This window comes from Hakea prostrata, unplaced genomic scaffold (genome assembly GCF_041222555.1).
Source record: "Hakea prostrata isolate BN-2017 unplaced genomic scaffold, UWA_Hpros_2 contig_42, whole genome shotgun sequence".
In the NCBI taxonomy this organism is placed as follows: Eukaryota; Viridiplantae; Streptophyta; class Magnoliopsida; order Proteales; family Proteaceae; genus Hakea; species Hakea prostrata.
This window is the reverse complement of record NW_028291161.1, coordinates 248636-320724: the sequence shown is the minus strand read 5'-3', so window position 1 is coordinate 320724 and position 72089 is coordinate 248636. Positions and strand designations below refer to the sequence as shown.

Below are 72089 nucleotides of genomic sequence, written 5' to 3'. Positions count from 1 at the left end.
AGTAAAGTGCACTATACAAGATAAAGTACATGACAAAAAAACTATACTAGGTTCGAGAGCTCACCGAGGGCTAAACCCCATATCTGAAGAACATCATTGTACTCCATTGCCAGACCAAGGATCTCCTGACACACCTTGATAGATTTTATCTTATTGATGACACTTTCTTCATCGGGAGACAATGGTAGAGCACGATTCACCTGAGTATAAGAATCAATGCGATTCTAGGCGATCGGGAAGATGAGTTCAGGGGGGCACTCGACAGAAGAAATACTGATGACGCCACCCCTTGTGATTGGAAGGGTAGGTACCCTTAGCTAGGATACCACCCAACCACCCCAGTTCGGTTTTGGGGCGTTTGGAAGAAAAAATCAACATGGAGGGTTGAATTTGCTGAAGTAGCAAAAATGAGAAAAGAGTGGAAGAGAAGGGTGGATTTCAAGATCTAGGCAGAGCCCGAGGATGCCGACGTTATGACACCAACTGTTCTGGAGAAGCATTCCAGGACAAATTTTCTAGTGATTTAAATTTTTGAAAATAAGGGAGAAAAGAAGGGAAACCTGACACCACTCTTCAGGGTGTCAAGGTAAATAGAAAACTCCTCGAGAGGGTTTGAATTAACCCTCTCGTTCGGATTGGGAACCTGAAGGAGACAAGAAAAGGGCATGGAATAGTAGTCTGAAGCAGAGGCAAGTTCATCATCATTAAGATGAGAGAGGAAGAAGCTAGGACCCTGGGCAAGCCTCCTAGACGATCAGGAACTTCCTACATCAGGTGGTTTAAGGGCTTGTTGTTCTTGGGAAGTTGAAGGAGAGGTAGTTTTCCTGTTCACCATCTCATTCCCAGTGTGTTCCCTAGGGTTTGGGTTGGGGCGGATAGAGGCTAACCAACGGTTGGTTACCCTCTCGCCTCTATCACCTGACAATTCCATGGAAATAGAAGGGGTAGGTTGACCGCCGGAGTCTTCCCTCCCAATGGCCATCATGATCAGCAGACTCATCATCAAAAGTTTTTCTACTACCCATTGAAAGGAACTCTAAGGATTTTTGGAAAGAAAGGCTAAGACCCTAAAGAGTCCCGAACCCGAAAGAAGAAAATTGAGAAGAACAGTGAAGAAAAGATTGGGAAACTTCTTCTTTTTTCTGGAAAGGATTTGAAGCCTAAAAAGCTGAAGCTTGGAATCACAGAACTAAATGCTAAAAATCTTCAAAGGCAGACAAGTTCGCAAATGGAGAAGTAAAAGTTGAAGTTGAGGCTTGAAGTGGTTTAAATTGACTAAAGGTTGGATAGTGTACAAACAAGATGTATCTAGATCAACGATTGAGTTCGAGTGACATTTCGAAATTTGATCCAATGAATGAGATCAATTTCAATCAATGGCTTAGGATCACGGTTCAAGCATGAGAACAATAATGATTATGGCTTCTTAAGGCCACGTGGCGTGTGCGGCACAAGTTATGAGAGACGCATGCGGCTTGATGAAAGTATCGTTGTGCTGACAGGAGCAATAAATGCGACATTAGGAGATCGAGAAGACATTTGGCTTTCTGTCTACCATATTCGATGATCGTGATCGATAAAAAGCAAGCCAAGCGATGCCATCGATCGTTTGATCCTGATCGCTGGCACGAGGGCTCATGATAAGGAAAAAATAACATCAAACTAGGTTCGACCATAGTCGGGTTAAGGATACTGATCGGGACCGGTTCAAGGGTCGAACCAGTAAGTAGTGCTCCCATCAAATTCGGGATACACGATCGTTCCACTAAAAGTAACTACCACTAACTGCAATAGAGGGGTAAAAACCATAGGATCGAACGACCATCAGAGAGGAAGGCGAATGCATCTAACGGTCGAAATAACATGTAAAATCTATATAAGCTAAGGAATCATACACAGTGAAGGTAACTGAATCATCTTCCCCTCCATTAATTAGTTCAATTAAAGCTCCACATCAAGCCAGAGTTACGTGTTGTTCCAATTGCTGATTTAAACTTCGGAGGTGGTTACCTAACCGCACATCGGCCCACGTCCCGATGTCTAGTTTGCAGAATCCGAAGGTTAAACAATTTTTGGATGCATCAACTCCTTAACAATAAGGTGTGTGCGTAATTCATTGCAAATCCAAAATGTCAATATATAATAGGATATATTGTCACGGTTGTTAGGGAGATGCTTTCGATTTTATTTTTCTTATTATAAAAAACCTGAAATGTTTTTTTTTTTTTTAATTACTATTTAGGGGGAAAATAACTTATCTCATGGTTTTTCTTTTTGTTTATAGATAGGAATTCAACCCAATTTGTCTTTCTATCCCAAACCAACCGATCTTGGGTTGGTGTACCTCATAGGATTTCATCACCAATGGTATTGTTATCCCAAAGGTTAGTAACCTCTAAAATTGAGTGTTTCTTTTCCAAAAAGAAAGGAAGAGAAGAAGAAGAAGAAATTCAGAAGACCTATACTTTAACTAGAGTTGGATATATAAACATATAGTATCCCCCAATTAAGGATCGAGCTGAAATTAAATGGGAACCCCCACCTGATTCTTGGATTAAGATCAATGTTGATGGCTCTTCTATGAAAGTGAATCACAAACTTCAGGAGGTGCTGGGAGAGTAGGTAGAAATCAACAAGGCAAGATGGTTTTTCTTTTCTTTGAAGGCTATGAAGCAGTAAACTCCGTGACAGCAGAGGTTTTGGCTATCAAGAGGGCTCTTTTATGGGCAAGACACTTAGATCTTTCAAAGATTACTGACGAAGGAGATAATTCAATATCATTCATTTGCTGAACGATAATAGAAAAAACCCTCTATGGAAGATAAAGACTTACATACAGGATATTCGTCTATTGGCTTTGAGCTTTGATCAATTAAAATTCTGTCATGTCTTAAGAGAAGCCAACAATGTGGCCAATCAGTTTGCTTTCCAAGCAGCATCTTCACAACATCACTTCTTTTCTTTAGATGTTCCTCCTTTATGTATTTGTTGGCATTTGTTAATAGACAATTCAGGTTGTACTTTCCCAGGGGTCTTAAATTTAAATAAATTGCTTCTTTCACAAAAAAAAAATAAAAATAAAAATAAAAATAAAAATAAATAATATATATATATATATATATATGGAGTTGTAGGTAGGTGTTGCTTTGAGCACTACTCGCGTCGATGACATCACTTAAGAATTCTCTAGAATTGGGCAATTTGACGATGGACGTCCTCACTGGCTTTCAAGTTCCCTCTCCTCTACAGTTCCTCCTTCATATGTAACCTAGCCTCCTACTCTATATGCCCCCCCCCCCCCCCCAAACAAAAAAAAAAAATTCCTCTCCCATGCTCTCTACCTTCCACCTTCCAATCCCCTCCTCTTGACTAGGACCCGGTCCACCATATTCACCCCATCTATCCCCTCACCCTCCACCATCTTTGATCTAAACCTCCACTTCATTCCTCCTCACTCTGATGGACTCTCCACCTGAGCCTTATGTCCAATCTCCAACCTTGAGCCTAGAATCTCTCTAAAAGGATGTTTTGATTAAGGAATTCCTTGGTGCTTGCCATCCCTTTCCAAGCATTAGAAAACCCAAGGTTGGCTTGACGTCTTCCTTCTTAACAGCAACATTTTCCTATTCCAATTGGCGCCTTCCTTGGCCAAAACCTATGCCCTCAATGGAGCACCCTAGTACATAGACAACTTGCAAATCACGAGTACGACTCAAAGCATACTGAACTCTCCAGAACTCCCTTTGCATTCAAGCCCATACTCTCCAACGATCTTCAATTCAACATCCGAACATTTCTCACGTTTACCTTGTCTTAGCTCCGCTCTCTTTTCCCCCAATTCATCTTGGTAGAATCTAGTTCACTTCTTGGAGCACCAGTCATACTCAGAATTAAGGGTAGAAGCAAAGGCAAGCTTCTCCTACTTGGTTGCTGCTTGATGAGCGACGATTCTTCATTTGGGTTACCTGCCATCTATGTTTCTAGGCAGAACAAATAAAATTGGAAAAAGAGATAGACAATATCTTGCACAGAAAACAAATAATATATTTATACCAACACATAGAAAATGTCCACAAATCTAGTTTTCTTGTATCACCAGTCATACTAAGAATGAGGCTAGAAGTAGAGACAAGCTTCCCTACTTGCTAGCTGCTTGTTGGGCCCCTACTTGTTAGCTGCTTGTTGGGTTAGCTGCCACCTAATGTTTTCTGTTGACATACTTCCAAAGCTGAACAAATAGAATCATAAAGAGAGGAAAGCAATATCTTGCACAAGAAATAGAATATATTAGAAAATGCCCACAGAATTGGAACCAAATGATTATAGATGATAAGTGGATGATAATCCGACAGGGGTTCTTGTTGTTAAGAGTGAGAAGTTCCCTCGGAGTGTTACGGATATGGCTCAATGTATACTAAGCCCTTCACAACTCCTTTACATTCAAGCCCTTACTCGCCAACAATCTTCGACTCAACATCCAAACATTTCTTATTGTACAGACTTACAAGTTGAGACTTGAGTAAGGGATGGATACTGTTTGTGGCATTGGAGCCCATACTCTCCAACGCTCTTCAACTCAACATTTGAACATTTCTTCTCATATGGACTTACAAGTTGAGTCGTGAGTAAGGGATGGATATTGGTTATGGTTCAATAATGGTTTAGACTCGAATTAACTAACAGTTTGGGCTAATAATTTATGATAAGTGAAAAAAAGAACAAAAAGAAATAGTTGAGTATGTTGCAACAAAAGCCAAAATTTTATGCAAAGCAAAATTGCTATCGGTCAATTTTCATTAAAAAAATTAAAAGTCATTGGAAACGTTGAAGAAAACCTACCTTGCCTATAAAAATCATGGACCCAGATAATTAGTAGTAACATAGCATCTGCAAGCTCATTCCTCAGGTTCAATCGGATGGTACTCCAGAAACAAGTCTTTAAACTAAAAACCCTTTTAAATTTCATCTTGTGCTATAATTGATTGTCTTTGAGTTCTTGTTATGCGAGAATATAGATTTTTTTACCCCTTTTATGAAATCCATCTCTTTTTGGGTTCGTATTAATATGTAAAAGAAATATATGTGGTTTGGATAAATATTCACTCATTTTAAACAAATTTAATACATTCTTAATCATTCTGATTGTCCCTTACAAGTAGTAAAATGACTATTGAATCTTTGAATTCATGCTTAAATTTCTGATGGTCTATACGAACTACCTACTGTTAACACAATGATTCAAACAATATTTAATGTAGAATTATAAAATAGATTATAACGGATTGTGGTTTGGTTTCAAGCTGGTGTAGGCCCCCTCAGCCCAAAGAAGGCCCATTAAGGTTCATTCAAGCCGATTCAAGTTATAATGGGCTGGTGCGGTTTAGTTTCAACCGTTCGGGCTGCAAATTGACACCCCTAATTTGCACTTTACTTACTCTTTCTTTTCTTTCAAATGTCTCACATATAAATGCCTTTTAAAAAAATGAACTAGTACCTCTTCTTCTTTCTATATTTCAAAATGAACAAATTTTCTTTTTTCTAACATCTTGAATAGATTATGTTGATATTTTATTTGTTATATATATATATATATATATATATATATATATATATATATATTAATTTGAAAAAAATACATAAATTGAATCTAAAATAAGAAAAAGACAAAGAAAAGGTCCCGAGAATATAATAGAGGGATGGGCAAACTTAGAATCATACAAAATACATCATTAAAAGGGCAAGTTTGGTATTTTAAATATTTGTTTAGTAATGACATCATCATTACTTTAGTCCTTACGAGGTGCTTTGTAATTAATTCCAAATCCAAAATGTCAATATGTAATAGGATATATTGTCGTGTTGTCACAGTGCTTTTGGTTTTATTTTTCTTATTTTTTTGTAAACTAGAATGTTTTTTATTACTACCAAGGGAAAAGTATCTCGTGGTTTTTCTTTTTTGTTTATAGATTGGGAATTCAACCCAATTGTCTTTCATGCCCAAACCAACCGATCTTGGGTTGGTGTACCTCATAGGACTTCATCACCTATGGTATTGTTATCCCAAGGTTGGTAACCTTTAAAATTGAGTGTGGTTCTCTCAAACCCCCTCCACCTCCCACAACCACCCCCTCCCCCAAAAAAAAGAAATTCAGAAGATGTATATTTTAATTTGAGTTGGAATATAAACATATAATAGCTTTGGAGTTGTAGGTAGGTGGCTTTGAGCACTATATTCGGACCAAGTGAATGACGTCTCTAGACTCCGCGATGACATCACTTAAGAATCCTCTAGAATTGGCCTATTTGAAGATGGACGCTCCTTGGTAGCCTCCAACATCCCTCTCCTCTTCAGTTCCTCCTTCATATGTAACCTAGTCTCCTATCTTGTACCGTGCCCCCCCCCCCCCCAACAAACACACACACACACACACCCCCCTCTCTACCTTCCACCCTCCACCCCTCCTCCGACTAGGGACTTTGCCCTATATTCATCCCATCTTCTCCCTCACCCTCCACCATCTTTCATCTAAACCTCCACTTCATTCCTTCTCACTCGACGCCTCTCCACCCGAGCCTTATGTCCCATCTCCACCCTGAGGCTGATATCTCTCTTTGAAAGGATGCTTTGATTGGGAAATTCCTCGGTGCTTATCCTCCCTTTTCAAGCACCTGAAAACCCAAGTTGCCTTGACGTCTCCTCCTTAACAATAGTACTTTCCTATTCCGATTTCCATCTTCCCTGGCCAAAATCTACGCCCTCAATAGAGCACGCTAACATGTAAGCAACTTGCAAACTATGAGTACCACTAAAATCATATTGAACCCTCGAGAACTCCCTTTACATTTGAGCATGTACTCTCCAACTATCTTCAATGCAACATCCAACATTTCTCAAATTTACCTTATCTTAGCTCCGCTCTCTCATTCCCCCAATTCATCTTTATAGTATCTGGTTCACTATAAGGAGCACCACTCATACTCAGAATTAAGGGTAGAAGCAAAGGCAATTATCTTCTCCTACTTGCTTGCTGCTCATTGAGCGACGATTCTTCATTTGGGTTAGCTGCCATTGAACGTTTCCTATTGATATGTTTCTGGAGCTAAACAAATAAAATTAGAAAGAGAGATAGCCAATTCTCACAAAAGAAACAAAGGATAAATTTATAACAAAACATAGAAAATGTCCACAGATCCGGTTCTCTTCTTGTATCACCAGTCATACCAAGAATTGAGGGTAGAAGTAGAGACAAGCTTCCCCTACATGCTAGCGATTCGTTGAGCGTCGACTCTTTATTCGGATTAGCTGATAGCCCTCGTGGGGGGCTCCCTCGCGGCATTATGGATATGGCTCAGAGCATATTGAACCCTCCACAACTCCCTTTTACATTTGAGTCCATACTCTCTTAAGGTCCTCAACTCAACATCCGAAGATTTCTTCTCATACGGACTCACAAGTTGAGCCATGAGCAGGGAGGTGGATACTTGTTTGTGAAAGACCATAACGGATCTGTTATGGTTTGAATTTGATTTTTGAATTCAAGTTTTTGAATTCAAGTTTTGAATTTAAGTTTTTAAATTTAAATTCAAGTTTTTAATTTTGAATTCAAATTTGAATATTGTAAACGAATCTTGTACAACAGCCATGTTTATTTATAAATACATAAGACTTACCCATCAAGGTAAGCAACCTACTTATCAAAAACAGAGTTTTCTTTGCATTCTTTCATGGTATTAGAGCTAAGGTTTTGAGATTTTTTTTCTTCCAAAACACTACATTTTCAATGGCCACTGCTAACACTCCATTCCCCATTACCAATCTCTCCAACCTTGTTTCTGTCAAGCTTGATGGAGAAAATTATCTCATGTGGAGAGAACAATTAGAATCCATTTTTATTACCTGTGATCTTATGGATCATCTTGATGGTACTGGATCGATGCCAAATCAAACTATCACTACTGGAGGAACTCAAACGCCGAATCCAGCATTTCAAACCTGGAGAAAGAATGATCATTCCTTATGCTGGCTTACATAGTACCCAAAATACCCAACACATTACACCACGAATGATGCACAATGGATACCGGATTCATGAGTGCTACCAACCATATGTCATTTGATCCAATCATGCTACATACAATCAATCTGCCACTTACAAAGGAGAAGACCAGGTTTCAGTTGGTGATGGTAAGAAACTCCCTATAACTCATATAGGCTCCTCAACTTTGAAAACACATTCAAATCATTTATCTCTTAATGACATACTCATCGTTCCCCAATTGTCAAAGAATTTAATTTCCATTTCTCAACTTACATCTGACAATAATTGTTCTGTTGAATTTTTTCCATGGGGTTTTTGTGTTAAGGATTTGGAGTCAGGCATCACTCTACTGAAGGGTCCAGTCAAAGATAAATTGTATTCCTTCTCGGCTAATGCTGTGCCTCCTTTGGCTCTTTATGGAAATAAAGCTCCTTCTGATATTTGGCATCGCCGGCTTGGTCATCCTTCTTCTGCAATACTTACTCATTTGAGAAATAGTGTCTTATTTAATTCTTTTGACACACTTAGATCCAATAAAATTTGTGACGCTTGCCAACTTGGCAAACATCACAAATTACCCTTTTCTATTTCAGTTAGTAGAACTACTCGACCATTACAGCTTATTCATTGTGATTTGTGGGGTCCCACTAAAACTTTATCAATTAGTGGATTCAATTCATATATTATTTTTGTTGATGATTTCTGTCGATTTACTTGGTTCTATCCTTTGCGATTTAAATCTGATGCAATTTAATGTTTCAAGCATTTTAAAAATATGGCTGAAAACTTGCTTTCTACTTCTATTAAATTTTTTCAAAGTGATGGAGCCTTAGAGTTAACAAAGGGAGCTTTCAAAAACTATCTTGATGAATGTGGCATTGTATCCAGGATTTCATGTCCTCATACTCCAAAACAAAATGGAGTTTCAGAAAGAAAACACAGACACATTACAGAGATGGGTTTATCCCTTCTATTCCAAGCTCACATGCCCAAAGAATATTGGTTAGAAGCCTTTACTGCTGCTGTCTATTTAATAAACCGGTTACCTACACCAGTATTGCAGGGAAAATCTCCTCATGAAGCACTGTTTGGCTTCAAACCAGATTATTGTTTATTGAGAGTTTTTGGCTGCCTTTGTTACCCCAACTTGACATCCTACAAAGAAGACAAATTATCGCCAAAGTCCAAGGCTTGTGTCTTTCTTGGTTACAGTCTCTATCACAAGGGTTATAGATGCTTAGATAAGGACACTGGCAAGGTATATTTATCCAGACATGTTATTTTTGAAGAAAAGGAATTTCCATTTTCAAATCCCCCATCACACCAATCATCAAACAAACCACCAGTTGAACTTATTTCTCTACCTGTTTTCATCCCACACATCCCACCAAATGTGCCTCCACTCACTTCTCATTCTTCTTCACCTATTTCAAACAACCAACCATCACAAACAACCCCTACAACATCATCACCAGCCATATCAATGGCAAATCCAACCCAAGATGTTAATTAATCCCCACCAACAATAGACCAACCACAGCCCCAACCATCTCATCCTATGATTACTAGGAGTAAAACAAATTCCGCCAAACCAAAAACCCCTCTCTCTTTACTCACTATTAGACCCCCAATACCTCAAACCTTTCTTACAACCATCTCCAACATCCCAACTGAACCTAAAACCTACAAATCAGCCTCAAAAGACCCAAAGTGGATTGATGCAATGCAAAAAGAATACAAAGCCTTAATAGACAATCAGACTTGGAACTTGGTGCCTTATTCCAAGGGTATGAATATTGTAGGTTGTAAGTGGGTGTACAGGATCAAGACAAAAAGTGATGGTTCCATTGAGAGATATAAGGCACGATTAGTTGCCAAGGGGTTCAACCAAAGAGGCGGGAGTGGACTTTCATGAAACATTTAGTCCAGTTTTAAAGCCAGCCACCATTCGGACAGTATTAACCATTGCACTCTCAAAGTCATGGCCAATACATCAACTTGATGTGAAAAATGCTTTCTTGAATGGCAACTTAGCAGAAGATGTTTACATGGAACAACCACAGGGGTTTGTTTCCACATCTAAATCAACACATATTTGTCATCTACGAAAAGCAATTTATGGTCTCAAACAAGCTCCACGAGCTTGGTTTCACAGATTCAAAACATACCTACAAGGAGAAGGTTTCAAGCAAAGCGTCGCAGATTCTTCCATGTTTATACGCAAAACCCGAGGTACAATGATAGTATTGTTGTTATATGTAGATGATATAATATTGACAGGAGCCAATGAAGCTGCAATTCAAGAGGTTATTCAAAGCTTGAGCAAAGAATTTGCAATGACAGATTTGGGACACTTGCATTACTTCTTGGGAATTGAGGCCAATCGAAGTTCAGATGGTCTTTTACTAACTCAAAGTAAATACTCCATTGATTTATTAAAGTCTACAGGAATGGAGACTTCAAAGCCATGCACAACCCCAATTGCAGTTGGAACAAAGTTATCATCAACCACAGGTTATCCTCTACCTGATCCAACACCATATAGACAATTAGTAGGAGCCTTACAATATTTGACGATCACTAGACCAGATATCTCCTATGCAGTCAATCATGTGTGTCAGTTCATGCAATCTCCCACAGAAGATCATCTACAAGCAGCAAAACGTATTTTACGTTATGTCAAGCACACTATTGGTGCTGGTGTTCTCTTGAAACCAACCCAACTTTCTTTTATAGCTGCTTACACTGATGCAGATTGGGCAGGATGTCCAGACACACGCCGATCAACTAGTGGGTTTTGCACTTTTCTTGGGGATAATTTGTTATCATGGTCTTCCAAGAAACAACCTACAGTATCTAGATCAAGTACGGAAGCTGAGTACAAATCCCTTGTCACAGCATCTGAGTTACTATGGCTTTCTTATGTTCTACGTGATTTGCAAGTACAACTTCCAAGAGGAATGGACATTTATTGTGATAATGTGTCTGCAACACAAATGGCTGCAAATCCAGTGCTACATGCTCGCACAAAACATATAGAAGTGGACTATCATTTTGTCCGAGACTTGGTTCGAAACAACACCATAAAAGTGCACTTTGTTCGGTCAGATGATCAAATTGCAGATGTGTTTACTAAGGGCTTAACATCACAAGCTTTCTTCAAGCATAGAGACAAACTCTTGCACCTGCCAATGCAGTTTGAGTGGGGATGAAAGACCATAACGGATCTGTTATGGTTTGAATTTGATTTTTGAATTCAAGTTTTTGAATTCAATTTTTGAATTCAAGTTTTGAATTTAAGTTTTTAAATTTAAATTCAAGTTTTTAATTTTGAATTCAAATTTGAATATTGTAAACGAATCTTGTACAACAGCCATGTTTATTTATAAATACATAAGACTTACCCATCAAGGTAAGCAACCTACTTATCAAAAACAGAGTTTTCTTTGCATTCTTTCCGTTTGTAATTCAACTTTGAAAATAGAAGTTATTGGCTTGGGCATTATGGTCATTTTATTCATTTTGGGAAGTTTGAAAATAGAAATTATAGCCTTGGGCGTTATGGTCATTTTCTTCATATGGGGTTGGGGGAAGTAATCCCATTTGGAAGGATTCTTGGGAAATAAAATAAAAAGAAAAAGTGATTGTCTGGCTGGAGACATCTCTTGGGGCACAATGGGTTCAAGGCACACCAGCTTGTAATCCTTCCACCGTTAGGAGCGGGAGCTTATCGCTGCTCTGTGAAACCAGCCTGACGCATTGCCCTCCACTCTAAGAGTCATGAAGTCCAAGCCTTCGCCTAAACCACATGGCTCAACTCCTCACTTGGAACGGGCAAGCTAGGAACTGTACCATCAAATCCAACCCAGCAAGAGCTATATCAGCATCCAATCACCTTGTTGCCCTGCTTGGTTACAAGCTCTAGCTACTGAGCTCGGCATTCAATCTTTGGAGACAAGACTTTATAAGATGACAACTTTTGATGAAGTTTCCAATGTGGGACTAAACTAGAAGCATGATTGTTCCCTATAGCATTGGAATTGGTCATCTAATTCTAAACAATAGATCGTTTTCAAATCTTAATTAAGATGGTATCCTTTTTTTGGTTCAATTAAGGTGGAATCCCACGCCTTCAATTTAGCAGCATCTTTTTTTTATTATTATTTTCGGGTGAAAGATTACCATTATTGACCAGATGAGAAATCTGATCTAAATATGTAATGCTCACACGGAATCAAAGACCTTTCAAATATAAATATTTTCCTTAAACATTATCTTTGCTTATAATACTTGAAAAACATCTTCTTGCTTATGTCGTATTGAATAAATATCATTTAAAACGTTTTGATATAGTTGTGCTATTTGATAAATGGTACGACAATAATATGAATAAAGATTTAATTGAACCATACTGCATTAATACGGTACTGAATATCTGATTCATTTTGTATGGAATCAATATACAGACATGGAACACATACTAGTACCCTTTCATACTCGATACAAAAATGGTGTGAAGTAAATTTATTCATAATCGTATCAATACCATACCTAATACCTATTCCATAACAAATTTCATTTTTTGGTAAAATTTCCATACCAAATTGACACCCTTAATTTTAGGTATTTACATGAGAATCATTTTCATAAGTTCTTGATCAAACAGATGCAATTCACTTCCTTTTGGCCATTGTTTCTACGTGTTCTTTAGTGCCTATCAAAATGGTTCTTGTATTAAGACTTGATCTAACATCATTTTAGGTTAGATAAGAATGAAGGGTAGCAAATATGCAATCATCTAAATGATTGAATCAAGAATAAAATGAATGATCACAAATTCTATTATAAATAACATCTAATTATTTTTTAGTTCTGAATTGTGATTTTAGACTTGGGGTTGTTGGAGTTTGGTTTTAAAACAAATATATAATAAAATATATTATTTAGATAAGTTTCAAAAACGCTCTACAACATTAAAACTCTATCTCCCAATTTTTTTTTAGAACTCTTGATTGATTCTTACTTCTATAGGACTCGTTTGGATGTAAAGATTTTGATCCAAGGAGTTTGGCAATTCGACAGTTACAAGGTAAACTAATTTACCATATTTGTTTAGTCTTACATCGGATGGAGCTAATGATAATATTAATTATACATACATTGATTGCTCCTAGTGGGGTGTATACTAGAGGTGACCTTACATACATATATCACTCTCCTCTATAGGTGTCTAGAACAGTTTAGGAGTCAAGATGAAGAATTAAAAAACAAGAGTTGGCTCTCTGGTTTTATCAAGAAAAATCCATGTTCTAAAAAGTGGAGAAAATCTCAGTTTTGCTTTCTTCCCTTCATGTGTTGTATACTACCTTCGTATCCTCTGCAAGTTGAATTTATTTGAGTGTTAGCCTTCAGATCTAAAGAAGTTGTTGTATCACCTTTTAGAAAATCTCGGTTTGCTTTCTTCCCATCTTGTGCTATATACTACCTTCATATCTCCTCTGCAAGTAGAATCTATTGGAGTGCTAGCCTTGAGATCTAAAGGAGTTGTTGTATCTTGGAGGTGAGGACTCCAAGGTGAAACCCAGTTTGCATTTAAGGGGCGTTCATATACCTTAAGGAAAAATATTGTTCGTACGCCTCTACTCAACATGTTCAAGTTCGTGCTATTCTATTTTCGCTTCTTTGTTTCATACGGGTAAGCTTCTTACATAAGATTATATTGCTTTGTGATTCTATGTCTTATCATTTGATATTGGTTTGTCTATAGGGTGCCTCTGCTATTTTGATTCTAACAAGAGTAAAGTAATATATTAATATTACTATTAGTTACTATTTTTTCTTCGGTGTCAAAAAAAAAAAAAAATCACCCCAAGTACATAACCTCTTAATCAAAATCTGAGACAACCGGAGAAGCCAATGTGTCCAATGCACAATTTCAGAATTTATGAAATCTTTAAATCATTTAAACATGGAAGTGTTATTAAAAGTGTTAGTCAATTTTTTTTTTTTTTTTTTTGGTGAAAGGCAAATTTATTGAGGAGACATCGAGAATACAGGGGGTACACCCATTAAGTCAGGGAGTAGAAAGTGATCAAACAGTTGGGACCTCAACCAACTAGGCCTTCTTGGCTAGAACATCTACCACAAAATTGCGGGTCCTAATAACAAAAGAAAAAACACAATACTCAAAGCACAAAACAAACCGAGACATCCAAAGACAATTGAGGCAATATTTAAGATTTTTTACTTATATGAGTTTTTCCAATGCTTCGGCATTTATTCTTCCCCAGACAATATTGAACTAACTCGAGATTGTCAGACTCGAAAAGGACGAAACGCCAATTCTCCTGAATGGCATATCATCGAAGTCCATATTGCAAGAGCTTCATGTTAAGAAGATTTTGTGTAGAAGTGATTTTGTATTACCTCTTCATGTGTATATATAATACAATCAAGTAAAGAATAAAATAAACGTGGCATGCTGTACATAAGGAAAGAATTTATTTGCAACGGTTATATTATCCAAGATCTCCAACGGTCATATTCTCCAAAGATCTCCAACGGTCATATTATGGCTAATACTCCCCCTCAAGTTGGAGAGTGAATATGTCAGCAATTTGGGTAGAACTAGAAGTGTGGACGGTGCTGATGAGGCCAAAGCGTATCTTATCATGGATGACATGACAATCAATTTCAATATGTTTGGTGCACTCGTGAAACAAAGGATTGGCGACAATGTGGATGGTTGCTTGATTGTCATAGAAAAGAGGGATTGGTTGCTTCAAATGAACACCAAAATCTTGAAGGAGCGATGTTAACCAAATTAGCTCTCAAGTGGCCATTGCCATGGCTCCATATTTTTCCTGGGCAGAGGGTTGAGAAACTGTATGTTGTTTCTTGGTCTTCCAAGAGATTGGGCTAGCACCAAGAAAAACACAGTAACTGGTGGTGGAGCGATGAGTCATGGGACAACTGGCCCAATCATAGTCACAAAAAGCACGAAGTGATAAGGTGCTATTAGCTGGAAGTAAAATACCCCGACCGTGTGAGCTATGAAGGTATCGGAGAAGGCAAGTTGCACCATCTATATGTGGTTTGCGAGGTTAGTGCATAAGCTGGCTATGAATGTTGACAGTGTGCACAATATCGGGACGAGTGATGGTGAGATAAATCAATCATCCAATCAAATGACGATAAGATGCAAGTTCAGGAAGGATATCACCATCGAAGTCCGTAAGCTTGAGATTTTGTTCCATTGGAAATGAAGTTGGGTGAACACTGGTGAGGCCGACATCTGATAATATATCCAAAGTATATTTCCGTTGATTGAGGAAAATACCTTTTCGTAAGTGAGCCAGTTCAAGACCAAGAAAATATTTCATGGGCCCAAGATCTTTGATATGAAATTGTTGGTGAAGGAAACCCTTTAAGGTGGAAATTGCCAAAGCGTCAGAACGAACAATAAGGGTGTCATCCACATATACTAATACAAAGATGGTTGAATTCCCGTGGCCCTTAGAAAAGAGGGAATAATCTGCATTCAATTGAATGAAGCCCACACTCATTAAGGCAGTAGAAAATTTGGCAAACCAATTACAAGAAGCCTGCTTTAAACCATAGAGAGATTTGTGGAGGCGGCAAACAACATTCTCCCCCTTACGATGATAACCAGGAGGTAGAGTCATATGTACTTCTTTGTCAAGATTGCCATGAAAGAAGGCGTTATTGACATCAGGTTGGTGAAGTGACCAATATTTAATTGAGGCAAGAACAAGCAAGACGCATACAATAACTAGTTTGGCCACAGGAGCAAAAGTCTCATGAAAATCAACACCTTCAGTTTGGGTGTACCCCTTGGCCAAACGTGCTTTGTACCGTTCAATAGAACCATCAGAGTGTCGTTTAATTTTGTAGACCCATTTACAACCAATGGCTTTCTTTTGAGGCGGCAAAGGAACAAGTGACCAAGTGTTATTGGTTTCAAGAGCCTCAATCTTTGACTACATGGCATCTTTCAAGTCAAGTGACAACATTGCTTTGGCAAAGCTAGTGGGTTCTTCAGAAGAGGAAAGAGACCTGATAAACTTAAGATGAGAAGGTGAGACTTTTTTATAAGATACAGAAGAATCAAGAGGAAGGAGTTTACCGGCATCCGAAGAAGATGATGTGGCGTGAGTAGCCGAGCATATGTATTCCTTCAAACGGGAGGGGGGATGATGCGACCGGGTGGAGTGACGTGGCAACAACACAATTGGAGGTGGGGAAGGATTGTGTGGTGGGGTTGGTGAGTCCAGTGGTGGAGATGGGAAAACTGGGTTGGTTGGGATGGAGGAGGATTCAAAATCAAGAACTGGAATAAGGAGGGCAGAGTTAATAGATGAAGGGGAAGTCTTTAGGTGGTAAGGAAAAATATGTTCAATAAAAACAGCGTCTTTGCTTGTGTAAACCTTGTGAGAAGTGAGATAAAAAAATTTATAACTATTTTGAGCAAAAGGGTACCCAATTAAAATTCCTGGAGAAGCACGAGGGTCAAATTTGTGCTTGATGGTGGAATGGTTGTGTCCATAGCACAAACAACCAAAAGTACAAAGATGAGCATATGTGGGGGTTTTATTAAAAAGAAGTTCAAAAGGAGTTTTCTTTTTTAATAGTTTAGTAGGCAACCTATTAATAATGTGTGTGGTCGTAAAAATGCAATCACCCCAAAAATCTTGTGGAAGATTGACCTGAAATAAAAGGGCCCAACCAACATTGAGTAGGTGTTGGTGTTTGTGTTCAACAACACCATTTTGTTGTGGGGTGTCAACACAACTATGTTCATGGAAAACTCCATGGTTGGAAAAATTGAGGTGGTGGAGTGATTAAAAAATTCACGATTATTATCAGTGCAATTATTTTTATTTGAAAATTGAATTGAGTTTTGACCATTGCAAAAAAATCATGCAAATAAGACCAAACATCATATTTGAAGTTCATTAGAAAAACCCAAGTATAGCGAGAATAGTCATCCACAATAGTCAAAAATATTTAGCACCACATATAGAAGGAATATAATAAGGACCCCAAACATCGCAATGTATTAAATCAAAAGAAGATGAAGTGGATATGGAGCTAGATGGGAAAGGCAGCCGGGTTTGTTTTGCCAAAGGGAAAATAGTGCAAACACATTTATTAGAAACTGAAATGCAAGAATTAAAACGTGAGAAAAAATTAGTAATGTTGCGAGATGGGTGGCCTAAGCGTCAATGCCACACATCAAAGGAGTGGGAATGAGTGGATGAGGCTACAATAATGGAGGGAAGCAACTCCAAATAATATAAGCCATTATGCTCTTTACCCAATCCAATCATCTTCTTTGCTGGTAAGTCCTGAAAGACAATTATAAGGAAAAAATGTTACTGAACAATTGAGAGCTTTAGTGATTTGACTAACGGATAATAAATTAAAACGGAATGAAGGAACATACAAAACATTATTAAGAGAGATGGAAGGGGTGGGGGTGCAAGTCCCTAAATGGGACACAGGGATTGTTTCACCATTGGGTAATGTAATCGGAGATGTATAAGGGACCACCGTATCAGTGTTAAAGAGATGTAACTTAGAAGCCATATGAAAATTTGCCCTAGAATCAATAACCCATGTGGAAGGGGAATTACCTGCAGCATTTGCTAAAGGAGTGGGATTACCCGATTCAATTAGTGCCAATAATTGATGATATTGCGCTGAAGTAAAGGAGGGGGCAGATTTGTTCCTGGGTTGATGGCTGCAAAGGATTGAGCAGAGAGTCTAGGTGATGTTGATTTAATGTGTATATTGTTGCTCTTGGGAGGATAATCGTGTTTCTTAAAACAACGGGAATTTGAATGGCTGTCCATGCCACAAAAATCATAGTGATACATAGGCTTCTTACCATTTTTAGAATGTGTACGAGGAGTAGTGGTTGCATGGGCAGATTGATGCAATGATGCATTTGGTAACTCATGGAGGGAATGATGATGCTCCTCTTGCAATAGAAGAGAATAAGCACGATTGATGTTAGAAAAGGGTTCTATTAAAAGGAGTTGACTCCGAACATAAGAATAAGAATCATTGAGGCCCATTAAAAATTCAATTAAGTGATCTTGTTGTTGAAGATCAGTGTGTTCTGACAAGAGACCACAAGTGCAAGGCGGGAACGAGTTGTATGAGTCGACTTCGTCCCAAAAACCCTTGAGAGTATTATAATAAGATGCCAAAGAAGAGGTTCCTTGACGATGATTAGAAATGCTACGCCGGATCTCAAAAGTTCGAGGAGCATTTTTTGAGAAAAACGATCACGAAGATCAACCCAAACCTCGTGGGCAGTAGAGATGTAGAAAATGCTATTAGCAATATCAGGTGAGAGAGCATTTAGCAACCAAGAAGGACCATGCTGTTGCATCATGTCCATGCTTGAAGCTCCAAAGAATTAGTGGCGGGTTTAGGCAAGGAGCCATCGATAAAGGCAAGCTTATGTTTGGCCTCAAGAGCCATCCGCATCCCACGATTCCAAGTGGGATAATTGTCGACGCGTAAAAAGCTGTGGTGACGAGTATAGCACCAAGATTATCCGAATGATGTAGAAATATGGAGAAGAACAATCAAAGTGGATGGAAATAGCATTATTGGAAGCCATAGCAGCTGTAGCAAGAGCATTGAGAGACGGATCCGTCATTGTAAAGGCAGCGGAAAGAAAACAACAACGTAGGGATCACTTACTGCTCTTGGAAAAAGAAATTAGCTTCACTTGAAAAGGTTAGGATCATCTTAAACTGATACCATGTTAAGAAGATTTTGTGTAGAAGTGATTTTGTATTACCTCTTCATGTGTATATATAATACAATCAAGTAAAGAATAAAATAAATGTGGCATGCTTTACATAAGGAAAGAAATTATTTGCAACGGTCATATTATCCAAGATCTCCAACGGTCATATTCTCCAAAAATCTCCAACAGTTATATTATGGCTAATACTTCACCTCGCCAAAGCTGATCCAAACTTCACTGGATCCAAAACAGACATAATAATACCCCCCAACCGATTGCAAGCCACTTGGCCAAGTTTACCTACATTAGCATGGGAAGCATCCAAATTTATCTTAATCCAGCCAGGAAGTAGAGCATCCTATTGCCCATCATCATGTATCCGAGAACAATGGAACGAGAAAAGACGGTGTCTTCATAGCACCCAAGAATTCAGCAGCTCTACAACGGGATTCCATGGCAACCTCAATCTAAAACCACGATCTCTTCTTAAAAATAGCATCATTTCGGGCACTCCACAATTTCCAGCAAATAGAAAGCAATGGGTAGCGATCGCTGCTTTGTCTTCCTTATTACTAGCACGCAGAGAACAAAGTTCACAAGTCCAGCCAGCAACGTGAGCTTCAGAGATTAGAGGAGAGTAAGAAAAGGAACCAGCGAACCATACCGCTCTCAAAAACGAACACTCCAACATCACATGGTCAAAATTTTCCACCTCCTCACCACAATGAATACACGATGGGTCGACCTGAAATCTTCTCTTAAACATGGCATCATCAATAGCTAACCCAACTGCACACCACCTCCACATCATATGTTTTATTTTTGGTAGAACCAAAACCTCCCAAATAAATTTCCAACCCTTAGTGGGAATAGAACTCCAACGTGACACACCAGAAATGGATGCATCATCTATCACATATAATAATATCTCCAGCCTTAAAGCTTTATATACCACTTTAATAGTGATCTGCCCTATATTAAACCCCCATGATCCTAACCCGAAACCCAAATTACAAGTCCGAAGACCCAAGCATCAAGCTGAAAGAACTTGTGGGCCATTCGAATTAAAACCTATGAATTGGTTCCATAACTTATGAACCTAGGTGATGATGGTGAAGGACTTGCTTTGTTTGTAACCGGAAGAAGATCCAATCAGAATCCGGATGGTTTGGGCAAGTGGATATCTAGTACAAGGAAAACGGAGTTTGGCGGTGCTTATGAGCAAGGTAAGAGCCTTTTAGGTGATGTTCAAAATTTTATTAGCGTCAGGGACCAACCGAGAGAGCAAAGTGCCCAAGTACCGAAAAGTACTAGGGGCGGTTGATTGGATTTGTACGAATAGAATTGCCGTTTTGCCTTCGGCCCCCAATTTAAGCCTCTTAAACCTTATTTTCACATTATTTGCTTGGGACTGCCGTGGATTGTAGCAAGGTCAAAGAGCACGTGTTGGTGAAGGAAGACCCCTTTTTGTGGAGAATCTTGTGGAACTTCATTGACTTTCAGATCCAAGAAGTAAATTAGCTAAACTCCCTTTATTTTTCCCCTATTTGGAGAGTGGAAGAAGATTTATGAAGAAAAATATTTATTTACCTTTGTTTAAAATCAAATCATCCTGGGAGAATAAATCTCATATCTATTTTAATGGCAAATACTTTCAGATAGAGTTCTTAATTGCTAGATTCAATTTTTTATTAGCTTTCCATGTTTTCAAGGTTTGGATTTTGTTGTTTTGGGGATTTAGGGTCGTAATCTAAACCTAGGGTCCTCCCAAAATCTGTTTAAAATGGGAGAACAGAAATTGGATTTCGGATCTATCCGTGCAACCAAGAGGTCGCTTGAGGAGGTTGCTTAAGGAGGTCCCTTGAAGCCACCGGCCCAAGCAACTGCCCCAATCAACCAATTGTTCACAAAGTTTGTTTGGGTGTTGATTTCGCTCTAGTTAATTCCTAAGCCTAAATGTAACTTTATGAACATAACTATAGGACTTATTGGGACCTTCTGGAGTATGTGATTGTGAGGATCAAGGTCATTTATCAGATCTTATCCATTAAGTCAAACAAGGAAACAATAGCATATTATGCTGGATTGATTGATGTGCTAACTTCTTTAATATTTCAACCATGTTTGTAATACTGTGGTATATGGTATTTACTGTTTATGAATATTCATTTACTTTATATGAATTACGAATAATAATCATTGTTCTTTCCTTCAATATATGATGTGATATGATGGTTGTGTGACTTTGACTTGGGGAATGTCAGTATTGGTATCCCTAGCTTTAAATGTCAGGGACTGTGGTCTAGACCATTGTCTTTAATGCTACTTGCACATTCCTTAGTTACTATCCTACATGATTAGGGAGTCTAGATGCAAGGTTAGGTTAGCTTACCCATTACATGCTACTACCCTTTCAAATGGGGAATTGAAGCTGAGTGACCAATAATGGCAATGGTTGGGTCCTTTGGGTATTCTAAAGAGTTAAATAGTCTGTGAGGAGACACAAGCATACTATTATCATGCAGCGGTAGAAATATATATCTTAAGGGTTGGGCTCATGGGCATCCAAAAGACAACTTGGGCGTTGTGAGGAGACATGAGAGGCATCCACCCTAGCATATGTAGATGACCATAGGGTTAGGGGGTGTTAATCCAATAGAGGTAACCAATCCATGAGGATTAGCATTCCTAAGTGGAAAAAGATATTGGACCAAAAGGGCACAAGGCATGAGGAAAGGTATCTGGACCACATGTAGTTTGTTATTCTATGACTATGCATTGGGTTTAGAATCCCCAACATGCACCAATACTCAAACCAATGGTCGTGGTGAAACAAAGTGTGGACCTATACCCCAACCATGATGATGATGTGGACTGTACCCTTTACTTGGCATCCCAACAAAGATAGCCGATCAGTGAGGGATCGAAGTGATGAGACCTACCAAGAGGAGGGCTGGTGTATATCTTAATGCATGTATGCCTAGATAGAGACTAACATGGTTAGATCATTATATGCATACTTAAATACATCATTGCATTATTTCATTTCATTACATTTTTGTGATCGTGGTACGTATGTGATTGTTGCCTTATTGAGTTCTTTATAACTCATTCCTTGTGGATTTCTTGCTTTCTTTAGATTACTTTGCGGTCATGAGGGGACCTTTCTCTATGAGAGTTGGACATTGATAGAGATTCTTGCTCCTGTGATGGACTATTCCTACGGAGTCTAGCCTTTTTTTAGACTCGGGAGGTTACTTATGAAAGCATAATGGCCTTTTTGGGATTCTCGTTTACATTTGTTCACCAAGTTAGGCGGGTCTAGAATGATTTGGGGTAGAAGAATTGTAAGCAATAATGAGATTATTTTCTTTGCTTCTACTCACTTTCTCTTTTACATTTATTCCTTAGCATTCATTTTGAAAATTTGGAACCTTTTTATTTATCTATTGCTCTTAATTATGGAATTGTGTGTGTTATTTATTATTGCTAGCATAACTTTGATCTTATGGTTGTGGATCAAACCAGCGGTTGTTGGGGTGGATCTAATCTCGTCGGATGGGGTGTGACATGTCCATTCCTAGTTCTTGTCCACACAAGTCTATTAGAAGTTAGAAAAAGCGATAATGGCATCTTACGAATGGCCGTAGCTATAGTATCGAGAAAGAGTTGCTCTACCAAGTCCATTCTCCACACCCTTTCACAAGAATTAATCAAATTCCAAACTAATAGATTATCCATACCTATTTGTGGCTCTTCATTTATTCATCTAGAATGTAGTCCTTGCAGCCAAATATCTTTCCATACCCGAAAATTCTCACCCGTCTCCACATGCCAAACCAACAGTGATCTAAGAGCATCCCTCCTTGTGATCAAGGGTGGACCTATAGAGGGGCTGAGGGGGGCCATGCCCCCCCCCCCCAATATTGAGAACAGTTTTTAAAGGTAAAAATAATGGGTATAAATGACATTCCTAATTAAAAACTAACTCCTCAATTCCTATTTATTCTCTCATCTTTTCTTCCTATTTATTCTCTTCTCTTTCTATAAACGTGGGTTAAGGAAATTTTTGAATTTTTTTTTATTAGGTATTCAAAATTTCATTCCTAATTTGAAACTAACTCCTCAATCCCTATTTATTCTCTCATATCTCCTCTCTCTCCTCCCTCTCCTCCCATTTATTCTCTTCCCTTTCTATAAGCCTGGTTAAGAAAACTTGGAAAAAACATATTCCACAATTAGGTACTCTTTCTCTTTCTCAATTTATTTATCATTTCTTTTTTTTCTCCTTTTTTTTGTTATTCTTTTTATTTGATTTTATATTCTATATTTCTTTATTTCTTCTGCAATTTTTGTTATTTGATTTTGTATTATGATTTGTGAATAAAATGTCTATGGTTAGTAAGGTAATTAACTACCATTGGTTTGCATCTTTCACCTAAAAAAGAAATTTGGTTTTCATCTCCTACCAAAGAAAATTTGGCTTGCATCTAACTTTTTAGGGTTGAAGTCATGTGTGTGTGTGTGTGTCTATAAATATATATATATAATTTTTTAAATATGTGTGGGCCCCAGAAAATATATGTGGACCTTGTAAATGATAAGTCTCTGAATTCAAATTCAAATTCAAATCCACCGTAACTAGCTCTATCCTCGATTGATTTTATCTCCAACCGATCAAGAAGAGTTTGAGTTATAGTTAAAATATAAAAAAGTTGTAGAGTTTGATTGAAAACAAGTTGTAGTTCAAATTCAAATATTTGAATTGTAATTCATATAATATTAATATACATCTCCCATTCACTAATCTGAGTGTGGAAGAATTCTCTCTCAAACGAAATTCTAACTTGGTATCACTTTTTCAGCCGCTGACACGAAATTCTTACTGATCTATTCCTTAATATAATAAAATAATTTAGAGGTGAGACCTTCAATGGGTCTTATAAGGGCCCACACATTATGTGTGGCAAAAAAGCATTAGTGCTTCCCCAAGGGGAAGGTTCTCTGGCTTTCATTCTTTGCCCCCCCCCCTCAAATATTGAATCCTAGGTCCGCCCCTACTTGTGATCAAACTCAGATATGCCCATGAAGATTGATTGCCTATAACAGCATCCAAAATATGAATGAGGTAAATAAACTGGACTGCAACTTTGATATCCATTTCCCTACACTCACCAAAAAACAATGTATGCATTAGACTACAATACTTTCACAGTTGCAAACAAAAACAGCCACAATTCAAAATAGGATAAATAGTTACAATAACCAATATTCTAGAAAATCCCCAACAATTCTGGGACAGAGATAAAGTAAATGGCAAGATTACCCTCAAGTTCCCTCATACAATTATATTTGTACCAAGTATGAAATACTCAAAGGCAGATATACAAGAATTTGAATCCCAGCTTATAGAATTGCTAGAACTAAACCTCATCAGACCTAGCACATTCCAACATTCTTCTCCAGCCTTTATGGTTATCAAAGAGGCAGAACAGAGGAGAGGGAAAAAGAGAAAGGTAGTAAACTACTAGGAGCTTATAAACCATTGCATAGGTTAGACCTATTTCAGCAAGTTTGATTGTAAGTCAGGATTCTTTCAGATTAAAATTGGACCCTGATAATATAAGCCTTACAGCCTTTAGTGTGCCCAATAGCCTCTATGAATGGCTAGTAATGCTTATGGGCCGGGTTCAAGAATGCACCACAGATATTTCAAAGAAGAATGGACCATGGGTTCAATCCTATCAAAAGTTTATGTAGTGTTTATATTGATGATATATTGATTATGTCTACTTCTGAAGAAGAACATAAGCAGCACTTAGATAAATTCTTTGATATTGTTAGAAAAACATGGAATTGTTTTATCTCAGAAGAAGCTATTATTTGGAAACATGAAATTGAATTCCAAGGAATGATTGTATTTTTATGACCACAATACCCTTACATCCTTTCTACCGTTAACTTACACCACATTATCATTATTATATCCAACACTAGAAATAAAAAGCGTAAAGTACATACGTAAATCCATACTTTTATATTTACATTCGAAAGTTTAATAATTGTAAATTTACCAAGGAAAGCCCTTGGTTTTACTCGACTCTAAGTGTTGTTAACTGAGAGTGAGCAAGTATCAATACATACATCATGGTAATAGGTATTGAGAATATGGAATTTAAATATGAAAACTCTAATATTTAGCAAGGGAAGCAAAGTCAAATGTATAAAGTAGATACAGTGGCTGCTGCGATCATTAAATCTAGGTCTTGCCATATATTGTCTTCTGAGAGCCATAGACGAGATATTGGCGCGCAAGGACGGAGTTAGGATTTAACCTTTTTTATTTTTTTTGTAGAAGCTAGGATTTAACATTAGGGGTGCCGAACAATGAAACCGCAGTATTTTACGAATTAAAAGAGGGGCATGCAGAGGGGTCTCTTTAGCGAGATTTCAAAAAATTTATGTGGGAGGGGGGGCAGATGGAGGAGGATTCAGTGCTGGTGTTTTATACATGGAAGGAGGATTAGAGAAGTCTTTATAGGCAAATTTCAAAAAATCAAGGGAGAGTGGAGGAGCCATGGCCTCCTTGGGCCCTAGGGATTTTAGAAGTTAACAAAATTCTGACGGTTGGTATACTCATCTAACTAAGGTGAGCACCTCATTTATTTGGTGGCTTCATCTCGTGATGATCATCTACAACATTTGTCTTTCATGTAAAGTTTGCTTTATTTGCAAGATCAACTATTTCATTATATTTCGATTCTACAAGTTTGGAATTCAATCTTCAAAAGAGGTTCTTTAATTTTATTTTGACTTTTATTAAAAAATATTGCATGACTAACTCAAACAATAATGGAAATGACTCTGTTAGGGAGTAGTATGTATTCTATTTTTGGGATACCGTATGATGTACATATGAATAAAAATCTTAAGATACTTAGGGATATGAAATAATAAAAATCTCAAGACACTTTCTCTCCCAAAAACTTTTGAATATTGTGAATTTGAGTTGATATTTAAAACTTATGAAGGAAACTAGATGTGATTGGGGTTCCAATTTTCTGTGAGTGCACTGTAGTTTGGTTTTCTAGCTGACATTGTTATTGTTTTCTTTCCTTTAGCTTCATTGGAACCACTATTAATTACCATATACACCCTGTTATGAACCAAATAGAAGCAGAAGTCCAGATCTCCCTAACTCTTTTTTTTTTTTTTGTATTATTCCACACTATAACTCTTTGTTTGAGGCAGCTAATATGTCTTTGACTTGCCCATGAAGCCAAGATTGAGGTCCATTTTCCATTATTATATCCCTGGTCAGTTCTGTGCTCAATAAAATCAATTAGAAGATAAGTGTCTATACATGGCTAGGGTGACACCTTGGAAAAGGCCCGGTTCTCAACTGAACTCAATGTTACTATCTTTTCCAGCTTTTGCATATTTTCTCATGCTATCAAACAAGTCCTAATATCCCAAACAAGTTTCTCCAGCATTCAGTACTAAGACATTTGCACCTTTGTTGTAAACTCTAATCCTACTTCCTACCTAGCCCATCCTCTGGTGTGTGCTGAAATTCCTGGGAATGAGTTGGAGGTTTATATTTTCATTTATTATACAAATTTCTATCCATCATAACTTTTGACTATTTGCTAACTCTATGGCATTTTGATAACCAGATAAAATAGATTTTGTTGTTCACATCCTTAATTATGTTTTGCTAATTTAGGCTCCAGGGAAATTGCTGCATTGAAACTCTAAGGACAGCCATGATATGTTTCTTAAACTTTTTTCTTATGCTTCTACATTTTCACTCTTGCATCAGTGGCTGACGCTGAGTAATCTAGAGGTTTGCCATATGATTTGCTCTCTTGGTATCGGCAATACGATATGCATTAGATGAGAAGCTCATGCAGTTAGGGTAGAATTGAATGAAACTATATCTGATTGACCTCAGTTTAACAATCCAAATGAAGCTTTCTCATCATCTTTATCATAGGATTTCAAACCAGCCCGATAAGATCGGATCAATCCGGTTGGGTTTGCTTCTGGCCTGCCTTGTCATACAGAAACCGATCCCCTACTATTAACATCAATTAATATGAATTTGAGTCAGTCTTGTCAGAGTTGGAGCCAATTGGTTAGACGACGGCTACTTCACTTATTAGAATAGTAATAACAGCTATCCCAGAATGGAATAGAAAGAACGCAAACAGCCACGTTCATCAGATCATTGAGATGGCACAACATTTAACTCCCATGTTAGTTCTCTTCTAACACTTTATGTCAATATCTCAATCTTTTCTTCCAATAATTTATATTTGTTTAAAAAGAAAAGCTTAAGTAGAGCTAAAAATTATTTAAGTCAAATCATGCATCATTAAAAATCTATACTCTACTTCAATCTAATTACATTAAGCGCAAACGTCCACGTGCATTTGTATGTAACATTTTTAAAATTATCACAAGGTCTCTACTTTTCCTGTCCTAGCCTCCTCGATGGGGTTGGTGGGTTTCTAATTTATTTTGGTTGTAATTTCTTTCATCCTCTAATATGCGTGCTTTTTTGTTTCAATGAAATACAAAAAATTCGACCTCAAGATAGGTGAATGGTTTTCTGGTTTTTTGGTGAAGCAGGTGGATGGTTATATGCTGTAAAATTTCTAATCCATACAGATTACACATTGTATTTCTAGCACACAAATATATCCCAAAGAGTGAATCGTTTTTCTTATTTCATTAAATAGACAAGTGTCACCGCATCAGGACGAACATGGTGCCAAATGCTTTCACAAAGAGTCCAAAAAGACAGTTATTTTATATAACTTTATCCTAATGATTTTCATGAAAAACTGTCAATCCTAGCCTTGCCGCTCTCTTATTTCCCTTCTTAATTGAAGACACTCAAAACTAAACACCCCCCCCCCCCCAACCCCCCCCAAAAAAAAAAAAAAACTAACACAACTACACATGACACCCAGAAGAAGAGAAATTTACATGAACCTAGAGGGAAAATCCACAGGGGCTGGAAACTACAAGTTAGCCGTGTTAAATTAATATAGTCTCTTGAACCTGACTTCCAAGAGTGACTGTTCTCTCTCTCTACAAAACTTTGCTGGCAGTGCCTCTTATAGTTCCACTACCTTTCCAATATTTCAACCTGCAAAGTTTTATGTTGATTTTGTTTTACACATGGAAAGAGAAAAAACTGTATTGACTTTGAGTTTTATGTGAACTAGACTAGATTTGTCAACGGTATTTGTATTACAAGAGTTACAATATGACTAATTCAAGAAAAGTAACCAAGGTTAAACAAAAAGATGGATTGCATGTTAGCATTGAGCATCTTTGATGAGTTTCAGTGAGATCTTGATAATATGTCTGGGAAAATAAAGATTGAATGGAACTTTGTTCGTTATCCTTTACACACTTTTTTGTATTTCTTCAAATTATGGATGGACAGAGGAAGTATCTTGTAATTCATATTCATTGAATAGGTATGCATTGCTATTTGACACAACCACACACAGATATATCGAGCCTACAAATGAAAAAAGTAATTCTCTATTCCATCAAATTTATAGAATAAACAATAGAATTCATAGAGAAAGGGTTTCATCAACCTAAAATGGGAAAGAGAAAGGCATGAAACCAAATTAAGAAAAACAAAAAAACAAAAAAAACAAAAAAAAAAAAAAAAAAAAAAAAAAAAAAAAAACAAAAAAAAAAAAAAAAAAAAAAAAAAAAACAAAACAAAACAAAACAAAACAAAACAAAACAAACAAACAAGCTGGATCCTCTACCTATCAAGGTGAAGGTCTGTGCTCCCCTCACACTTTTTCAGCATACAATAAGGGTTGAGCCCACCTCTAAATGCAAAATAAAATGAATTAGCTATAGGTGGGACCCCCAATGGGTCTCACCCACCCCTATTGTGAGGTGAAAATTTTAAGCAAAACACAGGCCTCTAACTTGACGGATAGAAAATCCAAACTCACACGACAACTTAGCTTGTCCAATATTAGAGCTTTCAATCTCCACTCTAGTGTATCAACAGCCTATTAATCCCATAATTAGGAGATACAGTTATGGTTGTCACAACAGGGAAATAGGTAGTGGTATATAAGAAGCTTAGATGATCAAAGATTGCTGTGTATCATTCACCATTTCCAATACAATAACCATGAGGAAGAGCTCCAAGAACACGAAGAACACCCACCTGCTTCTCATCCTCCTTGTCATGGCATTAGGCTTGGCTGCATGGCCATCGACTGTACATGGTGAACTTCATGTGTACATCATCAATGATATGCCTCTAACAGACGTTTTCCTCCACTGCAAATCCAAAAACAATGATCTTGGTCAGAAAAAAGTTCTTATGGGAGAAACATACACGTTTGCTTTCAATGAAAATGCATGGGGGACCACCCTCTTTTGGTGCAACTTCGCCTGGTCCCCCGACGGAAAGACCATAGTGCGTAACAACTACAAGGTCTATGATGCTTATATACAGCCCGGAGTGCATCCCCGAGACTTTTTTTACCGGATGAGAACTGATGGGTTATACCTCGGCCATTGGAGAGAAGGAACATATCATAAGGTCAAAGCTTGGTAAATAGCCTTCGCCAAATTAAATGTTTCTTTTCTCATACCAAGGATGTTATTCTGTTGCCCTTTTGTGTTTTTTTTGAAAGAAAGGTCTTTTGTTTGCCGTTTGGAATAACCACTAATAATTCTCTTTGGCTTATAATAATTATATTAAAAAAAAAAAAAAAAAAAAAAAAAAAAGAGGTTAACTTCAGTTGCTTGTTAAATGTATTCCCCTGGGATCAAAGACTTGGGATGGTTCATGGTGTACAACTATCTATTTTAATAAATATTTTTTGGTCATATGGTTCTTTTTTAAGTTTGAAATATCAGCATTTATTCCCCCTCCTCCCCGGAAATTGCATCAATCCTACGCATTTAATGCGCAGGACTTTCAAGCAAAATTTCAAATCGTTGGATCTGAAATTTCGGTTGAGATTTCGATTAGGTAGCCGAGAGTGGTTTGCTTGACAATCCTGAGCATTAAATGCGCAAGACTGAAGCAAGGTCCCTCCTCTCCTCCTCCCTCTTTATTGGAAAAAAAATTTTAAAGGGAAAAACAACTGATATAATGGTTATTGTAGTCCTCCTTTGTTGAATCTTGGCTTCGACCCTACTTTCCAATCACATTTTTTGCAGTCTATGGACACTAAAAAAATTAGAGCAAATTGCACTTGCACACCCCAAAATGGAGGCCTTAAAGCACTGACACCCCCACTTTATGTTTAAAAAGCACAAAGACCCCAAAATTGGATTTTTGTTGGATATATTTGTCAAATTTATCACTGAAAATAGTTAAATCACTATTTATTTAAAAAATATTTCGATAATAAACAGTGTTTGAAAGGTTTTCAGTGACAAATTTGACAAATATATCCAACAAAAATCCAATTTTGGGGTCTCTGTGCTTTTTAAACATAAAATGGGGGTGTCAGTGCTTTAAAGCCTCCATTTTGGGGTGCCTGTGCAATTTGCTCAAAAATTTAAGTGTTTTTTTAGTATTACTTTCCATTCTCTATTTGCCTATTTAAAAGAAATGAATATAAGAATTCATTTATGGATAAAAATGAAAAATAGTTTGTTTACTTCCAGATTAAACTATGGAGTGAAAAATAAGTTTTTTATGTCAAAATAAAAGATTGATGAGAATGATATTGAAAAATTTGAGAATAGATCGATACTTAGGATTTGGGAGTGAGAAAATGGAGAAACAATAAGGTCTTAGTTTTCATCAAAAAATTTATGTTTACTATTATACCCTCAATTTGTTTATTTTAATACGGCTACATTTAGAAGTCGGGTACAACATTAAGTATAAGATTAATGTAGGGGAATTTTTTTTTTTTTTAACTATACATTCGGCTGTGTATTAATTTGGCAATTAATACACGTATTTACTAACTCTGGTTGGGATTGGTGGGTTTCTTATTTCTTTTATTCATTAATATGTGTTAAATTAAGTAAAATAAATCTTCCTTAATTTGAGTTCAAGACAGATGAATGCATGGTTTTCTCTTCTTTTGGGTGAAGAAAGGCGGAGGTTTATAGCTGTAAAATCTTCTAATCTGTACAAGATTACATATTGTATACATTCCAACAAATTAATACATGCAAATGTATCCCAAAGAGTAAATCTTTTTACATATTATTCCTTGCAACAAATTGATACACGGAAATGTATCCCAAAGAGTCCATCTTTTTTCTACTTTTTCAATTAAATGGACAGCTCACCACATCACCTAATTGTAGATTGATTCAGGCAAATGAAAAACTTGTTAGTAAATTAATTTTAGAAAACAAACATGCTAGAAACTGTGGGAGAGAAGGAGAGAGACGTGAGGAGAGAGAAAGAGAGGGAGAAGACCAGAGAATTTACATGGTCAGTTGAATTCAACCTATGTCCATGGGAGAGTTTCAGATGTTGTCACTATTATAAAGAGTTGTGTACATGGCTTCCTTATATAGAGATAGAGCCTTGTTCATTAGTGTTTTAGGACTCTTGTAGTTGTGATCTTCTAGATACTGTGAGTTATATTGTTTGGATTTACACGAAGATAGGTGTTTTACTTTTAGATTATATAAAATATTAACTAGGGTTTTGCAGCAATTGTAATCTGTATCGAAATCTTCTTTTGGTTGGCTAGAGTGTTTGTGAGTACCAATTGTAGAGACCTTCTTGGATATAGTGGCTAGTCGATAATATAAGGTAAGGAGAGTATAGATTTTTAAAATGGTAGAGACCTTTTTGGTGTCCACTACAATCTTCCCATTTAGATTATGTTGATACGGAATCTCGCTCGTCCTTCCCTGTCAAGAACCTGCAAGATACGAGCTCGACCTTGGAGGGTCGAGGTACGTCTCCGACAAACAAGTCAGTACCAATAATCTGATCTCAATTACTCAATAGAGAATTCAAGTAATTGATCACAAGAAGTATGATTACTTGCCCTCTAGTGTTTACCAGAGGTCTTTATATAGTGTATGGTGATAGAGTTATATTCGGAATAACCTTGCTTTGAGTTATTGTAGGAGAGTAACTCTTTAGAAGAGTCCTTTTACCTAACTAACTCTCTTCTCCAGTTGTTGGGTGGTAGGAGTCTACCTTCATGAGGCCATCTCATACTGCTATTCGGATGGATTTATTAGTGTGGTCGGTCCTACCATGAACCTCCTGGTCGGACCCTGTTAGGTTGCGAACCTGGTCGGATCGGTCAACCGCCGGTTCAGACCGGGGATGTAGAATGACCATTTTAGTCATTAACATAAGCCCCCTAGTCCATTGTGGTCGAGAACTATGTGCTCGGCTCAAGGGAGTATTTTTCATTTAAAGGGTGTATGGTCGGTTCGACCAACACATTTTTCCTCGAAATCTGTAACGTCCTGCTCCTGCATAGCCGTCTTTTACGCACACATATCGACGCACGACCTTCGAAGTTTGTACGTGTGTGACACGTGTCATAGCTGTCGTTTCACAATAAATGTTCGTCATTATGATGAAGAGACTCTTCATCTTCTACCGTTCATCTGAGTGTTCTCCTTGGCCGTCAGATAGGAATTTTTAGTCTCTTGAAATTCCTATCATAGCTGATGACTTATCGTATTCGTTAGATTAGAATCTGCGAATTTTCATAAGTACTATTTCTTCTTCTTCCTTCCTTCTTTTCATTACTTATCTCTGTTTTTTGCTTCTCTGTGTATTCGTCTGCATCTTCTTTTTCTCTGCAACTGTTTGGAGTTGGAGAGTTGTGTTTGAAGTTTCTTCCTTTGTTTGAGATACGAGGGTTGGGTTAAAAGCTTCTAGCCTTCTTTGCTCCATCTCCTCGTTCGTTTGCTTGAAACAAGTAAGTGTCTTCTTCATTTTTATCTCTGCATTTCGAAAGCATGGTTTGTTTTTGGCAGAGTCTTATATGCTCCTTTGTGTTGTTTTTTCTCTGTTCTCTGTCTATGTCTTTTCTCCTTTTTTCTTCATATTCCCTTTATTTTAAAGAATCATGGTAATAGTGAAGAGGAGTTCTGCCATTTTGAAACATAGGAGAGACTTAGAAGAAGGACCCTCTTGTTCTGAAACTCCCGATCACCCTGTAGATCCCGACCTTAGCCATGATGGTAGGTCCGAAGATGTACCCGAGGTCTCTGTTGGTCGAGAGACTCGTAACAGGGATGGTGAGGAGGCAGTGGAGTCCCGTCCTGTTATAGTCGGTCAAAGTGCTCGAGCTCATTTCAAGGCTGAGCGACAACGGTGAAAAGATAGTTTGACCCTTGAGGAGTATAAGCTCGAACAGATCAAGGAGTTGACTCCCGATCACATTGACTATGACCCTTATTCGTCTGGTCCCGACTTCATACCTTCCCAAATGACAGAGGAACGTCTAGAGTACCTTAGAGTAAAGTATGAAATTCCTTCAGATCATAGAATACGCATGCCGACCATATATGAGCGTGCCAACTCTCCTTCCCCGGGGAATTTGCCCTTTACGAGGATGCTCTGAAGAGTGGTTTTCGTCTTCCCGTACACCCCCTGTTTATAGGCATAATGGTACATTTTAAAATGTGTCCGGGAATGTTTGTGCCGAACAGTTGGCGCAATTTCATTTGCTTTTGGGGTTTTTGCCAAAGGGTAGGAGTTCGACCATCCCTGGCTTTGTTCCTCCATTTCTTTATGGCGAAGAGGCAGGAGCAGGACGGTTGGTTTTACCTGTCTAAACGTACCTTCTCCCAATGTGGTTGGGAGGGTAACTTTGTCGGGACGGGGACTCTGCCTTCCAATACCAAGGGTTGGCGTCCCAAATATTTCTTTGTTCGGACGCCGTCCAAACCTTCATTTCCCATTTTCTGGGTTCGTGGACCGACTACAGGTTCCAATGACATCCCTACTTTATCTGGAGCCGAGCAACGTGCTAGGGAGAAGATTCTTCGGCTTCCTTCCGAAGATAAGAACATGTATGCCGTTCAAGGCCATTGTCCGGAATATCCCAATATACTACGTTATTGGGGGTTCCTTCCTGGTGAGTATCTTTGGTTGTTGGTATAGTTTGTAGATGTTCATTTTGTAGCCATCTTGTATTGATCGGGGTTAACTTTTTATCTGTTCCCAGTGATGCTTAATTGGGCAGCCTGTTCCCGGGCAGCTGATGAGGATATGGAAGATGCTGAAGCCCGTATCCCTACCAAGTCTGATCGTGTTCGGTCGGATAAAAAGAAACAAGTGCAATCAAGCCCGAAGAGATCGGCTGATGTGCCTGTTGGGCCTCCCAGGCCGAACAAGAAAAAGGCTGCTGCAGGATCTGAAGTAGATGATGGTGCCTCCCCTTCTGTTCCTCGTGAGGATACCCCGAGCACTCAAACTGCTGACATTCCTTCCAGTGGTCCTTTGAAAGCTGGATCTTATGTTTTGAACAATACAACTGAGGGCACTGAAGTTGCTAAGGCATGGTTGCCGGCAGTACTTCTTCCCACCGACCAACAGTTTCTTCAAAAAATTGGACCCACCCGGACTCAAGATATAATGACTAGGTATGTGGCTTCTGTATAAGATTGTTTTTTCCCGTGCAGTCCTCTTTCCTCATTTTTTTCCCTTTCTTCTTGGTAGGTTGGTTTGTGCCCTATCTCAAGCTTGGGGAGGCAATTTGGAGGCTGCTCGGAGGGATCAATCCACCATTTACCATCTTGATGATAAAGTCAAGGATTTGAATGGTCGGTTGGAGAGTGCAATTGGTGAAAACGCTGCCCTGAGGGACGAGAAAGCTATTACTGATGCTCGGGCTCTATCTGCCGAAGAGCGTATTTCAGTTCTCGAGCATGAGGTTGCAAGTCTGAAGATTTCTCTGGAAAACAAAGATGCTGCCTTTACACAGCTCGAGCAGGGAGAAGGATCAGTTTATAAAAGATTTGACCGATCAACTCGCTCGAGCTTGCCCGACCTCTTTTGAGAATCTTTCCGAGGAATTACGTCGGGATGTGATTCAGAGGTGGGTACGTACTAAAGGTTGCATTGGATTTGTCTCCAAAGTTGTAGCCCCGGGCTTTAAGTATGGTCGGAAGGACGCTTTTTCAAGAGTCGTTGAAAATTATCCGGAAATCGACCTTGGATTGTTACAAAAATATGTCGATCCAAGTATCTTTGACGAGCTTAAGCTTCCTCGACCATCTTGGGCAGTTGGTAAGGATGCTTTCCCTATGCCGAAGAGGGTGGGCGTGCAGGATTTTCTAGACTCCGACTGGGAACCGGCCCCTGAGGAGGGAGATGAAGCCGGTCCCTCAACGACTACTGATCCAGTCGACCTCTTGCCGACCACCAATCCAACCGATGATGAAATTGCCGAATAGCCTTCCTTTTTTCTTTGGGCAATTTATTGTTTGTTGTTTAGGAACAACTTTTTGAACAATGATGAACTTGTAATAGATAGGTTGTTTTGCCAATGTAAACTTTTATTTATTTATGGAAATATCCTCTTTTTGCACAAGTATACGTGTTCGGTAAGATAACCTTGTTTGGCATATTTCCCCCTTTATATCAAGTTTACTTGGTCGGTTTAATACCCTTGTTCGGTAGACAAAGGTTTACTTTTGTATCATCTCAAGCCATGCTGTTCGGTATAGTAAGGTTTTGTTCGGTCAAGAACTAAGTAGTCGTTCAAATTCGTCAACAATGCTGCTCGTCCATAACCCCTTCCTCCCGGGCATGTTAACTTGGTATGATTCTGGAGTTTTTATGCCTAAGAAATTTTAGGTCTTTATTGCCTATCGAGTGTAGGTCTTTTATGCCTTAAGATTCGTAGGGCCTTCCTAGGAATCTCCGGTCTTTTTTGCCTGAGAGTTTCAGGTCTTTTGGCTCTTGCACGAGAGTTTCAGAGTCTTTTCCTTTCGAGAATTTCAGGTCTTTTGCTCGAGAATCAAGCTTTTCTGTTCTCGCGAGAATTTCAGTCTTTTACTTTGAGAATTTCAGGTCTTTTACTGAGATTGCTTTTGCCCGAGAATTTCGTTTTTCCCTCTGAGAATTTCAAGTCTTTTCTGCCTGAGAATTTCAGGTCTTTTCCTTGAGTGTCATGTTGAAGTTGAGTAATAATTTGTACGAATGTCTTTATTTATATATAAAAACTAATATGACTTCTTGGGATTATGAATCTCCCATGTTGTCTACATACTGAAATAAATGGCAAAACTGGAATGAAACGCTCAAAATTTGTCGTGTTTACGACTTTCTCAGATGCTATTCTTATTGAGTATTTCCTGAGATTGTTCGAATTCCATGATCGAGGGATCCTGTCGCTCGTCTCCGGATCTTGTAAATGATATGCTCCGGGGGCGACTTGTCGTATAACTATGTATGGTCCTTCCCAATTTGGGGATAACTTCCCTTGATTGGTCGGATCTGAAGCATCTGTTCGGCGAAGTACCAGTTCGCCTGGCAAGTATTGTTCATTTCGAACCTTTGCATTATAATATGTCGCTATTCTTCTTTGATATTCTTCAAGACGGAACTGGGCTTTGTCCCTTACTTCGTCAATCAGATCCAGATTGGTTCGCATTCCTTCGATGTTTGCTTCTTCTTCGAATTCTATTTCTCGAAGTGATCCAATTTGGATTTCTACTGGGACTCTGGCTTCTGCTCCATACGCTAGTCGGAATGGAGATTCTCCTGTGGTCGTCCTGGGAGTTGTTCGGTACGACCACAGTACACTAGGTAGTTCATCTACCCATCTCCCTTTCAGCTGGTCGAGCCTTTTCTTGAGTCCGTCGAGCATGGTTCTATTAGTAACTTCGACCTGGCCGTTACTTTGGGGATAAGCTACTGAAGAAAATCTATGCTCGATCCCTTGTTCTTTGCAGAATGTTGAGAATGCTGCATTCTCGAACTGCTTTCCATGGTCGGTTACTAATATTTTTGGAACTCCATATCTGTATGATATATTATGCTTGACAAAACGCTTCATCTCCTCAGCTCGTGACGATAGTTGCAAGGGGTTCAGCTTCTACCCACTTTGTAAAGTAGTCTATTGCTACTACCAAGTATTCTCTTCCTCCTGATGCTTTAGGTAATTTCCCTACCAGGTCTATTCCCCATCTTGCAAAAGGTATTGGGGATAGAGTTGATGTTAAAGGGACTGCGGGGATATGGGAGATCTTTGCATGTGCTTGGCACTTGTCACACTTCTTGACGAAGTCTTTGGCATCTGCTTCTAAGGTCGGCCAATAGAATCCTTGGCGTATAATTGTATTAGAGAGTGTTCGGGATCCTACGTGAGATCCGCAGGTTCCTTCATGAACTTCTCTTAACACATTTGTAGCTTCTACTGGTCCCAAACATCTTAGAAGTGGTCGAGTGAATGATCTTTTGTATAATAGTCCGTCCCTGATGGTGAACCTGGCTGCTCGTTGTCTTATTGCCCGAGCGATTTTTTGGTCTTCTGGGAGCTGGTCGTTGTCAAGATAATGTATGATCGGCTCCATCCACCCCAGGTCGGTTGAAATTTGCATATGGTCGACCTTGTTTATGCTAGGGCTATCCAGTTCTTCAAGGTAGATCACTGGTGCTTGGACATTCATTCCTTCCGTAGCCAAGCGGGATAATGAATCAGCCTGGTCGTTTTCAACCCTTGGTACTTGAGTTATTTCTAGCTCTTTAAAGTACTGTTTGTAGTTGTTGACCAGGTTCAGGTATTTCTCCATTCTTCTTTCTTTGGCTCCATAAACTCCCTTCACCTGATTTACAATCAGCTGTGAATCACTTTTGATCTCCAGATGTTGAATGCTTAGAGCTTTGGCCATCCTGAGTCCTGCTAACATAGCTTCATATTCAGCCTCATTGTTGGATGCTTTGAACTTGAAGCGAAGGGCATATTTTATTTCAAATCCCCCAGGGCTCTTCATTAATAGGCCTGCTCCACTCCCTTGCGAGTTGCTCGATCCGTCCACGAACAGAGTCCATCTTTTGATTGATTCTACCCCTTGCTCGTCCTCCTCTTGACTTGTTTCTTGTTTTTCAACAATGAAGTCTGCCAGGGATTGAGCTTTGATGCTTGGTCGGGGTTTGAATTCTATTTGATGTTCGCTCAATTCCACGGCCCATGTCACCATCCTTCCGGCCAGGTCTGGTCGGTGAAGAATTTTTTTGAGTGGTAAATTCGTCATCACTGTAATGGGATGAGATTGGAAATATGGACGGAGTTTTCTGGCCGCTATAACCAATGCCAGGGCCTGTTTGTCTACTTCTGGGTAGCGAGTCTCGGCATCATTCAGGACATGACTGACATAGTAGACAGGTTGTTGTATGTTATCCTCTTCTTGCACGAGAACTGCACTAACCGCTACCGACGAAGCGGCTAAATATAGTTGTAGCTCCTTCTTTCTGGTCGGCATTACAAGCAAGGGTGGTCTAGATAGTTTGTCTTTTAGATCCTCAAATGCTCCCTGGCATTCATCATTCCAGATGTTTCCTTTTTGACCTGCTACCTGCTTTAAAATTTTGAAAAATGGCAGGCATTTCTCCCCTGATCTAGAAATAAATCTATTCAGTGCTGCCACCCGACCAGTTAGGCATTGGACCTCTCTGATGGTTTTGGGTGCTTTCATATCCAAAATTGCCCTGATTTTCTCAGGATTGGCTTCGATTCCTCTTTGGGATACCATGAACCCGAGGAATTTGCCCGAAGATACCCCGAAAGCACACTTTTCAGGATTGAGCTTCATCTTGTATTTCCGGAGTACTTTGAATACTTCTGCCAGGTCAGTCAGATGATTTTCTTTTGAGATGCTTTTCACCAGCATGTCGTCCACATACACTTCCATATTCCGACCAATTTGATGTTTGAAAATTTTATTTACCGCTCTTTGGTATGTTGCTCCCGCATTTTTTAGACCGAAAGGCATTACTTTATAGTAATAGCTGTCCCTATCAGTCATGAATGCCGTATGCTTTTCGTCATCAGGATGCATAAGGATTTGATTGTATCCTGAATATGCATCCATGAAACTGAGCATTTCGTGTCCTGCCGTTGCATCTATAAGAAGGTCGATTCTTGGTAGTGGATAGTGGTCCTTTGGGCAGGCTTTGTTGAGATCTGTGTAATCAGTACACATCCGCCATTTCCCGTTTGCTTTTTTGACCATTACCACATTAGCTAGCCATTGCGGGTGGTCTGTGCGTTTTATAAAGCCAGATTGTTTTAGCTTTTGCACTTCAGTTCGAATGGCTTCATGTTTTTCAATGGCGAAGTTTCTTCTTTTCTGAACAACCGGAATTGCCTGTGGATCAATACAGAGTTTATGCTCAGCCACCTCCCTGTCGATCCCTTGCATATCTTCAGCCGACCAAGCGAAAACATCATAATTCTTTTTTAGAAACTCAGTGAGCTCTGATTTGAATTTTGCTTCTTGCTCGGAACCGATCATGGTACCTTGCTCATTCTGGTCGGGATTGAAGTGGATTCTTTCTAGTTTTTCCACTGGTTCAGCTCTTTGCAAGGTTTCTTCATCGCGGTCGTCTCTAACTTCAATGGTCATGGTCGACTTCGTCCGTTTCTTTTTCCGCATGTAGTCGTTGTAACTTTGCCGGCTACTTTTCTGGTCGGCTACACATTCTCCAATTCCCTCAGTGGTCGGGAATTTCATCTTCACGTGTAGCGAGGAGACCACTGCTTCAAGTGCACAAAGGGTTGGTCGTCCTATGATTGCATTGTATGCTGATAAATCTCGTACGACCATAAAATTAGTCTGTATGATTCTATCTCGTGGGTGCTCTCCAATCCGTAGCTCTAATCGGATCGTTCCTTCTGCTCGGGTTGATGATCCCGTGAAACCATAAAGCTGGGTTTCGCATGGGACGAGCATGTTTTCTTTTAGCTTCATCTTTTTGAACGCATCTAAAGATAATATGTCTGTTGACGATCCAGTGTCTACCAGCACTCTATGAATTTCAGTTCCTTCCAGGAGGATTTTGACTACCAAGGCATCATCATGAGGGATTGTGATATCCCGTAGATCCTCGGAAGAGAAAATTATTGGCTCAGTAGATATATTTTTATGGGTTTCAGTATTCCCAATATATCGTACTTTTCTTTTCGCTTGTCGATTTGATTCTTCTGTCGGACCACCAAATACAGTATAGACTAGAGATCTTTTTCTTTGTTTTTCATCCGCCTCAGGTCGGCGTTTGGCCGGACTTCTTCTTTCTTCTCTGTGGCTCGACCTTTCTCTCTTCGGGATAGGGTTGTCCTGTGGTCGGCCATCTTCTTTAGATTGGATATACTTCTTTAAGTGTCCTCGGGAGATTAAGTTTTCTATCTCCGTCTTTAGATTTTTGCAATCGTCCGTCCAATGGCCGTGATCTTTGTGATATTCACAATACTTTCGTTTATCACGTTTTCCTGGCGGTGCTCGGATTTTATCCGGCCACTTCATATGTCCTTGATTTTTGATTTGCATCAAGATTTCGGATATTCTTGTATTCAGTGGTGGGAGATTACTAATCTCTTGCTTTTTTGGGGATTCTGCTCGAGCTTTCTTGGTCGAGCTTATCCCTAACATCCTGGTCGATTGAGCCCTTTCTCGACTGCTTCTTCTTTCGGCCCTTGGTTCTCTTTTTCGAGATTCTATGGTTTCCGAAATCTCTGCTTGTTTGTGACATCTTTCGTTCAGTTCTGCATATGTTTTTGGCATATCTTGGAGCAGTCGCTCTAGCAATCCTTCATGAGTAATTCCTTGGTATAACGCATGAAAGGCAATTTTCTCATCCATGCTTTCAATTTGAATGGTAAGATTATTGAATCTTTGAAGGAAACTTCGGATAGATTCCGTTCTACCTTGTTTTATAGCAAACAAAGTATCTTCTCTTTTTTTCAACCCGACTCCTCCTTGGAAGCGCAGCACAAACACTCGTCCTAGTTGATCGAAACTCATAATCGAACCGCTTGGCAGTGCCGGGAACCAGTCCAATGCGGAACCAGTTAAAGAGGCTGCAAAACTTTGGCACATGGCTGCCTCATTATGCTTATAAATTGACATGGTCGATCTGTAGCGAGTGATGTGATGTTTTGGACATTGCGATCCATCAAACAGTATGAAAGTTGGGCATTTGAAACTCTTTGGTATTTCCGCCTCAGAGATAGCTTGGATGAAAGGATCCTCTTTTAGAAAAGCATATAGCTCTTCTTTCTTTGGATCGTTTAACTTGTTTACCTTCTCGTCTAACTCTTTGATTTGTTTGCTCAAACGATCTTCCCGCTTGCTCGGTCCGGACTCAACTCTCTTGTTTTTTGGTTCTTTGAGAGGATCGTTGCTACTTCCACGGTCATGATCTTCATTGAACAGAGGATCTTTATTTGGAATTTCTTTCTCAGATGCCCGGGATTTTTCGCCTACCTTCTCTTTTGACTTCTGTCCGTCTTCTAGAGATGGTCGAGGCGTTCGATCAGGATGGACCGAGTGGTTATTCTTGCTTCCCTCAAATATTTTTTGAGTATTTTTAGGATCTGCATTAGGGGCAATTATATGACCCACGGCCATCCTGAGTAGTTCATTCATGGAGGATAATTCCTCCCGAAGCTTTGTTTGTTCCTTCTGGAGTGTCTCAACTTGATTTGATAATGCTCCATGATTCGGGTGCTCAGGGTTTTTCTTCCCTTGATCGGTATTTATCTCCACCTGGTCGGAATTAATTTCCACCTGGTCGGGAATTACCGATTTTTCAGGTTGAGGAATTCCCTTCGAAGCATCATCCTCCACCTCCTTCTGATTTACAGCCTTCACTTTCGATCGCACCATGACTTTTTGATGCAATTCCCACAGACGGCGCCAATTGTTGATACGGAATCTCGCTCGTCCTTCCCTGTCAAGAACCTGCAAGATACGAGCTTGACCTTGGAGGGTCGAGGTACGTCTCCGACGAACAAGTCAGTACCAATAATCTGATCTCAATTACTCAATAGAGAATTCAAGTAATTGATCACAAGAAGTATGATTACCTGCCCTCTAGTGTTTACCAGAGGTCTTTATATAGTGTATGGTGATAGAGTTATATTCGGAATAACCTTGCTTTGAGTTATTGTAGGAGAGTAACTCTTTAGAAGAGTCCTTTTACCTAACTAACTCTCTTCTCCAGTTGTTGGGTGGTAGGAGTCTACCTTCATGAGGCCATCTCATACTGCTATTCGGATGGATTTATTAGTGTGGTCGGTCCTACCATGAACCTCCTGGTCGGACCCTGTTAGGTTGCGAACCTGGTCGGATCGGTCAACCGCCGGTTCAGACCGGGGATGTAGAATGACCATTTTAGTCATTAACATATTACATGCATCATTCACTAGTAAGGATGCACGTACAAATGCACATGGGGTTTTACTTCTGAGACTGGTCATTCTGGTAAATCTTTTCTTTATGGTTGTTAAATCGATTTGATATGCGTTTTTTGTCCTATATCACCAAATATTGGACTATCAATCTGTACTCCCATTGCATTGAAACCGTTGTTGATGTACACAACTTCACCAGTGATGGTCGATGAGATGGTGGTACAATGAAGCAGCAGTGTTCCCAACTTCATCTGCCCGGAATTTATTTAACAAACCATTTAGAGAGTGTAAGTGAGCAAACATAAATAAAATTTCAGAGGGGATGGTAAAATTCTCACTTGCAAAGAGTTTGTTCTATACGGGAGCATTGGCATATGAATATTCAATCATCTTGTCAATGAAACCCTTCCAAGTGTACCTAATGGCAGTGATATAACAAGGCGAAAGAAACAAATCACACATACGATAAATTGTTCATTAAACCTATACTGGACCTTTAGGAGCAAAGCACAAACGAAGATTAAATGCTATGACCTTTTTTCTCTTTCCTAAGTGTGGGGGGTGGGCAGAAGCAAGTATTGAATTCACAAGTATAGTATACAATTGCTTTACCTGTGAATGAACCATCATGGTATTTAAGCATGCAGTAAAGAGCCTTCTATTGTATAATTGAGTGATTGTAAGAAGGATGGTAGTTAGGCAAGGGGTAAAAGTTGTTCGATGGTAGTTAGTGACAACGAACAGCCTGAAATACTCTAAGTCCCTGAGAAAGTACAATGTCAAAGCACAAGGGAAAGAACATAGGATATTTCTGATTTGGGATTATTGTATTCCATAGCAGTAATAGTATTGAGTCTATTTTTTTTTGTTTTCTTCGACCTAGAAAAGCAAGCACCTGTATGAAGTCAAAATATATCAGCAACCCGTATGTAGCAGCCGTAAATTGATGCAATCATCTGGTCAGTGAGAAGCCAGAAACTTACCTTAGTATCACTCTCCAGTGCAGCTTTTGTTGAACTCATGCCTGCAACATACCTATACACAATATTATTTGGATCATAAAACATCTAACGCTAAGAGGACTCTTCCACATAAAAAGACATGAAGACAAGTAAATAATGCCTGATAACATACCTAGGAATGATCCTTTCAGAAGCAATGTATGTGAGAGAAATTGAGGCAGCACCTGGATAGTTGCACAAAATAATGAGTTATAGCATAAAAATTTACTATTGCAAAATAGTACTTGATACGAAAGGAACCATAGAGAGGGTGTATCTGTGTGGCTGTGACAAAGAGATAGATAGATAGAGAGAGAGAGAGAGAGAGAGAGAGAGAGAGAGAGAGAGAGAGAGGAGTGGGTGGATGAGCAAAGAAACAAATGAGTAAGTCGATGCAAAGATAGCAACAAGATATCCTTTCCTGGAGGTCTCCAGCAGGGGTTTACTCAGCTACACAAAAGATGTTCACTCCTTAGATACCAAACTTTGATTGTGAAATAGAAATACAACATAAATGAGGAGGAGTACCTTAGGTTCATTCACAAGTGAGTGCATAAGGATGTCAATACTACCAAAATCCTGTCTCAGTGAGTCGACAAGTTCCTGTGAAATTTTTGTAATGACTATGAGATGAATTTGTTATAGTAAAGATTAAAAGTGTTTTATACAGGGGAACTATGATTTTAACTATGTAGACAACAAAGCTCATCATGACACATAGAGCTAGTAAAAGATATCACATGCAGTAAAGGCTAGTCAAGATTGAAACTATTTCGTGCGTGGCAAGTATGATATATTTTGTGTTTGTAAGGCACCTGAGTTTCTGCAGTTTGGTTTGAGAGAAATGTAGTCTATGAGCAGTAGGATGGGTCTAAAGAATTGAAAGCAGGATGACAACGTGTTGCAAACGATTCGTACTAGTCATGATTTCTACAAATCCCTCTTTCTGAAATGCGGTCCTTGTATTAGCATAACATGCTTTTGAACAGAAACTTTCTATGCTTTTCAATGGATAAATTCATATTGTTTTCCATCTAGAGCTGATTAATATAAGTCAATACACATAGACGAATAGACTGTTGAGCTTACATTAATAAGCACAAAGTTGTGGAACAGATAAGACTTTTATTAAGGAGATAACACAAGACTCTGGTAGGTAGCAAATGAATGGTTCTCAAATGTCTGCCATAAGTTTTGCTCTGCATTAGAAGGAAAATGAGGTAACTTACCTGTACAGTCCATTTAGAAGATCCTGAGTATCCCTCTTATTTGCTTTTACTTGCACAATAACACATGACACCACCTTAAAACACCAAAAAAATTCATTTCAAATATTTAGCATTGTAAGTATAAAATCAATCATCATATTTACGTTTTAAGGAACATCTTTAGTGCTATCAAAAACCGCATCCAATGGGTAAACTTTCTTAATCTCCATCAGAGAACCATCTGGTGATTTGAAATGTCAAATTCTATAACACATGAGGCAATGATGATATATATCAAACATTTTAAGGGTGAATGTTGAATGATAAATGTTAAGTAGAGAATCTTACTAGCGTGATTCATCAAACTTCCGATGTCTTAGACTGATCTCGAAAATGTTCTGTGCCTGCATAAGGATAAGGAACCTTGCAGGGGGTAAAAAATTTGCAAAGGGCTAAAAAACCTCAGGAAATGCATAACAACAACTATGGAAGGAGGGTTATTTAACATAAAGGTACCCATGTACCAACAAAGATTTCGTCACCTACTGCAAGAAGAGATTTTGCAAATTCCCAACCATATCCATTGTCATCAGCTATTCTAGGTAAAAATTCTCTCTTACCTTTAGATTTTAAACAAATTAGACAATAAAAAAGATTTGATTGTATCTTTATAAATTAGACAAATTAGAAAATATATTTACAAATGATTGTAATTTATCTTTGTTCATTCACAGGATTCACGTTGTGTGTCCTCCATTTTCTGCAATGAAGTTTTGATGTAAGTGAGTATGTATGTAAACGATGAGAGATATATGTTTATTTGAAGGTAGTGAAATCGATGTATTTAAGTTAGTTACCTTATTTGTAGCATTATGTTTCTTCTTTTCAATTAGCCGATGTTGATTGGTTTGTTATCATTTAAAGAATATTTTTATGAATGGCATGAGTAAATTTAAGTATATTTGTAGTACTGTATGTAAATTGAAGTGTTTGTATTACCTTTGAATGAGAAATTCTTAGACCACTTTCTTTGTGTATTCTTGAATTTTGGTTGGTTTCTTAGTATTTTTGATCCATACTTTTGTAGTTGACATTGAGATTCCACTTGATAATGCAACGTATAATTGTCCATGTGAGAATACTGGTTCTAGAAGATAGATACCGACTTTTGGTATTATTTGACCCTGTGACTTGTTAATCGTCATTGCAAAGCTTAGCCGAATTGGAAACTGCTCTCTTTTTAGACGAATAGACTGTTGAGCAGACATCAATAAGCATAAAGTTGTGGAACAAATAAGACTTTTATTAAGGAGATAACACAAGACTCTTGTAGGTAGCAAATGAATGGTTCTCAAATGTCTGCCATAAGTTTTGCTCTGCATTAGAAGGAAAATGAGGTAACTTACCTGTACAGTCCATTTAGAAGATCCTGAGTATCGCTTATTTGCTTTTACTTGCAAAATAACACATGACACCACCTTAAAACACCAAAAAAATTCATTTCAAATATTTAGCATTGTAAGTATAAAATCAGTCATCATATTTACGTTTTAAGGAACATCTTTAGTGCTATCAAAAACCGCATCCAATGGGTAAACTTTCTTAATCTCCATCAGAGAACCATCTGGTAATCTGAAATGTCAAATTTTGTAACACAAGAGGCAATGATGATATATATCAAACATTTTAAGGGTGAATGTTGAATGATAAAGGTTAAGTAGAGAATCTTACTTGCGTGATTCATCAAACTTCCGATGTCTTAGACTGATCTCGAAAATGTTTTGTGCCTGCATAAGGATAGGGAACCTTGCAGGAGGTAAAAAATTTGCAAAGGGCTAAAAAACCTCGGGAAATGCATAACAACTATGGAAGGAGGGTTATTTAACATAAAGGTACCCATGTACCAACAAAGATTTCAGCACCTGCTGCAGGGAGAGATTTTGCAAATTCCCAACCATATCCATTGTCATCAGCTATTCCAGGTAAAATTGCTCTCTTACCTTTAGATTTTAAACAAATTAAACAATAAAAAAGATTTGATTGTATCTTTATAAATTAGACAAATTAGAAAATATATTTACAAATGATTGTAATTTATCTTTGTTCATTCATAGGATTCAGGTTGTATGTCCTCCATTTTCTGCAATAAAGTTTTGAGGTAAGTGAGTATGTATGTAAATGATGAGAGATATATGTTTATTTGAAGGTATTGAAATCGATGTAGTTAAGTTAGTTACCTTATTTGTAGTTGTTGGGAAATGCCGTGTCAGCATTTGCCACATCGGCCTCCAATAAGTTTTGATGATGACAAACACTCTACTAATGATTCCATGTAGTCATGTTTTGTCAAGCTCATCACTATAGTGAATCTCGATGCAAAATGACCAAATCAAAGAATTACCGAAGAGTCAAGCTCAAGACCAACTCAAACCATCTTAAACAAAGAACCAAAATCAAGATGAGTATGACAACCGTTGCAAAAGTTCAAGCCGAAGATCAAGTCAAAGATCAAGTCGAAGATCAAGACTTAGGCTGAAATAAGGCTTAGGACACTCGCATATACATTCATGTAAATGCATAAATTGTATGTAATTCATATTACTAGAGTGACCTAGGACATGTTAGTTAGGTGTACAATGCTTAGGGTTGACCAAAAAGTCTAAAAACCCAAGCCATGTCCCAGCCCCAAACCTGTTCAACAGAATAGGGCTTAGACGGTCAACTGTCTTAGCAGACGGACGACTGTCTGGTTTGTGTTTACAATAAAATCAGAAACAGAAGGTCAGACGGACGACCGTTTGGGCAGACGACTGGCCGTCTGGCCCTAACTTAAGTGTAACGGCTATTTTTCAACAGTTAGTTTTTGAGACGGTTGACCGTCTGGAGTAAAATTTCACTGAAATTTTATATCCGTTGGAGAAATGGGGAGGGCATTGATTTGAGGTCTATAAAAGCTCAACCACCCCCATTTGAGACTTTCTCCTCCCACAACAAGTCATATACTCACTCACAAGTGAATGAACCAACATTGAGTGTCTTAGCACCATCACAAGCACTCCCACTCCATTCAACTTTGAGGGTCATTCCAAAGTTGCTAAGTAAGCTCATTGAAGCCAAGCTTGGAGTCATTAAAGGTCATTGGAGCCTTACCTTGGTGCATTGCTATTCTTGAAGCATTCATTCATTGCACCACATTCACACAAGGGGTAAAGTGTCACTCTCCTTATTAGGTAATATCCAACACTTCTTATAATTTGAATTGGTTGTTTTGAATTCTAGTCTAGGTTGATTAGAATATGTTATTGGGTACTCTTGCCCGTGAACAAAGATTGCTTGGGTGCTCTTGCCCATAACAAAGATTGTAAAGGGTACTCTTGCCCCATAACAAAGATTGTAAGGGTTTGACTCTCTACCCATCATATTGAAAGAGATTCAAATAGTGGAATACTCTCTTGAGGCTAAGAGAGGAGTGGATGTAGACTTGCAAAGTCGAACCACTATAAACTCTTGTGTTGTGATTGCTTGTCTTTACAGAATTTCATTCAAATTGTTAATTTACCTTGAAATTTCAATCAAACCGAGAATTTGGCATAATCCACGAGGTACAACCTAATCACCCCCTCTAGGTTGCACCAACAATTTGTATTAGAGCGGGAGCTCAAATTGAGATTAGAATCAATCTCTAAAAGAATAAAAGATCATGGCATCATCATCCAACCAATCATCTTCAAGACCCGAAGGTCTAAATACCTCAAGGCCTTCATATTTTGATGGAGAAGGGTTTGCTTACTGGAAAAATAGGTTTGAGGACTTTGTATGTGCTATTGATTTAGATGTTTGGGACATAATTATATATGGACCCAATGAGATTACCAAACTTGATAAAGTAGTTATAAAATCCCCAAACCAAGGACCGAATGTGATGGAATTGACAAAGTCAAATCCCAAGCAAACCACAAGGCTAAAATATTCCTACAATGTGCCTTGCGTGAGAAAGTATACAATAGGTGTGGTACTTGCAAGAATGCAAAAGTAGTCTATGACAAACTAATAGTCACCTATGAAGGAACAAACCAAATAAAGAAGATAAATTTGGATGTTTATATGTTACAATATGAAAACTTCAAAATGCTAGATAATGAGGATATAACCTCTTTGTTCACTAGGTTTTCTAACATCATAAATAAGTTGCATAGTCTTGGGAAGGAATTTGCAAATGAGGATGTGACAAGAAGAATCCTACGAGCTCTTCCACCATCTTGGAGACTCAAGAAAATAGCAATTCAAGAAGTAGGAAATTTGAAACACATTACACTTGATGAGCTCATGGGATCTCTACTTGCTCATGAGGCTGAGATGGAGGAAGACAAGAGGTATGAAGAAAGTCATTCAAAAGAGCCAAATAAGAAGTCCATTGCTCTTAAAAGCTCCATCGAGAAGGATGATGAAAGCAAAGAAGAAGAAAGTGACTCCGACAGTGATATTACACTTATCACAAGGAAGTTCAGAAATTTTCTCAAATGAAGGAAAGGGAGATTTCCATCCAAAGGACAAGGGTCAAAAGAATTCAAAGGTAAATTCTATCAAAAGGTAAAACCCCACCTACTAACAGTCAAGATGTCATTTGCTTTGAGTGTAGGAAACCGGGACACTTCAAGAACGAGTGCCCCACCAAAGGGAAAAAGAAGGCGTACAAAGCCGAAGTTATCTACACCACAAGCGATGATGAAGAAGAAAGTGGAGAGTCCGACAAAGAAAAGATTAACTTAGCATTGATGGCTAAGTCACACGAAGAACAAGATCATGAGGTAAATTCCATGTACGATAATCTTGATTCTATTCATGATGAAAATGATATATATAATATTGATGAAGAAGACCTAGGTAGTGGTTTTGAAACTTTATATAATTTCAGCAAGAAAACTGAAAAGAAAAACAAAGCCTTAGAGGGAGAAGTACTATCTCTAAATGACACCGTAAGTGACTTACGAGAGTACATTAAGAAGATAGAAAAAGAAAACAGTGACCTAAACAAAACCATTCTGAAATCCACAAGTGCGAAAGAGGACCTAAATGGTCTTCTAGGAGAAGTACATTCTCTAAATAACACCGTAGTTGAATTACGAGAACACGTTGAGAAAATAGAACAAGAGAATGTGGACTTGAACAACTCCCTTGTGAAATTCACAAATGGTCAAAAGAACCTAGATAGCCTTTTAGAAACACCCCAAAAGAGTCCACAAGATAAAGAAGGACTAGGATTCAATGGTGTAACTTGAACTCCTAGAAAAGGGAAGGAAGTCCGGCTGGAAAAAGGGACATTTAGCAAGAATTCCTCACCGAAACCCACAAATGTTCAAGGGAACTCTCAAAGTGGGAACAAGACCCAACCTCAAACCAATAAAGGGAAAAAGGGAAGAGGAAATCACTATTCCCAAAGGAAAGACCAAAATGGTAAAATGAATGACCAAAGAACAAGACCAAATCATCAAGGTCATTCAAGAAGCAATGGAGGATACCAAAACCATTATGATCCTAGGCAGCAAAAATTTCAAAACTACCAACATGCCTATAGACAACAACATCAGCAATTTTGGCCAAACCAAAATCAAATGATGTTTGATCATAACTGGTCATATCCCTACTATGCATCCTTTGAGCATATGTCTTAACCTCCATTCGTGCCTTACATGCCTACCTTCAAAGACCTAGAAGAAGTGAAAACTTCTATAAAAATGCAAATAGAAGGAATGGGCAAAGAAGTCAAAACTTCCATGGACCAAGGAAAGAAAGACCTCAAGTCCAAGAACTTGTTGACATATATGATCCAAGGTTTCAAAGGCCTAAGGGATATCAACCTAGTTGGTTCAACATGGAACCAATAAGATCTAACCAAGTTGTACCCATATAGACATGGGGACCAATGCCTTGTTTTTTATCCTTTTTTTAGGTTTGCTTGATGAACATCCAAAGAAGTGAATGGTACATTGATAGCGGGTGCTCCAAGCATATGATGTCAAATCCAAAGCTCTTCACAAAGCTTCGATCATATGATGGAGGAAGCGTCACCTATGGAGATAATAGCAAAGGAAAAATTGTTGGCATTGGTCGAATCGACATTGGAGGTACTTCTATCTCTAATGTATATTTAGTTGATAAATTGTCCTATAACTTGCTTAGTGTAAGTCAACTATGTAGTATAGGATATAAGGTCACCTTTGATGTCTCTTGTTGCCATGTGAAAGATTCAAATGAAAATCTAATCATAAAAGGTATTAGGAGAGATAACATTTATACTTGAGTATTCAATGAATCATCTCCTAACTTGACTGTCTTATGTCACATGAAGAAACTATAGTTTGGCATAGAAAATTAGGCCACATCAATATGAGGCTAATTGAGACCATTGCATCAAAGAACCTAGTTAGAAACCTCCCAAAATGAAGCTTGCAGATAAAAACTATTTTTGTGATGCATGTCAAAAGGGAAAACAAACTAGAGTGTCACACAAGTCCAAAAACTTAGTCTCCACTAGTAGACTGCTAGAACTCCTACATATGGATTTATTTGGACCAATTCCCATAGCTAGCCTTGGTGGTAAACACTATACCTTCGTAATAGTTGATGACTACTCGAGGTATACATGAACCATATTTCTAAAGCATAAGGATGATGCTTTCGAAGAATTCGTCATCCTTGCTAGGAGAATTCAAAACCAAAAAGGTTACATCATAACCACCATTCAAAGTGACCATGGGAGGGAATTTGATAACAACAATCACTTTGGAGAGTTCTATGAAAAATAGGGTATACCTCATAATTTCTCGGCTCCTAGAATGGGAGTAGTAGAAAGAAAGAATAGGTCACTCCAGGAAATGGCTAGGACCATGCTTAGTGAATTCTCAATGCCAAAGTATCTTTGGGCGGAAGCCACGGGCACCGCTTGTTATATCTTGAATCATGTCTTAATTAGGAAATTCCTAAACAAGACACCATATGAATTGTATAACAAAAAAGTTCCTAGGGTTGATCATTTCCAAATATTTGGATGTAAATGCACTATATTGAACACTAGAGACCCTAAAGGAAAATTTGAAGAAAAAGTTGATGAGGGAGTGTTCTTGGGATATTCCCAAAACAGTAGGGCATATAGAGTGTTGAATAAAAGAACCCTAGTTGTGGAAGAATCAATGGATGTCTCATTTGATATATCTCCACCTAAGGAAAAATACAAACCTCTAGTTGATGAAGAAAATGATGAAAGGATTGAACATGTCATTAGAGAAAGAGTTGATAACTTATCTCTAGAAAATCCGAAAAATGATCCCAGAGATGATGGGACCCCCTCTTAAGAATTTCCTAAAGAGGTAGTCCCATGGAAAGATCATCCTCTTGAACAAGTCATAGGCAACTTTGGTTAAGGGATCCAAACTAGATCAAGAACTCAAAACTTTTGCAATTATGCTGCATTCTTGTCAACCATAGAACCTAAGAATGCTAAAGAAGCCCTAACCGATAGCTGTTGGATCATGGCCATGCAAGAAGAGTTGAATCAATTCGAAAGAAATGATGTTTGAGAACTCATTCAAAGACCTAGAGACCATACCATCATAGGCACCAAATGGGTGTTTAGAAACAAGCTTGATGAGAATGGTCAAGTTGTTAGAAACAAGGCAAGGTTGGTTGCCCAAGGGTATAATCAACAAGAGGGAATTGATTTTGATGAGACTTATGCACCCGTTGCCCGATTAGAATCCATAAGAATGTTATTAGCATTTGCATGCGACAAAAATTTCACATTATATCAAATGGATGTGAAAAGTGCCTTCTTGAATGGATTCATTATGGAGGAAGTGTATGTTGCACAACCCTCGGGCTTTGAAGACTCCAACTTCCCTAATCATGTCTTCAAACTTTAAAAGGCCTCTATGGACTTAAACAAGCTCCACGAGCTTGGTATGAAAGACTAAGTAAATTTCTAGTCCAAACGGGATTCTCAATGGGTAAGGTAGACACCACACTGTTTGTCAAATACAAGAAAAATGATATTATTATTGTTCAAATATATGTGGATGATATCATATTTGGTGCTACAAATGAATCCTTATGTCATGAGTTTAGTTCTTGCATGAGAAATGAGTTTGAAATGAGCATGATGGGTGAATTAACCTTCTTTCTTGGTTTACAAATTAAACAAAATGAAAATGGCATCTTCATTAGTCAAACCAAGTACATAAAAGAACTCATAAAGAAATTTGATGTAACATCTCAAAAGGCTAGTGGAACACCCATGAGCACATCTTTGAAATTGTCAAAAGATGAGGATGGAAAGCTTTTTGATGCCACCAAGTATAGGGGTATGATAGGAAGCCTTCTATACTTGACGGCTAGTAGACCGGACATCATGTTTAGTGTCTGTGCTTATGCAAGATACCAAGCCAATCCTAAACAATCCCATGCTTGTGTTGATAAGAGAATATTCAAATATTTGGAAGGCACATCAAACTTAGGATTGTGGTACCCTAAGGGTCAAGAATTTGACTTGTTAAGTTTTTCGGATGCCGACTTTGCCGGTTGTCATGTTGACCGGAAGAGCACAAGTGGCACATGTCACTTGCTTGGACCATGCCTAGTGTCATGGTTCAGCAAGAAACAAAATTGTGTTGCTCTTTCGACAACCGAGGCAGAATACATCGCAGCCGGTAAGTGTTGTGCTCAAGTCATTTGGATGAAACAAACATTACTAGATTACAAGGTTCAACTTGAGAAATGTCCCATTAAGTGTGATAGCACTAGTGCCATCAATTTTAGCAAGAACCCTGTGCTTCACTCAAGAGCCAAGCACATTGACATCAGACATCACTTCCTTAGGGATTGTATTCAAAAGAATGAAGTTGTCCTTGAATTCATTGATACAAACCATCAATTGGCGGACATTTTCACCAAACCCCTAAGCAAAGACCGTTTGTTGAACTAAGAAGAGAATTGGGACTGATTGACCTCCTAGAATAGTCAAAATCATCAAAAAACCTATTCCAAATCCCACTCTTAAAATATTGGGCAGTTTAGCAACTCAGATGGCCGACAGTCTGTTTGACTTCAGAGTCCAGACGGAATTCTGTCTAGCCTACTGTTTTAAAAAACACAGTAAAATGTAAAACAAATGGTCGACCGTCCGGTTCAGACGGTCGTCTGTCTGGCTCTTTTCAAAAACACACTTGTGTGTTTTTGAGTCATCCACAGCCCATTTCACTCTCTCTCTTCGTTTCTAACCTCCCACGATTCAAAATCCCTGATTTTTCTCCTCAAATCTCTCCTTCTTCCTCCTTAAAATCTATCTCATTCTCTCCATCCCTCCTCATTGTGTGCAAGACCCAAGAACTGCAGCCCTCTCTACGTGGGTCAAGGACCAACCTGCAGCAGCTCAAGTACTCTCTCTCTCTCTCAACCCACGTATGTACTGTTTGGTAAATCTTTCAAAGATCTCACTCTCTCTTTTCTCCATCTGCTGCATACATCTCAAGTTAGAACGTGTGATTCTTTTTAAAACCATGGAATGTAGTTCTGGGTTGCTGTATTTCTAAACCTGAAATTCTTCTCTTAGTTTAAACCCTAACCATCTAAAGACTTTCACTCTACTGTAGTATTTTGAGCAAAATGGCTGTTTTGGGTTAAAACTATACTGAAAATTCTGGGTTTCTTAGGTTAAACCATATGAGATGCTTGCTAAGAGAACATCTGTTCAAGCATTATTTTTTGGATTCAACTAATACTGCTTCACCCTCCATGTTTAAGTGTTATAAATTACAGCAGCCTCTCAGATTTCAGCTTCTGACCTATTAGACCCAAACTGTCCACAAATCTGATTTTTTTCTTGTTTTCAAAAATTATGATTTGTTTTTGAATACTCAAATTCCTTGTTAAAACCATGTTCTTTCGAACAGTTGTTGGTTAAAACAAGTCATTGGATGAGTAACAGTAATCGTAAATCTTCCCAATGTTGAAGATCACATGCCTAGGGCAAATGTTTTTGATTTCCTAGCTGGCTGCATTCCTCTGTTTTTTGCTTCAAATTGATGCAGCATTGATGCATATTTTCACATATCTAGTTTAATCCAACCAACTGATTTCTGAACTCAGCCCTAGGCACATGAGTCCGTCATGCATCTATAGAAATTATCAAGATTTCTGTGAAGTATGTTTACTCATACTAGTTGGTAATCTTTGTTTGATTGGCAGCTCTTCATGTCTCGCCGCAAAAATCCTTCGGTACGAGGTGGTGCCTCCGCTTCTAGAGCCCCTCCTCCTCACTCTTCCCGAAACCAACCTCCTGAGAGTCCACCTAGACTAGACAAATGGTTTAGGGATGCTAAGGCTCAACGGATGTACCCTAAAGTTGCTGCCCGCAGCATCAAGCAAGGCTCAACTGTTGACCTTGATGCCTTCTCAAAATTTCCCATCAAGGAAATGTTCGAAGCTATGGGGTGGGAATCCATGCTTCATGCGGAGGAAATCACCTATGGCCGCCTAGTAAATCATTTCTATGCCAATCTTTGGCATGAGGGAACCAAAGAAAATCTGACAGTCACCTCATATGTGAAAGGGGTAGACATCGTTCTCACCATCCCCTCTTTTTATCCCATCTGTAACCTCTCCACTGTGGGAGATCTTCGTTTTTGGACCTACAAAGATACCCCACCTGAGGATGTTCAGCTAGATGCTGTCTATCAATGTCTCCTACCACCTGAAACTCCTCTTCGCTACCATGTGGACATTCAAGAAACAGTGTTCACTGAACAAGCCAAAGTCATCAGCAAAATCACTCAACGGAACTTAATTCCTAAAAAGGGACATAGGTCTGATATTACCTCCTTTCAAACATATGTCACCTACTGCATTATTCATCAAATACCTATCTGCCTCCCATATGCCATTCTCTCCTACATGATTCAGTCTGCTGTGACTGGGAACAAATGTCTTCCTTATGGCAGTCTCCTCACCAAAATCTTCAAGCACTTTAAACTCAGCTTGAAAAATGAGGACCCTACCCCACCCCCTCCAAGGATAGACGCCAAAGGCATTGTTCCCTCCCGCAAGTGAACCGCAGCCCAAGCTTGTCAAAAGAGTGCCTCTCAACCCATGGATGTAGAAGGCACATCAGCTGGGCCACAACAGCCATCTTCCTACTCCTCTTCAACTGCTTCAAGATTTCAAGCTCTTGATTCTCGCCTCACCAACAGGCAACAGCACTTTGATGCCCGTATTGACTCAATGGGACATTGCATGGACACTGTTGAAGGGATGATTGCTCATCAGACCATCATGATACAACATATGATGACTCATCTCAAAATTCCTCCTCTACCAGTTCCAGGGGTCGAAGCAGCCGAAGGTGATGACGAAGACGATGAGGATGAACAAGAAGATGCTGAAGCCAGTGACAGTGGTAGTGGAGATGAAGAAGGTGGAAGTGGGGATGATGAAGAGGGCAGTGCCGAGGAAGACTAGTTCAGTTGTCTCTTGTTTCTTGCTTGGACTATAATATGTTTTCCATTTTTGGTTTACAAAACATATTTTTTTTGTCCTATTATTTTAAGTTGAACAGCTCTTCTGTGGCTGTACTATTTTGCTGTCGCATTTCCTTTTTGTTCACACTTGTATTTACATCTGTTTATTGGCCCTAATTGTCACATCCTCCCAGCCGATACCCTAACTGGCATACCCAAGAGTGTGATCCACAGCCCCGAAGATCAAGTATCGAGGAAATCATCCTCCCACATATACAATAACATAATCATAAACAGGAAATAATCAAGGTTTAATATTATAAACAAGGTTCAAAACAAAAATGAATTATCAGTATAATCAAAGTGCGGAAAAGATACCGGATATCCAATGATATCAAAAGGAGTAAAGTGAGGCGGAAACTCACTTCACAAAAATAGCGGAACGTAGTACGAAAGTCAAAAGGAATTACAACTGAAACAAATGTACTAAGAAATAAACTAAGATCAAGCATCTTCTAGTTTATAGATAACGTCTTTATAAGTATGGACTTCGTCAATCCAATGAATCCGTTCTAACTCTATGCTGTTTTCAAAAGTAGTACGCAGCTTGATCCACCGGGGGATCATCAGAGTAATCTTGATCGTCGCCAACACCTTGCGTGTAATACGCTTCATTGGCTTGTGCTTCACTGTACTGCTCGTCATAATAATCTTGACCTGCAGGATAATCTAAACAAAGAATATACAAAATGAATGAGTTTCGAAGAAACTCAGTGAGGTAGTTAATCCATAACATCATAGATAACATGTGGCAAAACATAACATGATGCAATGCATTATGAAACAGATAAAGTGTGAATGCATCTAACTCTATGTATGCTGGTCTCTATGGTAGACATGCATTAAGTCATAGCATTGTACTTCTTTGGGAAGGTCCGCTCACACCCTCAACCATACAAGATATCTTGGGTTCCCTCAACCATTTAAGGTATCTTGGGCAGCCGGTTGGTAATGGGTCCTACATCCCTCAGGACAAACCATGGTAGGGGGTTTAGTCAACACACTCTCTCACAACCATTTGGCATAAGTACTGGCGCATGTTAGGGAAAAGCCTAGCTCAATGCAAGTCATCTAGTCAGTTACATCAACTCAGGTCTAGATACTTCCATTCCTCGTCCCTAACAATCCTTTCCGGTATCCTTTCCACTAGAGTCCTAATAGTCCCTGACTACGGAATCATCAACCCTATTGGATATCCACATATGGTAAACGGGAAGCTCTCATGTCCCCTCACGGATCATTTCACCGGTCTTGAGCGCCCATGAGCCCAAGTCTAGCCATATGCAACCCTCCAATAAATGGCCCCCACAATGTGATTCCCGTTCTCTCACGGGTTGGTTACTGGTCTTGAGCGCCCGTGAATCCCCATTGCTACCACGGGTCATTCGGTCTCAATACCCTTCCGAATCGGGTCTGATATAACAGGGGTATATCCTAGCCAAACACTGTTAGACATCCCCAGGTATGACAACCATTGATTCGGGAAAGTGTCGATGGGCAACCCCGGAAACATCCCATACTATTTCCGATAATGTCCAATGACAGAAGTGTCAAAAGGACACCTCCCAATCCCAAACCAAACTTAATCAAACACATTCTCAGATCAGTCATGACATACACAACCAGTAGTTCATCATATAAAAGAGAATGTAAAAGCAAAATCAGATTAAGTAGTAATAAGTAATTGATGCGTCCAAAATCTACTCAGCCCTTAGATCTCCTCGTGATGACCTGCAAAACGAAAGCGTCAGATGTGGCCCGACCGCGGGGGTCGGGAGTCCACCTCCGAAGGCTAAGTCAGTTGATGAACTTAATCACAAACGGCTCTACTAGAAGCACAGAGCTAAGGAATAAAGAACTGGGAAAGGTGATCTAGATCGTAAGCCTTTGATAGTTTATGTCTACCAGTATGTATCTGAATCTGAGTCCCTCACCTCGTATGGCAGTGAGGTTTATATAGAGTGTACCTTCGAATCTCCTTCTTTGGATGCACTTGAGCCTTCTTCGGGTAGTCGTTGGATCTTAACAGTTAGATCCGTTGAGCGATAGACTTCTACTAATTTGGACTAGTAGAGGACTCCTGAGATAACCTTTAGGTTATGCGATGATTATCCCTTCGATAATGATTAGCCGCAGCCGTCAATTTGAGTCTGCCATCATTAGGGTAATTAACCTAATTCATAAGTTGAATTAGGGCGTGCTTGTAGTTGAATAAGTTTTCTTCCTCAGCAAACCATCTTTTGGATCCGGTTCGCTCGGGAGCGAGTCGATTCCCTTTGTCTCGACCGGGGTCGAGGGTCGAACCAGGTATGAACCCGGTTCGATCATATTTTCTCCATATCACGAGCCCCCCAGACCAAACGTTCGGTCGATCCTGAGGGCTTGGTTTTTAACTGGGTTCTTCGTCAGGCAATAGTCTCTGCGTGTTCCATTAAATGTCATATCACATTTAATGCGGTGGTCACTTTTCCTCGAGCGTTGTGAGGGTAAGGCCACGAGTCTCCTTGCAGTCAATCTGTCGTGGCTCACGTAATCCAAGCGACAGTTTCCGAACGCCTGTTTCGGATTCGTGAGTTCAAACTTTCAAAACGTCTTCTAATCTCGATCGTTGATTTTGAATCAATCTCGATCGTTCAGATTCCCGAACACTCATGTGGGTGCTTTTAAAAGCGGTTCGTTGTCTTCGTAGGTTTCATTCTTCCTGTCTGGAATTTGAACCTTTGTCGTCTGCTTTGCGCCTTCCTGCTCTCAAGCTTTTGCCTCACTGAATCAGTAAGTTTACTTGTCTTTTTCTTTTTGTACCTTACTGAAACAAGTAATGGCGGATAATAGGGTTTCTCTGGTATCCAGTTTTAGTAATAGTAGTGGTAATGAAGCTTTTGCTTCTCCTCCTTCCGAACAATCGGATAGTGATAACAAAACCCTAACTGTCCTCTGGCGTGAGTTTGCTAAAGTTTCTCAAAAAGGTTTAGAGAGAAAAACCGAAACTCCTTCTGTCCTTCCTGAGTCTGGATCTTCCAAGACTTCTAGGATAACTGCCGAGTCTTCTAGGCAGCCTCAAACTTCGAGGTCCGATGACGGGCATGGCTCTATTCCCTCCATTTTCAAGGAGGAAACCCTTCTTTCAGCGATCCAAGATTTTGATTTTCTTTCCTCTTATCAGGTTAGGGCTCCCCATCCTGATGAGAGGGTTGATTCAACCCTTTCGGGTGAATTTTCTCTGTACATAGATGCACTGGAAAGCGGGGTTCACTTTCCCTTTTTTAATCCTTTGTTCTCAGCAGTTCTGAATCATTGGGACATTTGTCCTGGAATGCTCCTTCCCAATAGCTGGCGTCTCATCGTCGGCTTCTTGGGTTTGTGTTTTGAACTTGGCATTACGCCATCTCTTTTTCTCTTTGTGCATTTTCATGTTCTTTCTATCTCCTTTCCTCCCGGATGGGTTTTTCTGTCCAAATGCAATAAGGCTAAACTTGATTGGAGGGGCAGCATCCTTGTCAAAGGAACTTGCCCTTCTAACCACAAAAGATGGCACGAACGATACTTTTTCTGTCGAGCACCTCCATCGGATCTTAACTTCCCGACCGCTTGGAGGCGGTGTACTTCTTCTTCTGAGAATAACCGAGGCCTACCCTTATCCAAAGAAGACGAGGTGGCAATCAGGAAGATCAAATCCATTCCATGGTATCAAGAGATACATGGACTTGAGGTGGAGTATAACTCCATTCTTCAGTACTGAGGCTTGGCTCATTGTGAGCTTCTAACCATCATCTTTTAATTTTACTGAAGTGATACGTCTTCAATTCTGACTTTTGCTCTTCTTTGCAGTGCCTCCAAGAATGAACCCCGAGAACCTGCGAGTGAAGGCCGCTAGGGCAGTTGTGACAGCCGAGCAACGATCGCCTAGAGCCTTGACCGTTGATCAAGAGGCTTTTGTTCCCTCTCTCGACCCCTCTTATAGGGGTATCAGGAATATCAGACCTGTGGCTGATGCTTCGGGTAAAGGGAAGAAGCCAATGGTGGGGAGGTCTAATGTCTCCTCCTCCGCTCGAATTAAAAGGAGGCATGATACAGTTGATGCTTCCTCCCACAAAAAATCCAAAAATTCTACGGATTGTGAGGAGGTCTTCACCCCCCAGTGGACCCTGAAGTTGACCGACAGGGTGACACAGGATCCTGAGAAAGCTGCAGAGTGGAGCTCCCTCAGTCTTGTTCCTTCTGATCACCAGGAATTTGAAACCCTGGACGACGTTGCCCTTGTAAGTCAATCCACAAGGTACCGGTCTTCTTGCTTACTTATTTTTTCATAATTTCTCATGACTTCTTCTGATAATTTTCGCCTTCCCAGGAATGTTGTGCTGAGCTTCTATCAACACATGGAAGCATTGAGCCGGGTTGGCCGCAACAGCTCCTTGCTGCAGACCTGTGAAGAGAATTTGGCCAAAGCCAATTCTGAGATAGACCGGCTGACTGCAGCTGCCGAGGAGCTGCAAAGAAAGCATGAGGAAGAAGTGATCTCCCTCAAGGAGGCCCTTGATGCTTCGAAGGCTCGTGCTGTTGCTGCCGAGCGCGAGGCCAAAAAGCAAAAAGAAGCTGCCACGTTGTTTGGTGACAAACTTGAATTTAAATGTATAGAGAACGAAGACTACTTGAAGTTGGCAATTCCCAGCAAGCCCGAGCACATCAAGCCAGAGCTTCGGAAGGATTGTGTTCGGAAATACCTGAACAGTGAACCTTTCTCCCAGCTATTGGGTGCTTACAACGTCCAAGCTTATCGCTTGGGGCAGAATGACATTTGGGAGCGAATTCTCGCATCAATCCCTTCCTTCGATACTGCTCCCTTTCGTGAGGTGTGCCATAAAGAGGTCTTCGGGAAATTAGGCATGGATCTCCCAGACTGGGCTCGGGAAGAAGATGATCCTTTTCCAGCTGACCCACAATATGAGGCATATTTGGCTGACGAGCCGGCACTTCCAGAGGAAAAGTCACAAGCTGAGTCACAAGCTGCTGCTAAAGAGGACTCTGACAACGTTAATCTTGAGGAAGGCTCTTCTCGGGATCCTGAGAAAAGTCCTCCTGACCAAGGCTCCTCGGGCAACAATGAAGAAGAGGCTTAGGGAGTTATCTTCTTCTTTTTTTTTTTTTTTTTGGTAAAGATTGGCCTCCTTACTAATGAATAGACACTTCTTTTTCATGTTGGCCTTACTATTTCCTCGTCTCCTGCTGAAATCTTGTCTTGAATAAAATATAAATGATAAAACTTATAGTATACCATTCACTGTTTCCAATGAATCGGTAATACATCCATTATCACAATGGCGGTGCGATGATTGGAGGTATCCTTGCATCGGGTGCTCGCCTCCACATGTTTCCATGTGGCCTCCTTACGACAATTGATCTTGCTTGTTACGGATTTCGAAGCGTCATTTCGATCTGGGCCATTGGTTGTCTTTAGCTCTCCACAGTCGTCTTAATACCTGAGGCTATTTAAAGCCTTCGTGGGTACTCTCCATCTATCCTGCTATCTGCAAGTTAGATTTGCTAAAGCGACATTCCGTCCTCCTGCTTGCTTCCATATTCCTCATACTCCAACAATAACTCTATCAACTTATGAACAACTGAGTTTTTTGATTACTCATCTCCTTCCCCCTTTCCCCCTGAGTAAACTACACAGTAGTAGTACTTGGGGTTTAGTTAATCGGGTTTGGGTATTTGACAGAGAACTAGGGTTTTCCCTTGTTGCTGTTGTTGTTGGATATCTGTACTGATACGGTTTTTCTATTTATATAATGGCTCCCAGGATCAACCCGAACTTTATCAGAGCGAAATCTTGTAAGAAAATCTTTCCGTCGGCTGTGGTTGGGGCCAGTGAGGTGGTTTCAGCTAGTGAATCCTCCAAGCGTAAGGCGACTGCTGTTGGTGAATCTTAAAGTCAGATTCCCACAGTTTCTATTGATGCCGTCCCTACGCCTCTTCTACCCGAAGTGATCGCTCGTTTTTCCCAGGAAGATCTTGATCACTCCGTTGTTGATGGCGCTGCTGACGCCCCCTCTGCAGAGACCGTTGGTGCACCCCTGAAGGAGACTCTTCGGGCATTTGAGGCAACTATGTTGGCGTCTGATGAAGGTGTGGTCCCAGCAGGGGCTACTCCTATTTCCAATTCCAGTGCTTGTTTGGCATCCTCCTCCTCTCCTTTGGAGTTGGAGGATTTTGCCACCAGGAAGCGCCGTCGGGTGACAAGTGATGCAACTCATCCTTCTCTTGATGTAGCTCATCCTTCTCATCCTTCACCCGAATTAGTGTCAAACGAGTTTGATAGAGCGTTGGGATGGTGCACTGCTGCTCGAATGACTTCTGAGAGCGCAGTTCTTTCCAAGCTTCCAGATGAAGTCTTTATGAAGTCACTGGTGATGTAAGTCTTTCTTCGTTATCTTTTGATTCTGAATATTATTCTTCTGCTCCTTTTTAACTCGGAAGTTGTTTGCAGGAGTCTTACTGGTAACTTCCACAACCAAGTGGAAGCAGCCTCTAGGCTCAATAGGTTGAGCAATGAAGTTTCCGAGCTTCGGAAATCTCTGAAGCTAAAGATGCTGAGATTGCTCGCCTTAGGAAACTAGCTTGGGAGTTTGCAGGAGAAAAGAATTCGGTGATCGATCGTCTTCAGTCAGACTTGGATGATGCCAAGGAGAAGATTCAGGACCTGAAGCGAGGAGTTGGAAAGTCAGGAGCCAAAGGATCTGAAACATTACCCCAAAGGCAAGCTGTCGTTCCTTTGCCTGAATCCCTTCCAACTGATTGTTCGCAGAGCCTGCGTCTTCAAGTATTTACACAGTAAGCCCTTTGTTGATATGCTGAATGCTTATAACTTGCAGGCATACCGGGATGGTGAGAACGGAATATGGGAATCAATATTAAGGAAGGATCCTCATTTTAATACGACTCCCTACAGTGCTGTTTGCCATCCTGAAGTATTTACCAAACTGGGCCTTCCTCCCCCTGACTGAACCAAAAATAAGATTGATCCTCCGCCCTCTGATCCAGATATTATGCATTATCTGAAAGATTCTACTGTTTATTCTCCCTTGGAAGGATTCAATTAGGACGAGCTCGCCTTGAATGCAAGTTTGGTCGAAGACCATACTTCTCCTGGACAAGCTAGGCAAAGAGTATGAAATTGCGGAGGATTTTATACATACTGAAATGTTTTTTGTAATCCTCATTTCTCCTCTTCTTCTCCTTGAATCCATACCAATGATTGACTCATGTGTTTGTTCTAGCAAAGTTGTGCCGATCTTTTATGACTTCTTAATGATCATCGATGATGACTTTCTTTTTGGACCGAAGATTGTATCTAGCTCTTGTAATCTTATGTTTGATGTTGAGACCGGCCTCTTCTGGTCTTTTGAAGAAATAAGAAATTAACTTCATCTTGAACTTTTCTAGCCACTTGAATCGCTGTTGTACTAGGTCTTAGTTGTTTAGAACAATGCCTTTACTTAAAGATTTCCGGAGAAATACAATAAGCCTGAGAAGGAACTCACTCAGGTTTTAAACCGATGCCTTTACTTAAGGATTTCCGGAGAAATACAATAAGTCTGAGAAGGAACTCACTCGGGTTTTAAACCGATGCCTTTACTTAAGGATTTTCGGATAAATACAATAAGTCTGAGAAGGAACTCACTCGGGTTTTAAACTGATGCCTTTACTTAAGGATTTCTGGAGAAATACAATAAGTCTGAGAAGGAACTCACTCGGGTTTTAAACCGATGCCTGTACTTAAGGATTTCCGGAGAAATACAATAAGTCTGAGAAGGAACTCACTCGGGTTTTAAACCGATGCCTTTACTTAAGGATAATTCGAAAATTCAATAAGTCTTAAAGGAACTTACTCGGGTTTCAAACCGACGCCTTGCGGAAGGAACTCACTCGGATTTTCATCCGATGCCTCGACTTAAGAGATTCCGAAAAAATTCCATAAGTGTTGAAGGACCCACACGGATTTTCATCCGATGCCTTATAGTTGAATCTTGTTCTTGAATGTGGTGTATGATGCCCCCCAATCAAAAGATAATTTGTTGAAAGCCAAAAATTGCATTGATTGAGTTGAAAATGTTTACATCACGAACAAAATTGAAATCATCATCAAGGATAAAAAATTTTGAGATGCCTGGCATTCCACGAACGATCCAACTCTTTCTGGGTGTTGATGTTCTTCAGCTTGTAAGCTCCTGAACCAACTGGTTTTACAACCATATAAGGTCCTTCCCAGGAAGGGTCCAATTTTCTTTGGTGACGCGGGTCGGAAGCTAAGGTGTTTCTCAACACCAAATCTCCGGCTAAATACCGACGATTCTTCACTTGAGTATTATAATGAGACGCTATCCTTCTTTGATAATGTTGAGTTCGTGCTATTGCCTTTGCCCGAACTTCGTCCAACAGATCAAGACTATCGAGCAGTCCTTGCTCGTTTGCTTTTTCCTCGAACTCTCGATCCCTTAATGTCCCCGCCATTATCTCCACCGGTGCCAATGCTTCGGATCCATATGCTAACCTGAATGGAGTTTCTCCTGTGGGTGTTCGAACCGTAGTTCTATAGGCCCACAGTACGTTATGAAGTTCTTCGACCCAAGAAGCCTTGTCAACTTATAGTCTTCTCTTTATTCCTTCCAGTAGCGTTCGGTTAGTAACCTCTACTTGTCCATTGCTCTGGGGGTATGCCACTGAGGACATACGATGCTCGATCATATATGTTCCACAAAATTGCTCAAATTGCGGACAGTTGAACTGAGTACCATGGTCAGTGACAATAATCTTTGGAATCCCAAAGCGATTTATGATTGACTCAAGCACAAATTTCTCCACTTTTTTTCTCTGTAATTGATGCCAGTGCACTGGCTTCAACCCATTTCGTGAAGTAATCAATTGCTACTATCAGATATTTTCCCGTCCGCCTGACGCCTTGGTGAATTTGCCCATGATATCAATTCCCCACATCGCAAAGGGAATGGGATCTAGAATTGAAGTCATGGTTTCCGCCGGGCGCTTCGATACTGTAGCATGAATTTGACAGTTGCCACATCGACGAACATACTCCATAGCAGCCTCTTGGATCTTAGGCCAATATAACCCAAGTCTTAGAATTTTGTGGGCCAGGGCTCGTCCACCCATGTGAGCCCCACAAATTCCTTCATGAACCTCAACCAAAGGCGACTTTGCTCCTTCGGGGCCTATACATCTCATAAGGGGTCCAGAATAAGATCTTTTGTATAGTCTCCCATTCTGAATGACAAATCTCGCCGATCGTATTTTGATCAACCTTGCCTCTTTCGGATCCTCAGGTAATTTGTCATCTCTCAGATACTCAATTATCGGATCCATCCAGCAACGCTCTGCTTCAATATAAGAAATTTCTTTCTCATGATAACTTGGAAATGTTATCTCTTCAATATAGACCGAAGGGTCTAGATTTTTTTCTTTGGCATTGGCTAGTCGGGATAGCTCATCTGCCACTGAATTTTCAGTCCTCGAAATCTGAGATATCTTCAAATTCCGAAATTGGTTTTGAAATGCCTGCACTATCTCTTGATATTTCTGCAAGCGTGGTTCTTTAATACCATACTCCCCCTGGACTTGGTTGACTATAAGTTGAGAGTCACTATAAATAGTAACATCTGCCATAGACAATGCTTTTGACAACCGAAGTCCAGTTATCAGAGCCTCATATTCTGCTTCGTTATTACTTGCTCCGAATGCAAACCTCAAAGCATATCGAATAATAAATCTGCTGTGGACTTTTCAATAGAATTCCAGCTCTGCTCCATCTTTATTACTCGAACCATCCACATATACCTCCCAAGTGGTTGGTATAATGGGATCCTCAATGGTGAACTCCACTGGTGCAGTAGTTTCTACTACAAAATCGGCTAACGCCTTGAGCCTTGATTGTCGTTACGGGCTTAAAGCTCACTTGGAACTCGCTGAGTTCAACCGACCGAGGACACCATCCTTCCGGATAAATCGAGTTTATTAAGAACTTTCTTGAGAGGAAAAGTTGTAAATACCTCAATTGGATGAGCACGAAAGTATGGCCTTAGCTTCCTAGCGGCCATCATGAGAGCCGAGCACGCTTCTCAATCTGCGAATATCGTGTCTCCGCATCTAGCAATACATGGCTCACATAGTAAATCGGCCACTTGTTTTTTATCTTTCTCACGAACAAGTCTTGCAGCGACCGCTGAAAGGGACGTCGCTAGATATAGCTATAATATTTCCCCCTTCTCTGGTCAGGACAAGATCGGCGGTTTTTCGAGTGCGTCTTTTAACTCCTCGAAAGCTTTCTGGCATTCTTCGGTCCATTTTGCCTCCTTGTTGACCCTCAAATCTTTGAGTGCCTTGAAGAATGGCAAACACTTTTCTCCAGACTTGGAGATGAATCGATTCAAAGCGGCAACTCTCCCTGTTAAACACTTGCACATCACGAACAGTTTTGGGAGCCTCCATATCAATCGAGCTCGTATTTTTGGCGGGATTAGCCTCAATACCTCTCTGTGACACCATGAAGCCCAAAAATTTGCCCGAGGAAACACCAAAGGCGCACTTTTCTGGATTCAGCTTCATTTGATATTTTCATAGTACTGAGAATACCTCAGTCAAATCTGCAATATGATTTGCTTTTGTAAAGCTCTTCACTAGCATGTCGTCAACATAAGCTTCAACATTCTTTCCTATCAGATCTTTAAAAATCTTGTTGACGGCCCTCTGATATGTAGCTCCTGCGTTCTTCAGGCCAAATGGCATGACTTTGTAGTAGTAGCTTTCACAATCAATCATGAAAGCCGTAAACTTCTCATCTTCCCTATTCATAAGGATCTGATTATACCCTAAGTAGGCATCCATGAAACTTAGAGTTTCATATCCTGCAGTCGCATCTATCAAGAGGTCAATTCGAGGCAACAGATAGCAATCTTTAGGGCAAACTTTGTTGAGATCTGTGTAATCTGCACACATTCTCCACTTCCCATTCGCCTTTTTTACCATTACCACGTTAGCTAACCAAGTTGGGCATTCAATTGGTTCTATGAAACTAGAATTCTTCAGTTTTTCAACTTCGCCCCGAACGGCTTCATACTTTTCAATGGAGAAATTTCTCCTTTTTTGTATCACTGGTTTCACCTTCGGATCTATCCAGAGTTTATGCTCTGCGACAGCCCGATCGATTCCTGGCATGTCTTTAGTGGACCATGCAAATATGTCTTTATTCTGTTGAAGAAATAACTTCAACTCATCTTTGAATTCCTCCAGCTGTTCAGACCCAATATAAGTAATCTTCTTCTTATCCTCGGTACACAGTTGAATTTGCTCCAGCTCTCCACTGGTTCGGGCCTTTGCATTTCTGCTTCTTCCCAATCGTCTCGAAATTCTATAGGTAGGGCAGTCACCTTCCTCGGGCCCTCCTTGTCTTTTAAATAGGCAACGTAACATTGCCAAGAGATCCTCTGGTCAGAGGAAACTTGACCAATTCCCATATCAGTCGGGAATTTTATCTTCAGGTGTTTTGTCGAAACAATAGCACCTATTTTGGATAAAGATGGTCGCCCGAGGATAACATTGTAAGCTGGCAGCTCCCGAACCACCAAAAAATTGATTCGGACGGTTGTTTCCTTAGGAAAACTTCCAATAGATAAGTCCAACTGGACAAATCCTTCCGCCACCGCAGATGACCCTGCAAAACCATATAGATGCGTGGATGAAGGCTCCATCAAGTCCTCATCCACCTTCAGTTTTTGATACACTTCATAAGAAATTAGGTCAGCTACAGACCTTGTATCAACCAAAACTCTATGCACTTCCCGACGTGCAATCTCTACCTTGATGACTATGGCGTCATCATGAGGTAAACAAACGCCTCTTTCATCCTCCTCGCCAAAGGTGATAGAATCTTCACCGTTCAGCTTCTTTCACTTCTGCGTCTCTCCGGTTCCGACAAATTTGGATTTTGTCTTCAAACTGCGGAGTGATTCGGGCTCTGGTCCTCCGAAAATGGTAAGGATAGGTGACCGAGTAGCTTCGGTCACCTCCTTGCCCTTCTTAGACTTCGGAGCCTCCCTTGATGCGTTCGAACTAACCAAACGATCCCTTTTAGGAGCAGCCGCGCGTGGCTCGCGTGGCTCCTCCCTCCTTCTGCTAACAAAATTAGACAAGTGTCCCTGAGATATTAATCTCTCAATATCTGCTTTCAGATGACGACAGTCATTTGTATAATGACCATAGTCCTCGTGGAATCGGCAATACTTTTCTCGATCCTGCTGCTCCCCAGGTTTCAAAAGAATTTTAGGTGGCCACTTCAAAATATTTTTCCTTTTGATGATATTTCGAATATCAGCCCGAGGAACATTCAATGGAGTATATTCACTTTTACCGGGAGACCTCTGGCGCCAAGCCTGAGATTTTCCAACCCGATCACGGACATTTTTCTTTGGCTTAGCTTTGCTCAGGGAGCCTTCTTTTCCTTATTGGAGACTTTGTTATCTCCTTGGCGCGCATCTAGTATCTCCATGACTTCGGCTTCTTACGGCATCTCTGTACCAACTCGGCATAAGTTGCGGGCATATCCTGTAGTAATAACTCCGGGAGTTTCCGGTTAGTGAGTCCAGGTGAATAGAGCGATTTTGGCTACTTGCTCATCCAAATTTTCTATCTCAATCGTTACTTTGTTGAATCTTTTCAGAAACTCTCTGATTGATTCGCTCTTTCCTTGTCTAATAGTAAACAAGGTTTCTTCCGTTTTCTTGACTTGTATTCCACTCTGGAATCGCCCTATGAATTTGCGCGCCAGTTCATCAAAGTTTACGATCCTTCCAGAGGGAAGGTTCGAAAACCACTTTTGTGCTGCTCCGGTTAAAGATGAACCAAAAACCCTGCATAAAATTTCGTCAGAATTACCTGAAACTGCCATGGTTTGCTGATAATAGCCAATGTGGGCCATTGGATCTCCGGAGCCATCGAATGTAGAAAAGGTAGGCAAACGAAAGTTATGGGGAAACTGATATCCCGCAATTGGCTCGGCAAAGGGGGTCTTCCGAATGACTGAGTAAATATCCTCAGTCATCCTGCCTTTCAGTCATCCTGCCTTTAGCCAACTACCCTAACTTCTGATTAATGTTGGCCAATTCCTGACCAATCTGGGTCGGGTGATCTTCAGCGATATGATCACGACCTCGATTAACACGATCATCACGTGCTATTCGATCATCACGAACAGCCCGTCCTTCCCAAACATTCCGCTCATCGCGAACTGCTCGATCATCGGGACCGGTTCTTCTGACAGTTGGTGAGTGAGTTCTCACCCCTGTGTCCAACCTTATATTTGAATCGGTTGTACTTTCCTGCGGTCTGTCGAACCGATATTCCCGCCTAGGTTGATCGTCAATTCTCCTGGGTCCTCGGTCACCTTCACGAAAGTTCTGACCGATATTCCGGTCTTCAGCCAATCTTTGATCACGCGGTTGATCACGTGGTAACGCGCGCCTCCATGGATCGCGATGGTTAGGCTCTTGCGGTAACACCACTCGTCTGGTGAGCATGCGGAGTGCTTGGCTCACCTCCAAGAGTTGAATCTTTACTTGATTCAATTGATCTTGGAATGTATCAAGAGGATTACGTCCTCCCTAACCACCATCTACTTCGATAGGATTTTGGCTTCCCTGGGGAACATCTGGATTATTCACTCCAGGGATCTGAACACCGGAATCGCGTTGTCGTGCGGCTGGCTGCTGCCGATCTAGTCACCATGGCTTTACAAGTCTTTCCCGCAAAAGGCGCCAAATGATGCGTCCAAAATCTGCTCAACCCTTAGATCTCCTCGTGATGACCTACAAAACGAAAGCGTCAGATGTGGCCCGACCACGGGGGTCGGGAGTCCACCTCCGAAGGCTAAGTCAGTTGATGAACTTAATCACAAACGGCTCTGCTAAAAGCACAGAGCTAAGGAATAAAGAACTGGGAAAGGTGATCTAGATCATAAGCCTCTGATAGTTTACGTCTACCAGTATGGATCTGAATCTGAGTCCCTCACCTCGTATGGCAGTGAGGTTTATATAGAGTGTACCTTCGAATCTCCTTCGTTGGATGCACTTGAGCCTTCTTCGAGTAGTCGTTGGATCTTAACAGTTAGATCCATTGAGCGATAGACTTCTACTAATTTGGACTAGTAGAGGACTCCTGAGATAACCTTTAGGTTATGCGATGATTATCCCTTCGATAATGATTAGCCGCAGCCGTCAATTTGAGTCTGCCATCATTAGGGTAATTAACCTAATTCATAAGTTGAATTAGGGCGTGCTTGTAGCTGAATAAGTTTTCTTCCTCAGTAAGCCATCTTCTGGATCCGGTTCGCTCGGGAGCGAGTCGATTCCCTCTGTCTCGACCGGGGTCGAGGGTCGAACCAGGTATGAACCCGGTTCGATCATATTTTCTCCATATCAGTAATCCATATAACATGAATAATGAAAAAGATGATATAAACAAGTGCTATTGTTCCCACAGTAGGAGATCATAATTAAAATACAACAACAGTAGGTAATCTTATAGTTTCATAAAGTAGAAACCAGAGAACAAGCAATCTATGTAGTTAAGGAATTAACTGTCCTTACCTTCTAACTTGGATGGGATCTTAAAGAATCAAGTATGATCTTGACTAAACCTGAGAAGACAGTCCTAAACAAGTGCACACAACATGTTAGGAAAGATGCATAAAGGAAAAGATCATAAATCAATAGAAACAGACCAAGATTGAGGTTGCTGTACTCATTGGTCGATTGATTGGTTTTTTGGCCCGGTCGGCCGGTGGGTCGACCAATGAGTCGACTGATGGCCTACAAGAATCCGAATTGATAGAATCCAGAACCGAATTCGATGGTTCAAAAGGATACAATTTAGAGGGGAATTATCATGGTAGTATTCTAGGGTATAGAGGATATCAAATCAAGTTCCCAAATTATAACCTAGGAACACAAAGGTTAACCTACTAGGTGAAACATAGATTATGAGAGAAAATATTATAATCAAAGATTCAAGAATTAGGATATGAGGATTACAGATATAGTAAAGAAAACACATTGATTGGGTTACCATAATCAAACTAGAGGTTCTTGATCTCACCCAAGAATTAGGGTTTTACCCTTTTTTGTTCCCTCGAAAAATAATTGAGAGTTCTGGATGAAGGGAGATAAATTGTTAGCCAAAAATAACAAGAAGGGTCATTCAATGATGAAGTTTAGGTTAACACAATATTACCCAAGAAGATTTTCCTTCACAAGGGAGGTTACCAAAAGCTCTCCAGACGATCTCACAGGTTAGGTTTTCAAAGGATTAGGGTTAGGGTTTCGAATATTCCACTGGCTGAGGTTAAGATCATGATGATGATCATGGATCTTAAAGATCATGATGAGATCATGGAATAGATGGTTGCAAGAGTGCATCATCTTCTTCCTGATCTCAACGAAGAACATAATTAAAGAAAGAAAATCAAAGGTAGAAGAAAGAGTGAGTGAAATCATACCTTTGCCGTAGGAGGATGAAGAATTCTTCAAGTCTTTGCAAGAGAACACCAAAGAATGCAAGGGAATGGGTTAGATTAAGGTTCTAACTCGTTCCAGAGGCTTAGGAGGCAGAGGAGGCGGAGTATTCCCGAGATTAGACTTAAATAGAAGAGACAGGATTCAAATTTCAAAAATAGAATCAATTGGTCGATTGGTCCAATCGACCAATGAGTCGACCAATCAAGACAGCAACTTCAAAACAGGTAATTGAAGGCTCAGATCAAGTCCAAACATCAAGGGGTTTTGCACACCTCTAGAGTGACATACCTAGGAGTTAGAAATGCCTTTGAATCAATACAGAGACCACTCCAAGGCCATCAACTAATCCAATCTTCATCCGGGTGCAGTTTCCACCATTGGGTCACTGGCATCAACACTCATGGATTCCAATCCAGCCATCAAGTCTTCAACAGAAATGGCCCAAAGATGACTTCTTGCCTTACTTCGGGTCACTGGTCCTACAAATAACAAAGTTTATGGATTAGGGTCAGGGCTGGGTTTCATACTAATTGATGTA

General features: G+C 39.7%; 1 protein-coding gene, 1 non-coding gene and 1 pseudogene across 2 annotated transcripts; 1 reads left to right on the top strand and 2 right to left on the bottom strand.

The window, feature by feature from the left end:
• Positions 1 to 11675: 11675 nt before the first annotated feature.
• LOC148999109 (signal recognition particle RNA) lies at positions 11676 to 11978 on the bottom strand. Its single transcript, XR_016171025.1, has one exon.
• Positions 11979 to 29005: 17027 nt separating this feature from the next.
• Positions 29006 to 29437, top strand: LOC148999108 (S-protein homolog 21-like). The gene has a single exon (XM_089141465.1). It carries the CDS (start codon positions 29006 to 29008, stop codon positions 29435 to 29437), a length of 432 nt encoding a protein of 143 aa, XP_088997591.1.
• A 12852-nt stretch (positions 29438 to 42289) lies between these two features.
• Positions 42290 to 47535, bottom strand: LOC148999107 (enoyl-[acyl-carrier-protein] reductase [NADH], chloroplastic-like; annotated as a pseudogene).
• Positions 47536 to 72089: the final 24554 nt, after the last annotated feature.

Bases quoted from the DNA above. Each gene is read 5' to 3' on its own strand.
- LOC148999108 (XM_089141465.1), top strand. From the start codon at position 29,006: ATGAGGAAGAGCTCCAAGAACACGAAGAACACCCACCTGCTTCTCATC.